Source organism: Tachysurus vachellii, chromosome 20 (assembly GCF_030014155.1).
Source record: "Tachysurus vachellii isolate PV-2020 chromosome 20, HZAU_Pvac_v1, whole genome shotgun sequence".
Taxonomy (NCBI): Eukaryota; Metazoa; Chordata; class Actinopteri; order Siluriformes; family Bagridae; genus Tachysurus; species Tachysurus vachellii.
Genome location: NC_083479.1, coordinates 12,439,726 through 12,501,424, shown reverse-complemented (window position 1 = coordinate 12,501,424; position 61,699 = coordinate 12,439,726). Strand labels below are relative to the sequence as shown.

At 37.8% G+C, this 61,699-nt stretch overlaps 2 protein-coding genes across 2 annotated transcripts; both read left to right on the top strand.

Moving 5' to 3' along the window:
* The first annotated feature begins 1,052 nt into the window (after positions 1 to 1,052).
* On the top strand, positions 1,053 to 23,304 carry pitpnab (phosphatidylinositol transfer protein, alpha b). Its single transcript, XM_060896493.1, has 11 exons — positions 1,053 to 1,216; positions 4,143 to 4,173; positions 14,048 to 14,193; positions 14,298 to 14,389; positions 15,091 to 15,098; positions 15,208 to 15,282; positions 15,399 to 15,482; positions 16,522 to 16,599; positions 16,683 to 16,793; positions 18,408 to 18,530; positions 20,691 to 23,304. The coding sequence occupies exons 1-11, from the start codon at positions 1,200 to 1,202 to the stop codon at positions 20,736 to 20,738; spliced, it is 813 nt and encodes a 270-aa protein (XP_060752476.1). The 5' UTR covers positions 1,053 to 1,199; the 3' UTR covers positions 20,739 to 23,304.
* Positions 23,305 to 26,906: 3,602 nt separating this feature from the next.
* On the top strand, positions 26,907 to 39,858 carry inpp5kb (inositol polyphosphate-5-phosphatase Kb). The gene is made up of 13 exons (XM_060896648.1): positions 26,907 to 27,106; positions 27,778 to 27,876; positions 31,627 to 31,735; positions 32,638 to 32,754; positions 32,871 to 33,046; positions 33,229 to 33,340; positions 33,553 to 33,662; positions 33,775 to 33,801; positions 37,253 to 37,460; positions 37,722 to 37,859; positions 38,026 to 38,109; positions 38,203 to 38,307; positions 39,787 to 39,858. Exons 1-13 carry the CDS (start codon positions 26,907 to 26,909, stop codon positions 39,856 to 39,858), a joined length of 1,557 nt encoding a protein of 518 aa, XP_060752631.1.
* The last annotated feature ends 21,841 nt before the right edge of the window (positions 39,859 to 61,699 follow it).

Below are 61,699 nucleotides of genomic sequence, written 5' to 3'. Positions count from 1 at the left end.
GTGGGATGTGCTGGACATCAAGTCCAATCCATTAAGTAGATGATTCTAATGACTTGCTGCCAGATACCACAGCACACCTTCTGAGGTCTTGTGGAGTTCATACCTCAAAAGGTCAGAGCTATTTTGGTGGCGCAAAGGGGACCTACATATACAGTATACATATACATATACATATACAGAATATACAGTATATTGCCTTTTGATTTTATTACACCACTCATCCGCTCTTGTTGCTAAAACATTATAGATCCATCAAATAGTTGGAGTCAGTTCTGGGTTCATGGCGAGATCATTCAAACATGTTGGTCTAAATTTGGTTGTGATCTCTTTGTTGACTTACAGGTATGCTTTGGGTCATGTTGAATGATGAAATTCCTTTACATCTTCAGCTTTCTAGAAGACACCCGAAGGACTTGGAAAATTGACTGGTATTTGTTGGTGGGTTTGTTTTTTTGGTTCTCTGGGTTCCTCCTACTTCCTAAACATGGTTGTAGATGAAATGTTACTATACTGTAGATTATTTCACCATTTTTGTTTTGTTTGGAAAGAAAGGATAGGAGTGGAGGAGAGACTGAGAGAAAGTCACAGAGTCAGAAAGTGAGCGAGAAAGCACGAAAGAGAGAGCGAGAGAGCGAGTATTATGCAGGCATGATATGATGCTATAAACAGATGCAGGTTTACTGTTACATAATTTCTGGCGGCTCTTAAGTGAGATCAGTAAGCCTTACAGTCCACCAACCATATACCATCCCTCTATAGCCACAGTTTCTACATTAATCCTACAGAAGGTTTTTAACACAAAATCCACTATAGGTGTGCAAATGGGGTTGAAACCTATAATGTAATTATAATATATGTATGGGAGGGAACATGGGACTTTTCAAGGACGTGACGTTCAACACCATGTAACAAATGCAAGTTTATACGGATAGAATTTATGTATATATTCAGACCCCTCACCCCACCCCTTGTAGTGTGACGTCACACTGCCTACGCCATGGCTCCAGCTTGTGTGATTAGGGCGAGTGTGCCGCGCCCCCTCGGCCCCGATCAGGAAGCGGAGCGGAGAGAGAGAACAGCGCTGGCTAGAATGACACAGAAGCAGCTTTGAGCTGTAGGACAGACTGCGGCTAAACCAAGGACCAGCTCCAGCACGGCTTCACAGCGTCATCTCACCCAAACACACAGCAACGACGAAAATGCTCATCAAAGAATTGTAAGCAAGCGTTTTTTTTTGTGTGTGCTTTTTTCTTCTTATTGGCGTTTTGGGAAAAGGAAGCATCCTTCGGCTGAGTAGCGCAGGTGGACTGGCGTTTCACTGATCCAGGCCATGGCGACATTGTAAAACTTGACTTTGACGTCAAATCTCGTCAAATGTATCCCTGCTTTTTTACTGACATACTGTCCAGATATACTTGTTTATTGCCCTGATGCTAATAGTTACAGTATCCAATCTGTTTGTGTTAATATCGCTTGTATTTTTCCTCCACAATCCTTGGTAGCTTGGTAGGTGTTTTGACATCTCATTTTCTTTTAATCTGCTGTATTCATTCTCTTTTCTAGAGCAGTTACTGCATGTCAATTACTGATATACAGTTAGACAAGGGGCATCATCCTATAACACAGCACACTGTGGTACTAATTCTAGAAACTCGCTTATTGATTTTTTTTATTTAGTTATTTTTCCAAACTTTGTTTTGTTTACTATAGAAACCTATAATGCTAGGGCATTCTTTTTAAACGTGTGCAATTTGAGATGATATGTTTGGTGGCTTACAATCATATGATGCACCACATAACTAAACATCTCTACCGGCATCCTGACATGCACGCGCTCTCGCCTTTACGCTATCAGAGGGGACATATGGTTTATCAAGGTCATAACCAAGTTATCAGTCGAATCATGAGCATTAATTTATAGTATCAAATCTAAATTAGGACACGAGATAATGTGACATAAATGTTAAATACCAGCTTGACAATATTGTGTATTATTCGTTTGGAGAGTGAGGAAGGCTTGGAGCACAGTCCAAGTCTGTGATTGGTCCGTTCGGTCTTGTGCGTTATCCATGAAACGCGTTCAAGGACCTTACGCACGACGGAGTGCTGAGTTATGGCTGCTGAGGTCGTAACCTACTACTGTGACGTGCTGTGTAGTATTTGTAGGTCTAATGTACAGGTTGTGATCTGAGTTTCTTTTGGTCCTTCGTGTCATAAAGGTCACAAGGTATAGAGATTATGGAGATTTAGCCATAACCTTAGGTTTTAGGGTTCTGGGTTAGTTCCTAAGTCGATGGGTTATTATCTTTGTGAAGTTTTGGTTCAGATTCTCCCCATGTCTTTGTGGATTTCCTGCAGGTCCTGCATATACTCTCACTTCAAAAAACATACATTTTCTGAACTGAATTACCCATGGTGTCTAGTCATGTAAAGGGTGTTATCCCACCTTACTCACACTGTTCCATGGGTAGGTTTTGGATCCAGTGTGATCTTGACCTGGGGAAAGTTGTTACTGTAGATGATTTAATGAATGAATATGTATTTCATGACTGTTTGTAGATTGTTTGTGAAAACATGTATATGCTTTTTAAGTTTGATTCAGCTAAGTGGTTTATTACCTTATTACTAGCTATTTGTTTTAGCGGAAAAAAAAACTGGCGGACTGGTTATGGGTTGAGCAATGGCTTTTGGCATGCGCTGTCCATGGTACCAGATTTTTCTTGGTTAGTAGTATAGGATAAATTTTATTCATGCATGCCAAATATAATATTTTAACTCATACCTTACTGACTGAATTATGCTTTACTTTTTTATGTTTTACTTTCAGGTCACAGTCATATTATTATAATAAAATATTTGGGTATGTTTTTGGTTTTTGAATTTGGGAATGTAACCATGTTTGTGGTTTTGTGAAATTTTCATGCATCACCATGAAGTAGTGATCTCTTTCTACTTAGGTTGTGAACCCTGCTGTGTATTTTGATGGACTGAACCATCACCTATTTACAAATGTGTAAAAGATTCAAAAGTCACAGAATCTAATCAAAGGGAGTAGATGTACATTATGTATATCCAGAATTTAGGCAGAGGGGTACTGTGACTCAGATAGATGTTCTTAATGCAGGAGATCTTGCTGTCATGGAGGCAGAGGAGAACAGAGACACCGGATCTCGAATAGTGACCGCTAGTGACTGTGCAGGCTATAGAGGTCCTTAGGCAGAGAAGGTGACTCCTGGTGGTGTACAGTATATTTTACATCACAACACCTGCAGCCTTAGACAACCTTGAAAGCACCCTTCTCTTACTATGGGAACTGGAGCTGAACTAGACAGCACACTTTGTGTCAGACGTGTGGCAGTGAAGACACAGCTAGAAGTAGTTTTTTGGTGTTTGACGTCATAAGACAGATAGGAGCGTAGATGGGAAGAACCAAAAGCCAGTGAGCCACTGGTGTCATCTTACTCCTGAAGAGTATTAAAAAATGCAGGCAGTACAGAATGAGCTACACTATCAGTGCCAATAATAATCACACACCACATCTTCAAATTTCTCTTTCACAAGTTTATTTGAAAGTGTAGTTCAAAGATTCTGACATATTACATGAATGGAGTTAACAACTATAGGATCACTTCAGAAAGAGTAGTAAAATGGACCTGAATGGGGCCATTTTAGAAAAGTGTTAGATATGGAAAGAGATGAAGTTTCTTTGAGTAAAAGGAGTGAATAGTTTAGCCGATGGCCAGCAAGATTTACCCAGCCAGACACCAATGAATAAATAGTTTGCATATGCAAAGCATCCAGACTTCATGGTCACACTGGCATGACCTGTCTTAATTTCTCATGTCAATGGTATAAGAAAAGGAAACATGGTTGTAAAAACTATGGATTATGAATATAACTATTCCAGTTTTAGTAAATCTTAATTAAGCAAGTAGATTAAGCACTATGTACTGAGGCCCCTCATTGATGTAGCATAAGCTATTTATTTTCATTAATTTCCAGTAAGGAAATGTTCCTGAGATGAGATCGTAAAATAAATGCAATTAAACTCCACAGTATAGATTAGTGTGGTTGTACAGAGGTGAATGATACTTTTATGCTGACTGGTTTGCAATCTCAATCTTTTTCTCTTTTCGTTTCAGTCGAGTGATCCTACCAATTTCTGTGGAGGAGGTAAGTGCTAAGTATGCACTCATTTTGTGTGTGTGTGTGTTTGTGGTGTGAAGCAAGATTTTATACAGCAAATTCCTTTATTATTCTGACTGCAAAAAACCTTTGAGTTATGAATTCTTTGCTTGTCTACAAAGGCTTGCCTTTGTCATTTTGAATCAGATCAGTCTCATGCATGTCAGTGAGCTGTGTATTAGTCAGCACTACAAGGAGGGAGCCCTTTCACTTGGTCTTGCTGTGTGTTCTTTGCACACACTGAAAAAATGACTAAATTACTGCTTACCTATCTGCCTGCCAATATTAAATGCTGTGTCAGCAGTCTAAGCCTCCTCAGCAATCTCTCTGACTTGATAATTTAATAATCCAAATTTAGCCACACAGTACACCAGTCAAGACGTTTTTTTAAATCAAACACCTTTCCCCCGGCATTAACGAAGTATCCCTGCCTTCCATATCTTCTATGTTCTTTTCACTGCTTCTTTATCTTCTATGATTCTTTAGTATGTCACTCAGTTCAGCGGTTGCCTGGTGTTGAATAGCCAATGAGACATCTGATATCACTGTGTCCTGCTCCCCCCCCATTCTCTCTACTTTTCCATCATTTCATCCTTTATAGTTTCATCCTTTGATATCCTGCTCTATCAGTTAGTATGTACAGTATAATTAGGATCATAATTTTATAACATATACTTACAAAAACACAACAAAGCAATATTTACTGGGAATACTGGGAAATAGCATCCCGAGTATGTTCCAATATAATTGAATGTTGTTTTTTCTTTAACTAATACAGAAGAAATCCATTTATTAAGAAACATAGTTAAAGGTCTTACTGAACATAAATACACATTTTGTCCTTTCAATTTTCCATGTATGTGATTAACTTGAGCAAAAGAAATGCCTCATCATATTACTTTTTACTTATAGCTATTACACAGTGTATCCAGCTGAAACAATAAACAAAAGAAAAACATAAAAGGACATTTAAGAGCAATTGGTGTCAAATAATGACAATAAAAAACAGTAAAACATAGCAAAACAGGAAACAAAGGCCATGTCACCAGTTGCAGTATATATTTACAAAATTAAATGTACTTACCTGGGTTCAAGACAAAAGTTAAAATTAGCTAGCCATGTGCACTAATGTTAGCTACTCACAGGGCAGTGTAATTCCTACTCTGAGGAAATATGCCCTGTTTCATATATATATGAGCTCACAAATGGGCTAAATTAGCTGGTGTCGCTGTGATCGAAAACTTTAAAGAAATCTGTGCAAAGAAGCAGATCTATGTAAGCAGATTTCAAACCCCCAACCCCTGAAGTGCAAGGCAGACATGCTCAGCACTAATCCTCCACTCGCCCATGAGGATTCCCAATGATTGCATGATGTATTTGCATATAGCCTGTGATAATTATAGAAACTTGTGAATTCTGCAAAATTATGAGATGCTGAGGCTGAGAGATGTGATGTAATGTTGTGATATATAACCTGACACATAATCTATCAAATGCTAGATTTGTCAGAATGCTCACCCCTTTAAGCTGCTTATACCAAGGCTAATGCCTGAACATGTGCGTGGGAGTATCTACATCTCATGCATTGAGAATTTTGAATTTACACATATTAGACATCCTGAATGATGTCTAACCAGATATACAGAAAAAAATCTGAATGTAGCTTTTTGTTTCTGGTGAAAGTAAAGAATTCATCCAGTGAGTGATTTAATAAAAGCTTATGAAATTTGGGTTATGTACGGTACATTTTTCCAAATTAATGATTAACATGTGGTGTATGATTCTGGATGTGTGTCAGTAGTCTTGTTGTAGCCTATGCTGAATGATTGGATAACATATGATATTTTTTGCTGACTTTTTAAATTTATATCAGCAAAACTAAACTATACAGTCTAAACTTTGCATTAGAATGTTAGTCAGAATGACTGGCTTTGCTCAAGGACCAACCTTTGAATACTGGCAGTGCTTGGAGTTACACCTACACCTACACCCTTCTGATCTGTAGCTCAAATGAATCACCACTTCCCTCAACTTGTGTGCACTGCATATTCACTTGCATTAAAAGAACTAATTTCAGTGCTTTACTATATTAAATTTCTGCTGTCTTATAAACATACAAAAATGTATTCATTGAAAATAGTTGCTACAATAAATAGCACAAAATTATTCACTAATTTTCAGAGTAACTTTTTCTTGTATTTTACTCTATTTTTCTTCTATAGCACTGCGTACATTGTATTTCTGTAGTGGATCTGTACAGTCTTAATTGACTACTTTAAATTGCCATAATAAACCATTTGAATTCATTTTCATATTTACCTATCTGGCATGTAGATTTTTAAAATCTGGAAATTTGGTTAAATTACCAGCGTGCAAAAACCTCACACAGTAAGGTCAGCAGCTTTAAATTTACACCTCTAGTGTCGATCAGAGAAAGTTGGAACACAGTGTACTTTGGAGAGCAGTTTATTTAAAGGTGTTAATTGAAGATTTTCTTCACAGAAGCAGGTTTTGTTTAGTGGTTCTGTTTTAAGCTATAGCTAAACTAATGTTAATATGGATTAAAAGCATGATCATGTTTAATAAAGGGCTAATATACCTTCTGTGTTACATTATCATTTTATGCCATTTAATATCTAAACAGTATGGTCTCTAGTTTGTTCAGTGTGTTGCTTTGTCTGTTACTGTTTTGTCTGAGTGAGCAGTCAGGAAACTATCCACAAAAAGAGGCTAAAATAGTCATTTAGGTTATTGTGATATAGGGTTCATTACTGAATAGCAATCAAAAATGTACCTGTATACTACCTGCACAAGCCCTCCCACCCAGCTTTTTATTCTTTTTTTTGTCTTAAAGATAGCTACTTTGCTAAACTACTCAAGATCAAAATCTGTCTCTCAAAATGTTAACATTGGGATTACTACATAGTGTCGGAATTCAGAGCCTGCCTCCAAGTGGACACATCGCAGGGTGAACCAGGGTCTTTTGTCTTCAGCTGAATAGAAATTAAAATATAATACTTTGCCAAACTAAATATGGCAGATACGGAATAAAACAATGAAGAGACTCTTCAGACCTGGATGAGAATGAGCAAACTTCTTTATTGCAGCCAACACTTCCATTGAGCTCAATGAACAACCTCACAACCTGAACAATCACCACACGCCCACGTAGATCATCTAAAATCCCCAGAAACATCCCCTTCATATGTACCTTAGTGCCTCTGCTAATTTAAGTTCTGCTATCTGAATTAACTTTAAGCTTCTCCTTACATCTGAGATGTCTGAGGACTGAATGGCTATTACCATATTAACTTGCTGTACCTCTCAGTGCAGGTGTGTTTAAATCAAACTAGAACATAAGTAGGGGTGCTGTTTAGGGGAAAGATGTAGGTGATCAGTAGGACGTGTGACAAAGTCATGTGACATGCAGAGGCTGATAAGCATATATGACATAAATATGACATATTTTGTTGCTCTCATAGTACATTATTGGGTACTGCATATCATGATGCATTATGACATTATGAGATTTAAAATACAGTATAGTCCCCACTGTGTTTTCTACGGCAAAATGGCAGAACGCCAAAATAATGCATTATATAGAAAATAGGGCATAGTTTTGGACACAGCTAATAAATTCTTTTGTAACTGCAATTATATTAGTAATAAAGGCATATAACTATGTAGGTTGTGGCAATCATTTGCCGACATGGTTTGCCGCTATTTGGTCCATTTTAGTATTAAAAGTCCAAAAGCTCATCTTTTTTTCATTCACAGTGACAATAATCCACATATATTGTAGGAAAATGCATATGTTGTGCAAGATCGTTCACTCAGCTGATCGTGACAGGATTTTTTTTCATCTGGGTAATAAAACTGACAGCAATGGAGCCAAACCCCAAAGCCTGATCTTTTTTTCTTTGTCGTGAAAGAAGCATATTAAACCAATAAATCATTCATGGAAGAGATATATGGTCCTGTAGACTGAAGAAGAGGCTGCAAATGCACTTCTCTTTTTATCCTTGCACCTTTTTATTCCTTATTCTCAGTTCTTGTATGTTTGATTCTTATTCCCTCTTACCATCTCTGTACCTCTGTCTGAGGTAATACATGTTCTGTGAAACACACACATATTAATATATGTGTGTGCTGCACAGTGACATAGAGTGCGAGTGGACTGGGATTGGCTGGAAGATGTAGCTTATGATTGGTTGAGACAGGATGATGCAGAGGTTGCTGTTTCATGGCTCAGTGATGTCTCTCTCTCTCTCTCTCTCTCTCTCTCTCTCTCTCTCTATCTCTCTCTCTCTCTCTCTCTCTCACACACACACACACACACACACACACACACAAACATTCAAAATATCTGTTCCTCTATACCCACCTTCTGAACATGTAAATGTGTATACTTCATAGTCTTTCTCATACTGTATTCTCTCTCTCTGCCTCTCTCTCTTTCTCTCACCCCCCCACACACACATTCAAATTATTTGTCCTTCTATACCCACCTTCTGAACATCTAAATGCGTATACTTCATAGTATACTTCTCATCCTGTATTCTCTCTCTCTCTCTCTCTCTCTCTCTCTCTCTCTCTCTCTCTCTCTCTCTCTCTCTCTGTCTCTGTCTCTCTCTCTCTCTCTCTCTCTCTCATTTTGCCATATTCCTGTCATATAATCCTTGACACAGCACTAAAAATAAAGGCAACTGAAGATGCTTCTCTGCACTCCCTCCTGTTTTTTCTACTTGGCCAGTGTAGTGTGGATGTTTGTGCTAAAAATAGTCTAGTCTGCTTCCTCTGTCTCTATGTTACAGATGCACACATAGTATATGAAGACATAGATATGGATTTGATGCATGACTGTAATTAGAATGATCACTTTGGAATTTAATTGTTATCTTTTTTCATTAAACTTCCCTTGTGCACTCCTACACTCACATCACTCCTACACTCACATTTCTCTCAGCATAGAGGTGGCAGGAATAACTACAAAACGATCCAAAGCTGGCCTTTTTGTATCTACATATCTCTCTTCCTTTAATAAGTTTAAGAATGTCATTGGTTTTTGTTTCACACAAGTTTAACGTAAACTGCCCTCTGATTAAAATGAACTATGCCTTCAGAGAAGAAGACCAAAACCAGAACAACATGAACATTGTCTGTCAGTTATTTCTATGGGGCATAATTATATAATTTGTCACGTTTTTTTCATATTTCATTTTGTCAAATGTACAAGTCAATATATAACATAATAAGCTAACTAACAGTTAAACAGGACTGAGCTATTTTTTGCGTTAAAAATATATGCTACATTATAACATGGGTGTATATGACTGAGCTAAAATGTACAAAATACAGCATAACACTAAAACAAGGGACTTTGATACAGATTATGATGCACAATATATGCTCTTTGCAGGTCCAAAAATTTGCATGTGCACATGACTTGACTGCCCAGAGGGAGAGTTTCTTTCTCTAAATCTTCAGAAGCACAATTTCCTTCTCCATCATTGTTGATAGACAGATAGTGTTTTATATAATGGAATGAATTATAAACAAATAATGATGCACAGTGATTAAAACTGTCAGTTTACTTTACTTGCAGACAGATCTGTTCAAACTAAGCTCACTTTTAATGCACCTTAACACAGGTGTGTCTGCCTTTGTGTATATGTCTGCGTTTGTATGTATATTTAACGTAAACTTCATTTTTTAGCGGGTTAAGGCAAGGTCAGATTTGAGTCAGTACACAAAAAATGTTTTTCTCTGCTTTACATGGTGTCCAAAAAGTCTCTATAAATAGGGGAAATTTGTAAGATTGCCAAGTCGTCGCTCCCACTCATGATGAGGTTGTGTTATCACATCTGGTGTTATGCATGTATTTGCATGTCCATCATGACAGCTTCCTGATCCTTCCTTAAGAATGATTTAAATATGTTTTTCTGTTTTTTTTTCCAATATGTTCTTCTGTTTGGCAGAACATTAAAATTAATTTCCCCTGTGTATGGATATTTTTGGAACACCCTGTAGTATAGTTTATTGAGAGATTTGCTTGATTTCAGCAGCACAAATGTGTTCTATTTTCCACCCGTTCTAACCACCAAGGACTGTGAAAATCATCTGGATATCAAGATCTTTCACATAGGAATGTATGATGCCCCATTTGCATCTTTCCATTTCTTCTTCTCGTCTCATATATTAGAGCACATATACAACATAGCTATCCACTCTGCAGCCAGTGAGTACAGTTGGAGCTATAGTATTCCTGTCCTCTAAAAGTGGTGATAGTATCCTTACATCTCATCTGTTTAACCTTGGTGAGTATATTTTATTATTATTAGCACCTTTTTTGCTAGAACATTCCATTGCAAATGTTAACATTGTTAGCCTAATTAGCAAACACTCACCACGCTGTTCATGAAATCCTCTATGAACTTCCTCTATGTAGTTTTTGCTTTCTGCTTGGTAAGCAATGCTTACATCTCATTCTCCTTCCTAGGACTACTGTACGTCAGTATGCACAATGATGCATGTTGATTTGAAGTGACAACTTACAATATTGCATCATGTATGGCACACAATGCTAATGCACAATGTGTTTCTGTTAGCACTAGACAAATCTGTCCAATCTACACATTGACAGACATCGACACTGCCCTGTTGAGTCCACTGCTGGGCTCAAGGCTATAGCAATATTCTACACGACTAAGTTATTACCCAAGCTCTTACCCAAGAACTTTGCAAACAAATTATGGCTTGGTTTCAAGGGTGAACTCGGAAATGAGGTCCCTAATACTGAAGCAAGCCATAAAATTCATCAGCCACAAAGACCACAAACCAAAATATGTCTTTGTCTTAGTGAGCAGAGCACCCAGAATTGGTTGTCCAGATCTGGGAAATGTTTGACAATATGCAGGTGATCCGTGTTTGCCAATGCCATGACAACACATTGCTGATTGTGTTTTTTTCCCTGGCAGAGCAGGGCAGTTCATTCAGACTATCCTCACCATCCACTATTCACATTTTGATCTAAAACTGATTCTTGCAACGTTGCACAGAATTCCTGTTTGTTGCCCTGATATGGTATGCAAGAACTTGTTTTACATGTCTGTTTTTTGTGGTCACTACTCTTTGAAAGCTTTATTCCTGGACAGATCTGCTGTCTCAAATGGCCTTAAAAAATTTGTTTGGCACTGTCAACCAGGACACATGTCCTTGTGGGTTTGACTAACTGTACCCCAGTAGTTTTGAAAACTCTCCTGAATGTAAGAGCCACTAGTATGAATGTCTTGTGTACCCTAGTACACGGTACATGGGTAGTCTAATAACATTGTTACAGTCTTTCTTAAAGGGACATGGTACCTCAATCTACCATAATCACCTAAGTGTCATATGTGATCTTGCTTATGTTCTGGTGTCCATGAAAGCCCATTCTTACAAGATAAAGGAACTGTAAGAAATGCTCTGAAACTGTAATTTGCTAGTTATAACTTTGCAGATTTTTTTTTATTTTTGGGAAAAATTGGGGACTGCATGCCCTGGCGATAAGCCAGATGTCTGTATGCTGACCTTGAATCTGGGATTCCTGACCAAGGTCATATTGCTCAGTTTTGTGATCATTTTACCTTGGATTGTTTTATAAGCGCAAACCTAGAGAGAATTCTGTTTTTGTGCCTGGTACTGTACAGTTTTCACTTATTAATACTTTAAAATGAGTCCTATTCCTTGCATGGGCTATATAGGTCATTGTCACCTCCCCTTGTTGCTTAGGAAGGGTCAACTCTAGTTACACAAGATAGGGGTACAACAAATATTGATACATTTCACTTCAGCAATGATAATTAATAAATAAATAATTAGAAAATAGTAAATACATTTTAATTATCGTCAGAGTTTTTATTCAAACTCAAAAATACTTTCCTCTTGATACTCAAATTTTTATCTTTCACTAAAGCTGAGGAGCTCCACTGAACTGAATACATGACACTTGCTATGATTGAGGAAGGAACTTTCAGCGCAGTCAATTAAAAATAAGAAATTGCCTTACACACCTGCACAATTTGAAAGAACACATCTTGGTGAAACTTTAAGTAAAAGCTACATAACTTTGAATATCAGTAATGTGGCCATTAATATGCAACATCTAGCCATATTATAATAGGGAACTGATATGATTGACATATGTGTAGCTATTTTTAAAATACATCATGGTCACAATAAAAGTCTTAACAACAGACGCAGTCTGGTCTGCAAGTTTGCATTACTGAAAGTCTAGAAACAAGTGCATGTAACTGACAGCATGAACTAAACTGAAGTCACTGAAGTAGAGGGAAACTGGCATTGCTTACAGAGACGGTAGTGTTTAATGCATGCTGTGGTACAAATATGAGCCTCATTTATCATTTATCATTATTACTACAAACCACCATATGCAAGATAGTCCCCACATAAGAACCTAATGAAAAACATGTGGATTAAATACACAGTAGGTCTTTAGAAATGAAATTTGATTGGCACTTTTTGTTTTGCAACCTTAGTGTAAACAATTGCAAACAACTTTATTATGTATATATTTTCAGTTTTAACCTATAATCTGAACACAAAAATGGGTTGTATTCTGTTGACAGGTTTTCTTTAGGAACACATTTAACTGAATCAGATATAGAATTTCTGTAAATTTTAAAAAGACATTATAATTATAATTAATACTTGTAGCTTTACTATGCTGTTAATTTTATTGAATACTAGCATGTCTTCTCATACCTGATTAATGGTATAGAAAGTAATTCAGCACTGGTATATAAAATAAACTGGTATACAGTATTTATTGTGCACTAAGTTCCAGCCAACCTTCAAAGTAATAATCTTGTGTTGTTAGGTCATTTATTTTATTGCTATGACAGTTATTGATTATCTCACAAATTTGTGGATTAAGCATGTTATTGATTTAGAAAATGTGTACTGGATCATGGCAGAGGTCTGTTTACACTTATAACATGAAAGGGTGGTGGAAACTGTTAATAATTCTAAGCAAAATAATGTGTTGTGCAATGAGGCTGTGTGAATGTTAATAAAGCATAAATATAGCCAAATCACATGCTGAATCACTGCTAGGTGATTTTAGTTTAGTAGAAGTTAAGCAGTAGGCAGTAAGGAATCCGGAGCAGGTGGATAGAATTTATTACATCTCAATGGTTCATGAAAATCCACATTTATTTGATGCTTTTATATCAGCAACAACACCACATTACATTATTGCAGTAAAAAATATTCCTTTTTTTGTAATAATTATAAATGGTCTTTTCCTGGTATAAAACATCTGTAGGTTTTTCTCAAGACTAATTACAAAATGTTGCAGCAGAGTTGAATCAGCTTAGTGTAACAAAGCTCCCTCACTAATATGCTTGAACTCAGTTACAATAACTTGTCTGTTCTTCATGCTTATTTCTGCATCAGTTTTTAAACAATCATGCCTGGCTAGTGTATTGTTTGTGATCTCAGGATCTTCTGAACAGTGTTAAAGGTGATTAAGGAGTGAAAGAAGCCTTTGTTCTGCATGCACAATGTGTGCACAACATGAGAAAATGGCCAAAGGGGAGAAAACAGAGAATGGGAGCTGGAGAGAGTGAGAGAGACAGAAGACATACTCCAGTGATATCATTTAGTAGAGACATTGAATTTATGCTGATTCAAATGCCTTGTTAATTAAAAGGTTTTATTTGGGTATCTGTATTTGGAATTATGTGGACTCCAAATGTCACATAGATTCATTGCGTTTAGCTGAAATTGTTGTCTTGGTATGTCTATTTATGTCTATTTATTTGTGTGTGTGTGTGTGTGTGTGTGTGTGTGTGTTGTACAGTACCAGGTAGGTCAGCTGTACTCAGTAGCTGAGGCAAGTAAGAATGAGACAGGGGGAGGAGAGGGCGTGGAGGTCTTGAAGAATGAACCATATGAGAAAGATGGAGAAAAAGGCCAATACACACACAAAATCTACCACCTGCAGAGGTGAGTTATTACACACAAACACACACAAACACATATTAAATACAGAGATAAAAACATTTAGTTTAATATACTACATTATATATCCCCACCTTTATTTTTTTTAGTAAAGTTCCCTCTTTTGTGAGAATGCTAGCCCCAGCATCAGCTCTCAACATTCATGAGAAAGCCTGGAATGCTTACCCATACTGCCGCACAGGTATCACAGACACTACACACACACACACACACACACACACACACACACACCCAATCACCAACTTCTATCTCTCTGTTAAATAATTAACTGATTGAGCAGAGTGGGAGTGGAGTTACAGCACAGGGAACTGAGGTTACCCTGATGGCACACAGACACACACACACACACACACACACACACACACACACACACACACACACACACACACACACACACACACACACACACACACACACACACACACACACACACACACACGCACACACACACACACACACACCTCCTTTGTCTTGCCTATACTTGCCTATACTTGTTTAACTATGTATACTTGATTTTACATAGTTAAATCATTGCAGCTATTCAATGCTATGCTACACCTAAACCTAGCCCTTGCCTTATCTTCAAGAACCCATTCACTTTATAAATCATATACCAGCTGCATTATAATTAAAACAACAAAAAAATTTCCTTATAGACAGCCAAAATTCCCCAAAGTTCAACACCTTAATTCTTATTCGTATAACATAAATATTTTGTATATTTTTGTGTAGTATATACTATGAATATATACTTTATAGAGTAATATATTACTATACTATAAGATGTACTATATTACTATATTATATAGGTACTATACTATAAATTATATTATAAATGATGTGTCCTTTCTCCTTCCTTGTCATTGCTCTCCATTTCAACAGTAATCACTGTGAGTAGATGACCACCTATACTTCACAACAAACACACACCAATAAATGTCAAATATCACTTGTAATTTATTAAATATAGTGCATTATAATGATGCACTTTTCCTTTAGAATGAGTACATGAAAGAGAATTTCCTCATCAAGATAGAAACATGGCATAAACCTGACTTGGGTCATCAGGAGAATGTGAGTACTGTTTATTTGGCTGAAAGGTCACTCATGGGGTCTCTGTTTCTCAGAGGAACTAAATGTGACTTTGTGTTGTTGTTTTGCTTTGTGTGTGTTTCGCTTGGCCTGTGCAGGTACACGGTTTGGACCCTGACACTTGGAAGAAGGTCGATGTGGTGTATATTGACATCGCTGACAGAAGTCAGGTGGAACCGAAGGTAAGAATTGGTTTCTTGTCTGTTTGAATAAAAAGAAGTTATTATTTGTTATTTTGAGCCCTTGTTTATACAGAATACAAATTCAATCAGGAGGTGTCAACACAGCTGGAATTAAATTTATTTTGGCTTAAAATACATATGTCAAAATACACAAATCATCATGGCTCAGGGGGCATTTACAGGTCCTCTGTTGATTGAGGAAAGTTGCCAGAAAGCACAGAGGTAATTTTACTGAACACTGTACAACTCGTTGCAGTTCACCTTATTTCTCCTTTAGCATTTCATATCTTATAGCACCCTTTCTTTGCTTCATTATATATCCCATATTGGTGATGCTGCAAGAAAATACTTAATTTCGCCTTCTGACTGTTTTTGCCTGCATTGAAAGATGGCATTCACATCTATGTGATGGCATCAAGTTCCCTGACTTTTATTATGTGACATTTTATAATACAGTCCGCATCATTATGTTCAGTTGTTGTTACTTTTATCATAGCAGAATAGCAGAATAATCTGCACTGCTACCTGTTTTTGAGTTTTCTTTAATATTTCAAACATTTATTAACCTTTCATAAAAGAAAATACATTCCATACATTATCCTCATTATAAAAATCAGGAATTATTACACAATACTAGACATATGCAATAAGAGATTTGTATACCTTAATAGGTACAGTATAATGAATTCAAATACTTTAATATATTTTGAACAATTCTGACTTAAGTGTATAATTACTTAGGGACAACATTGCATTAGGTCCTAGTTCAAGTGATCCCACACGTTTTTCCTGGTATAACACAACTGACCTAACTCGTGATATTCTTTATAAGCAAGTGTTGTTTCAGGGAATCAAAAGCATGTACAGGACAGGACTCCAAAGGAACAGAAATAAATCACCAGACAGAATGAAGTGCCTGGCTCAAGGGTTCAGTGAATCGAGTTGTCCCCACTCCATCATTTGGCAGATGAATGAGTACAATTGGTGAAGTGGACGTGTGATTTTGAGTTGTAATGTGGTGTTATGCTGCCCTCTGCAGGACTACAAGCCAGATGAAGATCCGTCCAAGTTTAAATCTGCCAAGACTGGCAGAGGACCCTTGGGGCCTGACTGGAAGGTGCACAGTATACTACTTTAATATCTGCTGTTTAAACATAGCTTGTCTTTTTACATTATTTGTGTGTCTGGGTGTGATTTCAGAAAGAACTGCCCAAAAAGACAGACTGTCCACACATGTGTGCCTACAAACTGGTAACAGTGAAGTTCAAGTGGTGGGGACTGCAAAACAAAGTGGAGAGCTTCATTCAGAAGGTGAGTTCTACTGCATTCAGTGCTTAGGCAATGCACGCATGCCTCAAACTATCATTTGAAAAGCCTGAATCAATTTAAAACTTTGATGCCTGGTGACGCCTGAGATAGGCACAGGCTCCCCGTGACCCGAGGTAGTTCGGATAAGCGGTAGAAAATGAATGAATGAATGAATGAATTTAAAACTTTATATCAACTATGGGATATTCAAAAACATTGATGAATTAACTTATCTATAAAATAGCTAAGGTACAGAAAAATAACCTATTTTCCATAGTAGATAGTTATAATAGACTACATTGAAGCTTTTTCAAATGTACATGCAGTAAAGATAAATAATAAGTTTTATTATGAGAAACAGTTAACATTACAGTAAAATAACATTCGTTTAACACAGTGAGCTCTCTACTCTTGTTTCAAGTAGTTTCAGGAAATATCTAGCTAGATTATTTTGTTAAAATACAACACTACTTGCATCACACTAGTTACTACATTAATTTGAAAATAGGTCAGCTACTGGCTATATAAGTCTATGTAGCTAGTATTACTGCTTCTTGTAGCCAGCTACTATCTAACACAGATTTTAAGTTAATTCCTATATAATTATATGAATAAATGAAAATCTGAATGTAATTTTTCTTATGTTATCTCACAAGGAGTGTACGTACTTCTAGGTATCTTTTTCCTGTTTAATAGTTATAGTAGGTTTAGCAAATAAACTACATTGGTCCAGGTTGTTTCTTACAGTAGTTAAAACGGAGTGGTCCTTAACCTTGTTTATTCCAGAATTTATTTACTCTCCCTGTGTCTTTGTTTTGAAAAATGGCATGCCTCTTGCAGTGAATATTTTACAACCAGATGTATCCGAAGATAGTTTATGATTCCTGAGCAATTAAGGAGCTGTTTAATGAAGAAAGGGATGCACTCAAGCAGAAGAAACACGGCATGCTATTTTGAGCTAAACAACTTAAAATCCTTGAGTGTTTGTGAGTCTTATCTCTGTCCACAGCATCTGTGTGTGGTTTCCCTGGATAGTAATTTATAAATGACACAAGAATGGAAAACCTGTTTTCTTGAAATGCAGATGTAAATTAAGCATAGAGGTAATTGCTGAATTTCTTATATAAAGGTTTTAGGATGAGACAGATTTAATACCATTTCATATATTGTTTTCATATTGAGTTTTGTGTAATTTTTTTCCCCCACAGTTCCTCCCCAATATGCCTTTTTTTTTTCAAACTGTTGCTCATGCTTTTTTCTCATGGAAGCATAACATAAGAAAGCAATATCTCTTTCGCATACATGAGGATTGGCTAATGTCAGTGTGATTAACAGGGGAGAGAGAGAGTAATGCCAATTTTGCATCTTTAAAATCCCAGCCAACTGGATTTAAACTTTCAATCTCTAAGCAACATGGTGAATTCTTATGTATTACCTGTATGTTGGGTATTGAGCGCATGTTTCTTCACAGTACATGTGTTTATTATACAGCACTGTTATATACACAACACATATTTGGCTGTGAAAACCTATGTGCACTTACTATGCAAATGAAACATCATTGATCAGCTATTGTTCTCTTATACTAACCTTCTACTTCTTTCTGTCTGTCAACAGCAAGAGAAACGCTTGTTCACTAATTTTCACCGACAACTCTTCTGCTGGATTGATAACTGGATTGAGCTAAACATGGATGATATTCGTAGAATGGAAGAGGAGACCAGGAGGGAGCTGGATGAGGTGAGTGACAGAGAGAGATAGTAAGAGAGAGAATGTGTCAGAGGGAGGGAAGAAATCCACACAGAGAAATCACCAGACCGTTTCTCTGCCATCTGTGTGTAGCTCTTGCGTTATGATACTGAATTGTCTTCTTCATTATTCTTACTCTTAATATGTAATGAAAATGTTATCTTTTTTAAACATGTATTCATATATTTTTTATAAGCCTTCTTCTTATTTAGAAAAGAAATGACACAAATTGTTAGTATGAGACTCTAACTAACAAGTTCTTAGCTGCTAAATTATTGAGTGAAGCTGATAATGAGCCCGGACTGTGAGGACAAAAGCAGCAACCAAACAGAACAGGACACAGCTAAACCGGTCAGACGTTCTCCTAACATTTGTAGCAACGGTCAATAAAATGTCACTGTAGCTCCTCTGGCTCTGTAAACATTCAATTATTCATTCATTTTCAGTAACTGCTTTATCCTGGTCAAGGTCATGGTGTAATACAAGAACATTTTAGGATGCCATGCACACATACATTTATTCACACCTATATGTAATTTAGGCAAGACATCATGTTTTTTAGAGATGGGAGTAAATTGGATAAGCTAGAGGAAACCTACATAGACATAGGAAGAACATGTAGGACTGACATTAGCTCAAGCTCAGGATGAAACCAGGGACCCACTTGCTACAGCATCACTATACATAATTACTTAAATGTAAAACTCAGGTTTCTTTTTTCTTAAAATTTCTGCCGCGTGTTTTATATAAAAAGCCTGCATATTTTCATGCCACATATCTTCATGTAACACCTGAATGTTGAGAAAGAAAAAGGCTGGGTTTATCATTGATATTTACTGTGCAACTACTCAGACGTTATTGTGGTTTCGGTTAATAATATGACATAATTGCAGACGAGATGAACAACAGATGTTGTGAGGAGGCTTTGCTTACTGTGTTGTGTACATGGCAGCTGGGCGAAATCTGCAAATGAACACGCTGTATGACAAAGCATGGGATTGGAGCGTTCCTATGTGACAGTCAAAATGAAATGCAGAGATTATATGAGATTGTATACTTGTTTAATTTTTCACACCCACAACTATTACAAAATGAATTGCTCAAAAATTATACTGAAGCTTTATTCAGTTTTATTCTCACTGATTAGACTAATTAGTCACATTGAATTACTTATTACATTTAAATGTAATTAAATACATCAAAGTAAGGTGGATTTGAAGGATCTACATAGACAATTTGAAATGCTTGCAAATGTGTATTCACATAAAAACACAGGAAGAGTTCACAAGTTTACGTCTTTTCCACACTGCAATCAAGCCTGTGTATCCTATTACACTATTGAAGGATGTACACATTTATAAAATGCACTCGTTTGGATAAGAAGGTGAATTGCTGATTCTACAACTGAAAGTGTGTAATGCAGATGTTTAATGCAGCTTAATGATGGGTGGAGGATACAATATCTGCAGGAGTGTCTGGGAAGGTTTTTTTTTTCACAGAAAATAATGAAGTGATGCTGACATGAAAAAAGTTGAGTGGAATAAAACAGTAACGTGCAACCCGAGCCTTTTGACTCACATCACTGGTCACATCGTACTACACTTACAGTGAAAAGATTTTATTTACATTTTATTTAGCAGAAAAACAGTCATGTGCACATCTCTTCCCTTCGTACAAAGGGATATCAAATTTTTGATGGTCCATAAAGTCCAAAAATGGAAATAAAAAAAGACTATTTTTTTTCAGCATTTTATAATCATTTAACATTTACCCTTTTTTTTCTACCACTACAACTAATCACCATCTCCCTATTGTAGAGTCTGTGATTAGGGATTGTTTTGATTTACTAGTCTTCAAACATTAGTAAGTATATTTTATATCCAAGTGAAAATGTTTTGCAGAAACCTTTGTAACTTCAACTTGAATTTTCTGTTTCACAATTTATCTTGTTTTGGAACGTCAATGTTGAATGTCTAATGTTTGCTAGTAATATTGCAAGCACATTATGAACACTTTGAGACGAAAGATCGTCAATTGTGAGTGAAAAAAGATAGCTTTCAACAACAATTACTTATTTATAGAATTACTTCTGCAAAAAAAGAATAACAAACTTTCTCTTTCTGTCTGTCTCTCTGCTGTTTTCTTTCGCAGATGAGAGTGAAGGACCCTGTAAAAGGGATGGTGGCTCTCGAGGACTAAATCTCCTGTGTATAGCCAGAGTGTGCTGCTGTTTATATTGGTGTGTAACAGAGGTGCCGGTCGCATTGCCGTATTGTGAAATTATAGGCTTCCCCTGTCGTCAATTGTTAGGAAAATTTCCCTCAAAATATACATTATAAATGACTTAATTAATGGTCTCATGTTACTCAGGCGTGAGATTTTAAATTTCTCAACTTTTTTCTTTCACCTCCTACTTCTTGATGAGTAAAGTTACAATCTCTTTCATTGTCTCCCTCTATCACTCACTTCTGTAATCAGCTGCATCAATTTGTAAAGAAATTGGATGATTTATAAATGTAAATAAATCTTGTGCTTCTCTAACCAGACTGATAATACAGTATGAAAAATAGACACACAATAAAGATAAATAGGATTCATAAAGAGCAAAAATAATCTTTTTTCATGCACCATCATGAAAACTGACACAGCTGACACACCACAGAAAGACAATTGTGCTAAAATAATTAGTATGTCAAAATCAAATGGTGGTTCTGTATATATTCCCTTCATATTGGGAGGTGAGTTATTCTCAGCTGTATAAAAAGTTTTTCAAAGTAATTACTCTCAGTAACCAATCTTAGATGTGTTTTGCGGACCAATCTGACTCTCCTCTGTGTTCTGTTTTAAACCTCTTGTGATTGTTGAACCTTATTGTTATTTTAGAATTTGATTACATTCATCTTATCATCCTCCACTGAAACAGGAGCTCATTTGTAAATTGGGCCGGAATGACAGGTGCTCATTTGTGTATTCAGAGGTTGAGGTGGGGTGTCAGACTAATATATTATATATATTATTATTCATCATTCATCAGGGCAAAGTCAGTAAAATAAAAAGACTACACTAATTGTTCTGTGCTTCTTGAACTTCAGAAGTTATTTCAAGTTCACCAGCATCTTATAGCAATTGTTGATCAGTACATTGTGCTTCCCTGTGGATCGTTTAGGATGTTTAACAACTTTGCTTTGTCCTCTGTATGCACAGTGTGTGCTTAGTCATTCTGTGTGTGCTCAGTTTCTGTCGTCATCCTCTCGTCATTTATTTCCTGTGTGTATGTAAGAGAGGGCAGAAGAGGGTCACAGAAATGAGTAAAGTCTGTGTGTGCATGCAGATTTCTGCTGGAACATACATAACTCAAGCATGTAGTCTCCAGCCATTTCTTGTTGAGACGACTCTACAGATCAACAAAGCATGAAAGATTTGGTTTGTTGACAGCGAAGTTTTGTTGTCTGCTTTTAATGGCACACATTCTAACACTTCTAACTGATAAAAGGAAACTTTTATCTGGGTTTTAGCAATAATGCTCACATTTCCATCTCATCTCACACTTTATTTTTCAATACTAAAACTCATCAATGTCTTTTAGATTAATTCATATTGTCCCTAGAAAGTGTCAGCACTTGACTGACTTCAGGAAACGAGGATTAATTTGAGTATGGTTGTCTGACTGTATTTTATATATATAACTCAATGTGTGTGTATGTCTGAAGTTATGTTATGTGTTTGAGAGATGTTTAAAATATGGATGGACTGATGGTTCGCACTTTTGTCCACGTAGCTGAGTTTCACATTCAATACTGTACAATCCCATTAGCAATACTCCACCGCTGCATCGGCCCTAGGAAACCTTTCATGGAGCTGTTTGGATGTATGTATTGAATTGTACATAGTATATAAATATGTGTAGATGAATACATGCCTATATATAGGTCAGACTGTCCTGCCAATCCATCCACATTCATTTTACACATACAGTACACCATACTTTGTTTGCAGGATGGTGTATTTTTAGGAAAATCCCTAATGCTGCTGTAGCTCCATCAAAGCCGAATATGAATTGCAGTAAACACACTGATTTGCTCTTTGCATTACTTTGGTGCAGTTTGGTTCTGTTCTGTCAGGGCGAACAGCTGGAAAGGCAATCGGTTCTGAACCATTTCTGCTCTGAAATCATATTGTTAACATTGTTAACATAAAGGCATCTATCTCAGTGTCCTCAGATTCCACATCTTTGGCAGGACAGTGTTGAAAAATATATATAAAATATATTTTTTGTTCCCTATTGTTGTCGTACCTGCAGTATGTCATCAAGTCTCCGAGCCCTGTTGCTGCCTCTTTTAACAGGTGAAGTCTTTCAGAGATGTCACCTCCAATTTTTACTGACCTCAGAGCAGTTGGCTATAATACTAAAAAAAAACCCAGAGAGATTCAAATCAGAGAAGCTGGTCTTTGACTAATAAATGGGCAGCTTCTAACCAGAACGTTTGTAATAAATATAAGAATCTTAATAAGAGGTGACTAAGCAGAACATCAAATGACCTGATTCCTTGCCCATGCAGAAAGAAGATCATTATGCAGAGACTCTCGTATAGCTATGTTGTTAGTACAGTTCTCGTTTTGTCGTCAGGTTTACAAATCTGCTAATTCAGAACAAGAAATGTTTTATTTTAAAAATTTTTGTTTAATGTCACTCCCTTGCTTGTCATCTGTTTTTAGTTTCTTTTACTGTGAATTTGTGCCTTTTGTCATTTTATCCTCTTGACTACATGGAGATGTGAATAAAATAAATATGGAATAAATTGTGGTGGTCCTTAAATTCTGAAGATTGTGAATTTCAACTTCTGCAACTTTGTTAAATTTTTGATTCTCTCAATGACTTCACTGTCTTTACCCCAATTATGCACAGTCTGAACTTCAGGACCACAAAGAATAGAGTATCAGTCAACTAGAAACAATGAGTTAATGAAGGTCGTCAAAGCTTTAGTTATGTCACCAATTTAGTTGCAGTTATTAAATGGTATCTTTTAGAATAAATAATAATAATCATTTATTACATACAATGCTACATCTCATGATGTCATGACCTTGCTGATGAAAAGAGAAAACTCCGAAACAAAACATGAAGTAGAGAAGCAAGGTAACAACATGAGATTAATTTGATGACAAAAACAAACATTAAAAGTTAGACCATGAGTGCTATGCAAGACATGACATAACTATTGCTCATTATACAACAATATGATTTAGGTGCAAAGCATCATGTGACTTGATGAGTGTTGGGGCTGATGTGAATTGTAGGTCTGTGTCATTTTTGGTCCACCATGATGAAGTCATTTATTTAACTTTGCTAGGGCATCATCAGTTACGGTAGTTGTGTGTACCCGACTTAAACTGTTTTAGCTTAAGAAGACACATTGTTATTCCATATTTTATAGAGTGTCACTATAATGTCATTATAGTCAAAAATGCTGCTATTGCTACCAAACAACCAGTGTATAACTGCAATTCACATATTCACTTAAGCATAAATATATCACATCAGCACAACACAGTAGCATCCTCTGATTCTTACCAAACAAGGCTGATCATATAGTGCCCATTATGTCATCATGAATTCCCTTATATAATCACCTTAGTGTTTGTCCAATTTAATCAATAAAATAATGAATTTATTATTATTATTATTATTATTATTATTATTATTATTATTATTATTATTATTATTGTTGTTGTTGTTGTTGTTATTTTATTATTATTTATTTCTTTTTTTAAATAAACTAAGAGGTGACAAGTTAATTAGTTGTCTTACATCCTAAATACTGCCCCAATGTTCTCCACAATTTGATAATCTGTCAATTCTCAAGCTACCAACAGGTAAAGGCTATTCATCAGAAACACACAACACACGGCCTATCACCTCATTCTTTCAAACTTCTGTTCAACTTGTATCACAGTCTCACAAACTGAGATAAAAGTCCTGTCTACACTCTTCTGTGTACATGAGTTCACAGACAGCATAAATTGACTTGCTTTTGTGATTGACAGGAAAGAGAGAATAGACCCACTTTTAGAGCACAGACAATTTGGCTTTTGGCCACAAATGGGTGAAAGTGAGATATGAGCTTACAATCTCCTACTACTTTTGAGGGCACAATCAAAATCTTAAAATTCTTAAAAAATATCTAAGAAATGGAAGATGTCATAAATACATGACACATGCCTTAGTTGTAAATACGTCAAGAAATACCATGACCTAATCACATCACTTACCAATTTATGCATTGTAGAGAGGGTTGCTGTAAGTGAATAGTTCTGGTTCAGAACCATGCCTGGCTCTGTGATTTGGTTAGATGTAGTAAGATTAGTTTAAATCAGTGTTCACAAGGTCAGATTAGTCTAATCCATTGTTCATTATTTGTAACTTAGCATTAGTGACTCGCTTTAGATGTTACTATGAATTTTAAATGAAATGTAATGTAAATTCTGAATTAAATGCATGACAACATCAGAACTAATGGAAATTTAGCAGTTATTTTAGCTAGTAATAAAAAACAAACTTAGTTTACACTTTACAGTTTTTTCATGTACTTTCTTATGAATCAAAACACTTTCTTGTTTAAATATTTATTATATCAACGAATAGCAGCTTAGGTCTTAACTGATTTTTGACCAAGTGATTACAAACTGGTCTTAAACATTTTATAAGCAGGAATATCAGACACTCACAGACACCAGTTTCTCACCATTCTGAAACTCCATCCAACAGAGCCCATTGTTTCAAAGGTGACCATCAACAACCAATGAGAGAAGACATTTGAGCAGCACTAGCATGCCGGACATGACAGGGTGGTTACTGTGCTCAGATTCTACAAAATTTTCATTATGTGTAAAAGCTTTATAGAGCATTTAATAAGCCGTATGTTGTTTGACAATGAATGCTGGGACACTGCAAAGAAGACAAAGGCATCATGCATACAGGTAGGGCCATATTTTTGGGCCCTTTAAGAGGTTTAGACCAATACTGGAGCAATGTATTAAAAAGAATTCTGATTGTTTATCTTTTTATTATCTGTATACTTTAGACAGGAACTGAGGCACATCTGTGTTTGCTTTGGGCTACAGTGAAACAGTTACTATATCCAGAGTACAAATCTTGCTTTTGCTAAAAAACAAAAGAGACATTGTTATGTACAGAAATCCACAAAAAAGGTTGTCAACAGGAAACTAAATATAAAAAAGAAAACTAAGAAATAAGAAATAACAAAACTAATTAATCTCAGAGATGGTAATGCAAAATTGAAACAGATATTATGTATTATTGTTGTTGTTGTTATTGTGGTTGCATGCTTTAATAAAATCTATTGACATTTGTGTAAATCTGTCAGTAACAGGAAGGTCCAAACAATAAGAAGTGTTGTGATGAGAATCAGCTCTAAATTTTAGTGCTAATATATCTATCTGATTAATTTTAGCAGATGTTTGTGTTAACAAGTATCATTTTGTCTGACATGGATTCTATAGTTAAATAGAGCACAACCCAATTCTCCAATATTCATTTACAGTCACAATAAACAGAGTTGTATAATTCTGAAAAATATGTACAAAAGTAACAACAAATACCCCAAATGAAAGCTGCAGGTATTATTTTGGAGTCTCTAGGCTCATATTTAACAGTTGCTCCATCTTTCCAGACAAAGCTGAGTTTTCTTTTTCTCTTCAACTAATCACATTACTAGTGCCAAGATTCTTATAAAACTGATTAACATTTCAGTGCCTTGCACTTGTCCAAACAACAAACAAAACACTCAGTAATATAAAGATCATTGTGTATTTTTAACCTGTTACAGATTAGTCCAACTAATCTCAGTCACTCTTTCCCATGTACCTGCTTCCAAAAGCCTGTATTCTAACTGCCACCTACGTTCCAGGGTAGTGTGAAGTCAGTCTCAGCCTGAAAGCAGTCTTTAAACCACATGCTTTTCTTGGGAGTATTTCTTTTCTTAAGTGTGTGGCAAATTCGGCGGAGCTACACAGACGCCTGCTGCGAGTGATGGAGTGCGAAATCAGGAAGTAACCTTAGACTTCTGTGTGTTTTTCTAGCATTTATGTGAGAAGAAATGCAAAAAGAAACCAAGGAAAGAATAACCTGCATTAGGAAAATTGCAGGACTTCAAATCTCCTGAGATTTGAGTGACCTTTCCATTTTTGCTTGTTCAGCCTCAATATTAATTATCTATAACATTATCATCTATTCTGAACTTTCTCTGTGGAAATTTTGTCAAAAGTAGGACAGATTCCTGAAATAATTTTGGACAGTATCAAAGTGTATACGTTGCCTTGGGCCTTGGTAGCGGTTCGACAGTGGCGATGGCTTTGGAAGGTACTCGGCTGCGTTCAGATAGCAACACCAGCACCAAGTCTAACAGGATGTGTTTACACCAGAGCCTCTTACATCTGCTCACATGTGTGGAGGACCTCAGCTCAGGAGATGAAGCCACTGAAGAGTTGTCCCGAACCCTAGACCAAGCTTTCCAGCTCTGCAGTAGACACAGCAAGGATTTTTTCAGGTGCCTGCTTTTGACTGTGGCGGATTTTCATTTTTAACACTATTAATTTAATTGATGAGACAATACAAGGAAACCATTTATAAGTGCTTGAGGGAAGAATAGACACTTGATCATGCTATCAGGATATCACAGTTTACTATACTTCTAGCATTAATAACAGGGAAATAAAAAGCTTAGATGGAAGCAAAAGTAGACATGACATATTTTGAGACATATTTTAAGTTTTGAGAACAATCCTCTTTTAAATTTATCAGTCCTTGTTTCAGAATCACACTCTTCAGCATAAACACTATAAAAATATTTTTAATTGTCATGACAGGTTTTGGATATTGAACTAACTTGATTAGTTTTCAAAAATTAAACTTAGTAATACATTGTCTTTTGCGCTTGTGAGTTGTTTGAGTTGAGCTTACTCATATTAGAAGCAGGTGAACTTTTGTCCCTAAGTTTGTAAAATATGTGGTTAGCTGATCAAATATGTGGTTAGCCGATCTAAGCATACAGTATTATAATGAAAAGCAAAAGTTTTATACTGAAGAATCATGCAAATACTAAATGTGCTTTCACTGTATGAAAATGAATTGTTTGCTACTACACAACCCAGGCTGATTATTCCATGGCTCTATTTTTAAGGTACATATATTTTGAACATTTCTCTCTCTCTCTCTCAGACTACATATAGTGACATGGAATGTTGGCACTGCAGATCCTCCAGTTGATGTGAGGTCACTGCTACAGCTTGACTTGGAGACTGATCTTTATGTGATAGGGTGAGATGTTCATAATCACAGAAAAAAAAAAAAAAAAAAAAAAAAATATATATATATATATATATATATATATATATATATATATATATATATATATATATATATATATATATCTTTTACTTGGAAAAGGTGTATTTTGTGTACATTTGTTTAGCTTTTAGAATAAAAATTTTAAAGGTAGTCCTGTTGACGTTCCATTTATCTACCTTAAATATTTTCAATTCAATTCAATTCAATTCAAGTTTATTTGTATAGCGCTTTTTCCAATGGACATTGTCTCAAAGCAGCTTTACAGAACATAAACATTGAACAGAAGGTAAACATAAGGAGAAGTATAAAGAATTAATATAATAAAAATTCAAGATATATATAGTTCACAGTATGTATGTATGTATGTATGTATGTATGTATGTATGTATGTATGTATGTATGTATGTATGTATGTATATGTATTTATCCCCAATGAGCAAGTCTGAGGTGACTCAGGCAGCAGTGGCAAGGAAAAACTCCCTTAAATTGGTGAGGAAGAAACCTTGAGAGGAACCAGACTCAAAGGGGAACCCATCCTCATATGGGTGACACTAGATGGTGTGATTACAAATATACAGTCAGACAAGTGTTGTATTGGTGTAGGGATCACATGGAGTTCAGATCTCCTCTTAGTATCACAGAATCCAACTGGAGCTGGTAGATCTGTAGATGTCTCAGGATTCTCACAGAGTCGGCCTCATCTCAGTGGAGGTCCAAAAACTTCACCGCACGGAAGACGATCGGAGCTGGTACAATGTCTGGGTGTCCCGGCATGGGTAGAAAAAGAGAAGAGCAGTGCAGAGGGATTAACATATCTGCTGTTCATAAAAATGTGCAAGTCTAGTGTAATAGTGCACAATATAATGGGATGTGTTATGTGTACGCCTGACTAAAGAGATGAGTTTTTAATCTACATTTAAACTGGGAAAGTGTGTCTGAGCCCCGAACACTATCAGGAAGACTATTCCAGAGTTTGGGAGCTAAATAAGAAAACGCTCTACCGCCTTTAGCAGACTTAGATATTCTGGGAACTACCAGAAGTCCTGAGTTTTGTGATCTCAGAGAGCGTGAAGGATTGTAACGTGTTAGGAGACTAGTTAGATACGTGGGAGCTAAACCGTTAAGAGCCTTGTATGTTAGTAGCAGCAGTTTGTAATCAATTCTAAACTTAACAGGTAGCCAGTGTAGAGATGATAAAATTGGGGTTATATGGTCATACTTTCTTGTCCTAGTGAGAACTCTGGCAGCTGCATTTTGGACTAACTGTAGCCTATTTATTAAAGATGCAGGACAACCACCTAGTAATGCATTACAATAGTCCAGTCTAGAGGTCATGAAAGCGTGAACTAGCTTCTCAGCATCAGATACAGACAGGATGTTTCTCAGCTTGGCAATATTTCTAAGGTGAAAGAAGGCTGTTTTTGTGGTTTGGGCGACATGATTTTCAAAGGACAAATTGCTGTCTAACACCCTGGTCTTTCACTGTCGAGCTGCTAGTAACAGTACATCCCTCTAATTGGAAGTTAAATTGTGAGAGTTTTTGTGTACTGGTTTTTGGACCTATAAGTAGTATTTCTGTCTTATCAGAGTTTAACAACAGAAAATTGCAGCTCATCCAGCCTTTTATCTCTCTGAGGCATTGAGTTAATTTGGACAATTTAGTTATTTCATCTGGTTTTGATGAGATATATAACTGTGTGTCATCAGCATAGCAGTGGAAACTAATCCCATGTTTTCTAATAATGTTCCCTAATGGAAGCATGTATATCGAGAAAAGCAGAGGTCCTAGAACTGATCCTTGAGGGACCCCATGATTAACTGGTAGTAAACTGGAGGAAGCTTGTCCATGAATACCTGTGTAATTTTGTAAACGATCTAGGAGAATGTTGTGATCTATAGTGTCAAATGCTGCACTAAGGTCAAGTAGAACTAATAGTGACATACAGTCTTGGTCCGAAGCTAAGAACAGGTCATTTGTGACTTTCACAAATTTCAAGTGCAGTTTCAAGTGCAGTTTCTGTGCTATGGTGGCTTGAAACCTGACTGAAACTCTTCGAGGATATTGTTCTCCTGTAAGAAGGAGCTCAGTTGAACAGGCACAACCTTTTCAAGTATTTTAGACATAAACGGAAGGTGTGAAATAGGTCTGTAATTTGATAGTTCATTTGGATCTAAATTAGGTTTTTTTTGATGAGTGGCCTAATAACTGCCAACTTGAAAGACTTAGGGACGTAACCTAAAGATAGCGAGGAGTTAATAATATAAAGAAGAGGCTCACCAGCTTTATTTAACACTTCCTTCAGTAATTTAGTTGGAATGGAGTCTAGTAAACAAGTTGTTGATTTAGCTCTAGTAATAATCTAACTCTTCCTGTCCTGTACTTGCAAAGCAATGTAGTTGTGTGTCTGGAGCCTTAGGTGAGACTGGGTCAAAAAGAAACTGACTCCGGTACGGATAAAGCACTGCTGCCAAGTACGAGTATTATACGAGTAATACGAGTCAATATCTGTGCTCGGATTAAATGAAAATCATCATTGGGTAGCTGATTGTGTCAGCGTTCTGTGATAGGCTAGTCACAGTGCCCACAGCTCAATCCTGATGCTGTCCTGTAAATATTTTCTAATCAGCAATAAATATAACAATTTCTGGTCAACCCATATCAATTGCATGCTTAAAATAACATACATAAAGCCAAGCCCCCCCTACTTCCGGGTTAGGCCCCACCCACTCCGAGTACAGATACAGATACAGATAATTCATATGGTTAACAGATACAGATACAGATAATGCTGTACTCGCTCATCCCTAGTCACTAGTTGCTCTCATATGTTGAGCGTCACCTATTTTATTCCTGATACTTTCGATTTTATCAGTGAAGAATCTCATAAAATCCTCACTACTGAACTGTGATGGAATAGTGTCTTCAGATTTCTGGTGTTTTGTTAATCTAGCCACTGTGCTAAATAAAAACCTGGGATTGTTCTGGTTATGAGTTTGCTCAGGTGCTCAGCCCTGGCAGCTTTTAGAGCCTGTCTATAGTTCGACATACTTTCCTTATACGCAATTCTAAAAATCTCTAATTTAGTTTTTCTCCACTTTTGCTCGAGGTTACAGGTCTCTCTCTTGAGGGTGTGAGTATGACTATTATACCAAGGTGCAAGCGTTTTATCTCTAACCTTCTGTAATCTGTTTGGGGCAACAGTGTCTAATATTTCAAAGGTATAAAGATATATACTACTGGTACAAAGGCTTTTTGATGGTATCCCAGCGACAAGGAAATATGTGGATTGGAATTGGAGTTTGATGTTGTCATATTTTGTATTTCTGTTACTCCAGAATTTTCTTTTTATTCTTATGCATTAAATTAAGTTATAGGATTTATTATTTTCTGTTGTACCTCTAAAAACTGTGTAGTTACACATATATTACAGTATATATTCAATTATTCATTTATTTTTGTTTTACAATTTTGGCTCAGAAAAATACAGAGGTTTTAACAGGACATTCTATTTAAGTAAATATACATGTGTAACATAATGAAGCTAATAACCTTTATATTAATTGCCACTAACCTTTTATAATAAGATTTTACTCCCTCACTGTCACATGAAACTAACTACCAGGAACTATTAATTAGGTATATGTAGCATTTGTAGGTGTAAAAGTTCTGGTAATATTATCAGAATGGTAGGTTGACGCTGTAGTTTTAACGTGTTGCAGTCTGCAGGAGGTGAGAGCCACTCCAGTGAAGTATATGTCTGATTTCATAGTGGAAGACTCATGGAGCCACATCTTCATGGATACACTTGGACCAAATGGCTTTGTCAAGGTACAGCACTGGACTGGAGGAATGATTATGTGATTAAATTTGTTTATGATGTGGTGCTATTGTTCTCTTATTCGGTTAAAAATGGACTAGGAAAACAAGAGACCATTTCATGCTGCCCCTCATTAGAAGGAGAGAGAAGAGAGGCCTCTTTGTATTTCACCAGAAGATTTGTGATGGAATCAGGATTTTGAATGGTTGACCTATTTCTATGTACTGAAGGCCTGCTTCTCTCACCCTAATATTTTGCTGTTACTGTAGCCCCATAGAGAAAAACCTATAGTGACTGAACTTCTGGACCAAAAATACTACAGATGCTACACATGATAATTGGAATGCTGTATGAAAACCAGGTATCCAAATATATGTAAATAAAACTAAACATTTAAATGGCCCTAGGATTAATCATGAGATGGAAACAAGATATGTTTAGAGTATAGTTTATACTAAAAATGTAATTATATATTTATTTTTTTTTAATTTCAATACAAGTGTGATTTCATTAATTCCTCACATGAGAATTCCCTAACAGGAACCAAAATATAAAGGCTACATCATAAATAAAAAAAAATTTAAAAATCACTATATAACCTACACTTGGAAAAAACGATTGCCTGCCGCACACCCAAAAAACCCTGAAACAAACCAAAGAAAAACCATGTTGAAACAACTCAGCATATTTTACCTTTTTAGAGTAATACATATTATTATTTATTTTATATTTTTATTAATAATACTAGGTTTAGGCCTAAACCCAAATAATTTACAATTTATGCTGAATAATGCTATAAGGCATAAGTGATTAATTAAATCCTATACTTATATTTGTTTATATATATATATAATGTGTGTGTGTATATATACACATAGTATAGACATTGTTGCATTTGTGCATGTTGCCATAGGTGACGTCTGTGAGGATGCAGGGTCTTCTTCTCCTCCTGTTTGCTAAACAGACCCATCTTCCTTTTATCCGTGACCTTCAGACCACATACACCCGCACTGGATTCTTTGGATATTGGGTATTATATTCAAATGCATTGCCATGATCTTCTGTTTTAACACTATTCATTATTGTTATCATTATTATATAGTCTGGATTATATGATGTATTTAAGTGACCTGTTTATTTTCACAGGGGAATAAAGGTGGTGTTTCGGTGCGATTCTCCTTCTATGGTCACATGCTGTGCTTTTTAAATTGCCACCTAGCAGCACACATGAACTATGCTATGCAGCGTGTGCATGAGTTTGAGTACATCCTAAGCTCGCAAGATTTTGACTTCGACAATACAAAACATGTGCTTGACCACAAGTCAGTGCTGCACCACGGTCACACAGCACTTATACAGTATAATCACTTTTTTTTATGTAATGCAAATGCCCACAAGCACAGTATTTGTTAATAGTTTAATACACTGCAATAATGAAATGGAGTACTTACTTATTGTATACAAATTTGTGTGTGTGTGTTTGTGTGTGTTTGTGTGTGTGCAGGGTTGTGTTTTGGTTTGGAGATCTTAACTTCCGCATTGAAGATCATGGTCTGCACTTCCTGCACACCTCTATCAACAGTGGTCGCTTCAACTTGCTGTGGGATAAAGACCAAGTGAGACCAAGTGACACACACACACACACACACACACGCACACACACACACACACACACACTAAACTCTGTTCAACTCACAAGGTCCTGTGGGTGATGCAAATATTGTGTTTGAACTTTCATGTCATGTCTGTGGATGGTCCCATACCTGTTTATGTGTGTGTGTCTGTGTGTGTATGTGTGTGTGTCTGTGTTTGTGTGTGTGTGTGTTAGCTTACAATGATGAAAAAGAAGGAGCCACTATTGCAGGAATTTAAAGAAGGACCTCTAGAGTTCAAACCAACATACAAATTTAGCCGCTTCTCTGAAGCTTATGACATGAGGTAAAGCCCCTCATCACTCAGTAAATATACATGACACACTCACATACCTCCCTTCAGAGCTTTGCAACTTCTCTCAAAGTTAATAAACACTATTCTTTCTTTTCTCTCACAGCCTGGAGAAGACATGGTTTGGTTTTATGTAAGATGACACTTATACCACTTTAATTCACATTACATTCACAATAATTCTAACCATAAACCTAACCCTCTTTTTCCCATCTCATCTACAAAACCTCCAACAAGCTCTAGATGTCTGTATTGTGACTGTTGCTACACGATGACCTTCAACAGAAACTGCAGTTTATTTGAAGATTGTATAATATTGCAATGCAGTAAGAGGCTTACTGAAGTAGGATTAGGGGTGCTATATCCACTTTCTGCTCTAGGACCTATAAAGTGTATATTAGTTCCACTGCAGTAGTTATTAAGCTGTAAGTGCAGAGTGTCTGTATGTCTCTGTGGGGTCAGTATAAATGTGTCAATAATTATTTCTATGATATTTGCATGATATTATCCAGAAATTCCATTAGTAACACTCCATTACACGGTGACAGCATTTTTAGGGCAGAATTTGCATAATCGTGTTCAGAAAACAACATAAGACACATGACTAATTATCTTATTTGTCCAATTTAGTAACCAAACAGTTTAACAACATGCAGCTTTACATAAACACAACGATTTGGTATATACTTATAGACATTTCAACATATTTTACACAACCTTATACCAAAAGACCTGAATCTGATTGGTCAGAAGGTGTAGAATAATTTTATATACAGCAATTCATTCAGTAGTGCTGGCTATAATTTATATTAACATACTAAAACTATTTTATATTATATGAACAGCTAAATTAAAGGAAATTTTCAGATGTTAAGTATAATCTTAGGCTAATAAAAAACTGATTTGGTTATATAACACTGAAAATTGCATATAGCTAATGTGGTGAAGCTTTCTGTTAGGAGACAAGTACTTAAAATTTATAGAAGGATCTCAAGTGTCAGAGCATTGTAATAGTTGTTAGGTTTCATGCCATGGGACAGTCTTTAAAACAATGAAAAAATAACACATTACATGTGACTATGAATGGTTAAAAATGTGTGACATGTCATTACTTAATTACTGGCTGTAGCATAATTGCTATGGCATAAGAGACCTAAAACTCTATGTACACTGCTGGTTTCAGTATGAAAATACAGATATTTTCCTGTAATAGCATAATCTATCATGTTTTATTCCTCACTTATTATTAGTGAGCTTTTATTTTGTTCGTGTAGCTAAATAAAAACACCTTGGCGTATAGTATATAATTTTTGCGAATCAGAAACACCAGTAGAGAGCGTTGTGATTGGTTGGACAGTAAATTTGGCACTCATGATTTACTTGACTGGAGAGATATAAAGACAAATTTACATCTAATATTATACAATAAGATTCCTGCAGCTCTGTGCAACATTATCAGCACTTATCACATTGATAACACTTTATTCAAAGGATAGCCTACCTGCCTTTATAATTAATTTACAAGGATTGCATACATTTTTCATAAAGCAATACTAGAGGATTTATGTAAGGCTCATTTCATAACCTAAAGGATTTTATAAAGCATATTGCTTTGCCTTTACATGAATGAGAGAAATAGAAAAAAACCCACAGTTGCTTTAAAGGTTGAATGGTTGAGAACGTATGTGAAATCCTTTACAAATTATCTTCAAAATTATAATTTATATTCATGAAGAATATTCATGCAATACTGAGAAATTGAGAAATTTTCTATAAAGTGTTCTGTCTACTTACCTTTTGGGATACATATTTACTGTATGTACCTCTAAAAGAAGCATGGAACTGAATGCTCTTGGCTGAAATGCTGTTATCCCTTTTGCATGCAAAACTATTATGTGGCATTATTAAAATACAGCTTCACTTATATATGAACTCCATATGGCTGCCAAAAATAATTTTAATGCCTTAAACTAAAGTGGTAATCAAATTTGCATTTATAATGCTGTTATGAAACACAATAGAAACATCTATATACTTTTCTTAAAGTGCATTGTTATTAAAAGCAATCTAATAACTAAAGTAAAAAAACTCAATCTTAATAATAATGTTTCTATTTTTTGTCTATCCTCTAAACCCACCTCACAATTCTGACCCAAAAACCTTCAGAAATTGCTTTAAATATTATTGAATATTATTAAATGTGTTACAAAGGCATAGTCTAGGTAACCTTTAAATAAAAATAATTACCACATTGGTTAATTAATTAGACAGAATCTGTTCAGAATTAAAATCTAAGTGTTTTTTAGAGATTCGAGTTTCACATATTTTCTTTCAATTGTTCTTTTTTATGTTGTCTACGGAAAAAAATGGGGTTGTATTATAAGTAAGTCTTTGTTTCCTTAGGCCCTGGAATGTAGCTTTAAACTGTAGCACACAGTTCAAGGACTTAGGTTTAGGTTTTATAGAGTGATGACTAAAGTCTGACAAAGAAATCAAGTCAAGGATTGGAAAACAAGCTTATGAGATCAAGCAGTTATTTCATCATTCCTCACCTAGCATGTAGTGGTTAGAAAGTACGACATATCATTTCTTAATTAAACAATAAAAAAAAGAGAAAAAAGGAAAATAATTCATATAAATCACTTTGTCTAGAGTCCCAGCAATTTTATGACACAGAGTCCGTGACACTGCAACAGGATTTCTGTGATTAGTCAGACAGTTTTAAAAAAAACATATAAAGTGATATAAAATTTACGAATATGTAATGGCCATTATAGCGGAATCTCTTGCATTATGTAATAGTAAAATAGTATAGGAATTGCATAGTTTGTGTACAAACAAATTTGATGTGCATCTATGGCATCTCTCTAGCCTTACCTTTAGCTACTAATTTCACTAAGCACATTGTGCATGTATGTTTAAATGTCTCTCCTTTCTTTATTATAGAAGTATGTGTATCTGCATTTAAACATACGTGTGTGTATGTCAACTATAGGATATGCATGTTATTGAACATAGTAAACATATGAATCTAAATTTTGTTAGATATATCTATATAAACACAGGTGTAAGTCAAACGTCTAAGCTCCAAATAACTAAGTATACTGCCTTGATCATTTACATGGAAATATAATTTAATACTAGGTTGTAAGAGGTACCACAGGTAAATGTAAAACAATAACTTTTGAATATGTAGCGTGTGCTCTGCATTAGAAGAAACATTAAAAACAGAGAACGTAGACTATTTATGGTGATTTAATCCGTATGATCCACTAGGGGGCAGTGTTTTGACAATTTTTACAGCTGAAGCATTAAGTCCAGGAGTATAGTCTCACTTCAAAGGCTTCCATAAAGAAGGAGTGGCTCAGGTTCTTCACCTATAAATCTGTGTCTAGACACCAGGATGTAATGAATCGCTCAGATTTGTGTTTCTTCTTTATCTGATTGATTTGGAATTGATCTCATATGGAAAGGTCAAATGTATATGTCTGACTGCAGACTGGCTACAGCAGACTTTCTTGGCTTTTGATCTATACTTGTTAATTATAACACTATAACATTGTTATATGCTTATAAATGCTCAGCGGAAAGAAACGGAAGCCGGCCTGGACCGACCGGATTCTGTGGAGGTTAAAACCTAAATGCTCACAATATGAGGAAGAGAGTTGCTCAACATCATCATCAGCAGACAAAAAAGACTTTTCTTTAAAGGTGACACAGCAGAAGTACACCTGTGACACATCATATGGTGTTAGTGACCATAAGCCTGTCATTGGCACTTTTATTCTGGAGGTAAGTGCTATTTTCACTGAACTCTGAAAACAAAAGTGCAAATTAATTACAGCACAATATACAATATAATATATATCGCTTATATTTTTACATGTGCAGAATTGAAACATTTGCTCGACGAATATGTGCCTTGTGTTATATTGTGTTATATAGTATAATATTAGTATGAATTAAATATTTAGTACAATGGAGCAAAAGAGTGTGTATTGATATTTTCATTTTCCAGCCTTCATCATCAGAGCTTGTGTCTTTTGTGTCCAGATGCAGAAGAACACGGAGAAGCCTTTAGTGTCTGTGAGCGCTGAGGGCCACTGGAGCGCTGATGAGGATGCAATCCTGACATACACCATCCAGGACAACTTTGCTGCCTGCACTTCAGACTGGATTGCCCTCTACAAGGTCACACAGTGAGGCGTGTAAACAGATAGACAGAGAAAACATGACAGATTAAGATAAACAGAGAACAAAATAGAAAAAAATGCTAAAAAGAAATGGAACGAGAGAATTAGCATTTCTCATAATTGGGAGTGGGTGCTGAAGTCTGCTGAATATTTCTTCTCTTTAGACTAACTTCAAGAGTTCCTCTGATTATATTGCCTTTGTGTGGGTCAAAGAGGATGAGATTGCTGAAATTAACAAAGTTACACAGGTATTCATGGAAAATGAATCAAAGATGGTTGTTGTAATGTTTCATGTGTGCATTTCATTTGAATGATTTGTGCATCTGTTTTACCTTGACCAGTTGACTATGAATAAAGATGACCTCCCTGTGCTGGCAGGGGATTACATTCTGGGTTACTACAGCAGGAACATGCAGTCCCTGGTGGGCCTGAGCCCTACTTTTCAGGTAGGATCTATTATACATTATACTTACAAATCATGATAAGTAAGGGATGTATTCAGAGTTGCTGACTTAAGTAGGCCACTTAAGTTTAAAAAGTCAATAGATACACATCAGAAGTTATTATACTAAGCAGGTGCTTACCTTGACTTTGTGGGTGGACTGTGGGATCATTTAAAATGCATATTTGAATTTCTGGAGATTTGTGTCTAGGCCACCTAGTGCTTTTTTTTTGCCTGAAACATACTGATAAAACACCCTCTTTTGTGGCTCATTGATTGCACTTTAAACAACAGTTACTTCTGGTCAAACGGTGTTGATATTTAGTTTAAAAGCAGTGGTACATTTTAAGTATTTGTATGACTCCACTTATCTGTTTTCACTACATAAATTGCCAGATCGAGCAATAGTCTTTTTACAGCCAAAGCATAGCTCTTGCTTTTGTGATATTACTTAAATTACATGCAATATATAACATACATATTAAAAAGGTACATGTGATAGGAAGGCTACTGTAAGATCGAAATGCAGTTTTTAATAATAGTTTTTAAATACTGTAAATTAATAATATATTTTGGTTGTTAATCATAGTCATGGCAATTATATTTTTTTTTATCTCTGCAAAATCTTTAGCATTCTGTGAATCAATCTGCCTATCTATCCGTTCATGTATGATTGTTTGGTACAAGCAGCACCTGAAAACATGAATGGTGTTCATGGAGGTTGCAGCAACACTGAGATTCATACTGTTAATTATTTAACAATGTCAAATGTACTGTAAATAAAGAAATAAAACACACCAGGAGTTTTGTTATAGAAAATAAATCAATGACAAGATGGTGTATTGTGCACATCCTAAAGTTTTTATTTCTCCTACAATTTTTCACAACATTTCATTATGCTTTTTTATCTATTATGTTACTTATGTTAAGTTATTTTCTTGTTATCTCTTACAATACATTATAGCAGCTATAACTAGTGATTCCCTCACTAAATCACAGCTTGTCATGTTTCTAAAATACTACAAACCCATCTGTCCTGAAGATGTTCCTGTGTAGGAAAAATTATATATAGCTTATATATAATGTGACAAAAACATATGAAAAAACTATTACTATAGAAATGATAAAACATTAGAATGAGCTCATTAATATACATATATAATATAATAACCTGTGAATATGACTGTCACTACTCCCATGAAAAGAAATATTTGAAACTCTCAGCCACCGCTGAGTATAACTACAGGAGTCTACAATACAGGATAGAGACCTGAGACTGAGACTGATCATATTGAAGTCTGAATACCAACTAGCTGAATAATACGGAAAAAACAACTGAATAATACTCATCACTATGCGCATTTTACAAATATAATAAGCCCCCTCTTCAGTTTCTTTTTTTCATCTTAGACAAATCTAATGTGGTATTTGCAGTCGATTATGGATCTGAAGCTTATACCATGCTTTGGTTTGTGTGTTTCAGATAATGGAGTCTAGGTTCGCTCTACTGGAAGACATGGTGCCTGAGAATGTTAATGGACCTCAGTCTCAGTAACTTTATCCAGATAGAACTGAATGTTTAATTGAAACAAAACTCTCAGACTCTCAGACTATGGCAAGCTGATCACACCACTGCTCCATCTTCCATATGATATCTTCTTCATTAAGCACATGACACATTGCCTATGCACCAACACACTCTTTATTAAGTCAAATGACACTCATTTGGGCAAATTTACCTCTATCCATAGACATGGACTGGAAAGCATGTAAAAAATGGCATGGCAATGCATCATGCACTGAAAAAAGAGGGAAAGCTCACTGACCAAAGATGAGGTTGGCTGATTAATATACCATTGTTGAAGGTTAGCCAGTAGAGAATTGAGCAGCTGAACTTAATGTTCTTATTAAAGTAGTTTCAGTTGTGCTGACACCTTCTTGTTTTAGCCAGAGTTCTCTCAAATAAGTACAAGGGGGAATCTGAGCAAATCTGTCATGTACTGTACAGTAGGCAGCCAATGAAGAAATTAGGAAAACCAAAACATTACTAATTGAAAAAAGTACAGTCTACATCACTCGATTACTCAAGCATAAAAAAATTACCCAATTAGGCATCTGCTGAGTTCGTTCTGTTGCAAGATTATTCAGCTCATTTTTCATTTTTTTTATGCAATGAAAATCACTTGTTAGAAATTGGGCCATTCATATTCATCTGAATATGAGACTCAAGATGGTAAAACAATATAATTTTATAGAATGCTACCATTTCCTTTAAAGTTATAGGATTGAATTACAGTACATAATATACAGTATTCCAAATCCAGTGATCCTGTCGTAAACATCCAGAGTCTTGGTGTAAAAAAATTCTCAATACTTTATAGAGACTGCATATTGTTATTATAATCAATAAAGATAAAAACAAAATGCTGGGTAGATGTCTTCTGATTTCCAAAGTCATAAACATTCTTTCAAAGTTTATCAGGTTTTAAATAAAAAGAGAAGACATTTTGTAACATTGTGCACTTTACATGTGAGACTCACATTAACAGCATGTAGTGTATAGGCTAATATACAGTAATTTAATTCTCAGTGATGTGAATCACCCAGCATGAGACAACGCTCTTCATAGCAATCTGAAACAGTGAAATTTTATTTTTAAATTGTAGAAAGATTAGTGTGTATCTTTAGAGGCATCGTGGATTGGTGTTTAGCAAATTTTTACCTCTGATGTTTAAGAGTTATATGTTTGAGAGTTTCCCACCTCTTTTTTTTCCCACCTAGTTTGCCTTTTCTCCCTGTGCTTTGGGGTTTCCTCTGGAGACTAAATTTTCCATAGTGAATGGGTATGTGAGTGTTTGTGTAATTGTGCCCTATGATGGGTTAACACATCCCCTGGTATTATCTTGTCCTCTGGGATAAATACTGGGTGCCCCACAGGCTCCAAATTCCCCACAACCCTGAGTAGGGTAAGTGGTTCAGAAAATGAATGGATAAATAGTGTGTATCTTATAATCTATGCATTTGTCTGGTGTATTAAAGCGTCTAAATATATTTGACAATCATTAAGAAATAACAGTTGACCAGTTTATTTTTTTGGTCTCATCTTATCAAACAGGAGCTGGTGCAAATTCTATTTTTCTTAGTAATTGAAATTAAAATGGACATTTATTACAATTGAATTTGTGTAGCATATTTTGCATGAGTTTTTAAGTGTTTTAGAATTAAAAGTGCTAATTTAAAATATGTATAGGCTACTAATAGTAATAATAGCAGTTCTTGTTCATTACTCCTACAGATGGCAGTGTTGCTACTTGAATAATTATGCAATTCGTTTTCAAATCTAATCGTTATTATGGTACAAATTATGACCAAGTCAATGACACTAAAACCAGTAACCTTATTTCTTGAAAGATCCCAGTTCAGTTGTTGTGATTCATTTATAATGACATAGTGATGGCAAATGGCAGACCCAACCAGTAAAAATGCCCTGTTGTTGGTTGGATTGAGCGTTATCATATGAAATATTGAATGTGTAAAAGAAAATGAAAAAGAAAAGAAAAGAAAAGAAAAAGAAAATGACGTTGCTGGTGAACACCTGGTGAACTTTTCCTCTTAAAGCTTGATCACAGAGTTATATAGTCTTTGTGATGAATTTGCAGTATAAGTTGTGTTTGATGCAAAACTTGTTCATAATTAAAGCACTGTTAATCCAGTATTTCTGTCCATGTAGTTAGTGATAACTAATATTCCTACAGCCGCCCTTTTAATCAATGCTCTCAAACAGATGTAGCACCCAGACGGGTAAGGTGCTCCAGAAAACTAGCACTCGATCAATTCTGTTGCGATTTAACCTTCATGATTCCAGTACACATACACAGACACACACACACACACACACACACACACAAACGCACACAGACACACACACACACACACACACACACACACACACACACACACACACACACACACACACACACAAACACACACACACAGATAGCTGTGGAGATGGTGTGTTGCACCAACTGGGAGTGTTTTCATGCATAATTACAGCCATAAATCAGCCTGAGGCACCTGCTCCGCTCCCCAACACATGCAGCCAGGAGAGCAAAGCTCAGATACCTCACCTCAAGCCTGCGTATCTGCCCAATAACCAGCAAATCAGCACAAGCAGACTTGAAGCTATGCTCTATTCCTTCATTCTCTGGGGCACTGAGGCTGTTAGATCTATCAGAGCCTTATCACGCATATGTGCAGACACACACACACACACACACACACACATTTACATACATGTACATACATGTTTAAAGCTCAGATGTGATGACTACAAGGCAAAAAACAGAACTAGAAATACACGTCCTTATTGTGCAACTTTAGCTAAATCGGTAGCCACTTACTTTACACAGAACTTTACACAGAACTGTACTAAATATTTTCATATTTCATATATCATATTTCATACTGCTCTGGGTGTGTGTTCACGGTGTGTGTGTTCACTGCTGTGTGTACTGTATGTGCACTTTGGATGGGTTAAATGCAGAGAACGAATTCTGAGTTTGGGTCACCATACTTAGCCGTATGTCATGTCACTTTCACTTTCACTTTTCACTTTCAGCTAATGTACAATTACTAACTGCCTGAAGTCACAGCACTGTTGAATTCTCAAATCTATCAGAATGTGCTGATTAATTTGACACTTGAAAAAAAAGTGTTATTTACAAAAGAAACAGTCATTGATTGAGTATCAGTGCTTTGTACAGTATCTGTCAGTAAATTTTATTCTATGGGAAATACTTCAAGATGGAAGAGACAGAGATGCTTTCTGGTTTTCTGCAATTTGCTTTATAGGTCAGTAGTAGTATTTTATAATCAATGAGAAATTTGACTGGAAGCCTTTGCAGTATTCTGGCATTATTATAACAATCTAAACTAGAGATAACAAAAGCATAAACTAGCATTTCTGCATCATGTAGTGCCATTATATTTATTTTCTTAACAATATTCCTAAGATGAAAGAAGGCTATTCTAGTGATTCTACATGAGCTTTAAATGAAAAACTGGAGTCAATAATCACACCAAGGTCTTTTACTGCTGCACATGATGAAACAGAAAGGCCATCCAGAGCTAATCTGTAATCAGCACGCTTACTTCTGGCTGCATTTGGTCCTAGAACAAGCACTTCTATCTTGTCAGAATTAAGCAGGAGGAAGTTAGTAAGTGTCTACTGTCTAATGTCCTTTACACATTCATCAATCTTATTGAGCTTAATAGATACTTATAAATGCGCATATAGCCTCAGATTTCTGCTGTTGTAGCTCATCTACCTCAAGGTTTGAAATTTTGTCTCCTTTCTACTTACCAGGGTTGTAAAGAGTTCACATTTGTGTTACTGTAGACTTCATGACAGCTCAGTCAGACCAGTCTGGTCATTCTACTCGGATATCTTTTATCAACAAGGTGTTTCAGGCAGCAGGCCTGCTGCACACTGGATAAATTTTGTTTTTGCATCATTCTATGAAAATAAAAAAAAACTGTTGTGTGTGAAAATCCCAGGAGATCAGCTGTTTCTGAAACACTCAAACCAGCCTGTCTGGTCCCAACAACCATGCCATGTTTAAAGCCACCAAGATGACATTTTCTTCCCATTCTGATGTTTGATATGAACATTAACTGAAGCTCTTGACTTGTATCTGCATGATTTATACATTGTGCTGCTGCCACATGAATAGCTGATTAGGTAACGGCATAATGCATAAATGTGCAGGTGTACAGGTGTTCTTAATGAAATGCAAAGGGAGTGTACACATGTACCACACACACTTTAACAGATGTATAAAGGAAAGTATAAGCATGAAGCCACAAAAATCACAAAATTCATTTTGCTTACTAGATATATCTTTACAAAGTATTTGCATGATTCACAGAGATCACTTATACCCCTTCAGATTTTGCTACAGTATAAGGACATAGCTCACAGCAGGCTGATAAACACAGCCATTAGTGTCAAAATGCTTGAGAGGATTGCTTGGGAAAGCTACAATGAATGCTACTTTGCAATACATAATGCCAAAGTGATGTAATTAAATCAATTAAAGACACAAATAATTAATAATTGGTCATTAGACTGATTACGAGGGAGGTGGTCTCCTGCTCCATCACCATTACTGTTGGCAGAGTTCTCTTATCCAAGGGAACACACTAATCTTTTACAAAAAAAATAAAACCTTGGGCACTAAAAGGATTTTACTGCACTATGAGGTCACTGCAGAAACTATTAATGCAGCAGTAATTTATACTTATGGACCTGATATATTTAATGAATATTGTAGTGAGGTGAAGATGAGAATATGTGTGTGTGTGTGTGTGTGCGTGTGTGTCTGTGCGTGTGTGTGTGGGTGCATGTGTGTGTGTGTGTGTGTGTGTGCGTGAGAGAGAGATAATGTATTAATGTATTTAAAGGCAAAGGCTGGAGGTACTAAATTAAACATGTAGATACTTAAAATCTTAACAACTTCAGCATGTGGCTGCAGGGTCCGAGCGCACTTTAAAAATACCCAGTGGCCAGTTCTTGCCAAGTTTCATACAACAATAAATTTAAGAAAAGGTGGCTGTGTTTATGATATTTCTGTGATTACAAATCCAGTTACACATTAGTAGAATAATGCAGCACAACACATTTCTGTTCAATTTCATAGAAAAATGAACACAGCTTAGCTAGTTAGCTCACATTTGTACTCAACCAAAAGGGCATATGATTTAAAGTGGCCCATTTGCTGTACCTCACACATTAATATTAGAATAGCAAAATATTAAAATTTAAAAAAGCGTAGCTAGGTAAGTTTTGTTTCTTTCCCAAATGTATGTCATAGCAGAGTAAATATATTTAAAATTTAACTGGCTTACCTCGACTTAAGCAGGCCTATTTTTCCTGTTCAGTTTATCTGAACTGGTGCCTAAAATAACTTAAGATATTCATATGCTTAGAGCAAATTGCGATTTTTGAATTGGTTGTAAACATAAACAAAAACAATGTTAATCATCTACTGTCTTATAAAACCATATTTAAAAAAGGCAGTGTTTACAAGTTTTTTAACCATCTATTTTTTAGGCAAAATTGGTAGACCACCTCACATTCAGTGTACGTACTGTATGTACAGAATAACTGAGCATAGCAGCTGTTCCCTTAAGCATCAATTCATTTTGTATAATTATTATTGTGGCTGTAACCAGAATCTACTTCATCTAAAGATGCATGAGTAGATGATTCAAGGTGGCAATGTGAAAGCTACATCTTGCACAAATGCACAGATTTCACACAGGTAGGTCTGTAACGGACTTGTATAGTAGACTCATGAACCAAACATGCACTGGAACTGGACTAAATCCTTTAAATGCAATTGATTTTTGACTGAAGATCCAGATCAGAGTTGTCTGCTTTCTGGGTATTTGACTCAGTCCCGAAGTCAGGAGTGAAACTAAATCTGCACAGGAGATGGTCTAATCTGCTACATGGAAGTGACATGGCTGTTAAGCTGATCTGTCAAAAGACATCAGAATAGGAGCTGTCTGCTTCTGGGTCAAGACTGTACACAGAGCATGGATACAATTTTTTACAATCAATCCTGATTTACAGCTATTTTGAGTAAATGAGCTACTCCTTCATTGACATGGTTGACATTGGCATATCATATTATTTACAAATATAAATATGTTTTGATTATTATAATTTTTTATAAATAATAAAAATAATTTTTTCCCATTAATTTTATACAAAATGTTAGAAGATTGGCAAAGAAATTACTGGAATAACTTACAAAAGAATGTTTCACATATTATTGAAAATGTGATTAGTTTGGTCTGCATGATTTATTCATTCATTCATTTTCTACCGCTTATCCGAACTACCTCGGGTCACGGGGAGCCTGTGCCTATCTCAGGCGTCATCGGGCATTAAGGCAGGATACACCCTGGATGGAGTGCCAACCCATCGTAGGGCACACACACTCATTCACTCACACAATCACACACTACGGACAAGTTTCCAGCGATGCCAATCAACCTACCATGCATGTCTTTGGACCAGTGGAGAAAACCGGAGTACCCGGAGGAAACCCCCGAGGCACGGGGAGAACATGCAAACTCCACACACACAAGGCAGAGGTGGGAATTGAACCCCCAACCCTGGAGGTGTGAGGTGAATGTGCTAACCACTAAGCCACCGTGCCCCCCCTGCATGATTTATTTCAGTGCAAAAGAAATAGAAGAATAAGTAGAAGATGATAATGCTGATAATGAAACACCCTAAAAAAGACAATAGGTTTCTAGCAGTTTTGATGCTAGTACCTCAAAAACAAGTTTATTGTATGGCTAGTCTATAAAGAGTTCTCCAAAAGTCTGTTTACAAAGTTATTTATGCATGGCAGATGACAAATTAAACATGGCAATGCATACTTTATGACTCACAACCTAAGTTTGGAACAATTTTACCAAAACACATGGTGTTTATCACCAGTGCTGATATTTTTATCAGTGAAAGGGAATCTGAAATCTTCTATTCGTTTATGAGTGACTGAGCAGCGCAGATTGGAGGGGGTGTGGGTAGGCGATTATGGACAAAGGTTGAACATAACATGGAGACTTTTTGGTCAGTGCATGAAACAACAATCAGGAAGCAATTTAGATGCAAAATAGTGCCAGGATTTGCACTGAAAAAAAAGAAAATACACTGAAGCAATACAATGAATGTTAGGCCAGCATGACCATGTCAGATTTGCAGACAAAAGATGAAAGCTCTGAAAGGAAAAAAAAAAATCAATGACAGAAAGAAGTGGTTTAAAACATTTTTTCTGGGCATTACATAGTATGGGAAACATTACAAATGTAAAAAATTTGCCCACCATTATAGTGTATCTATTGAGCATCTGATAGAGGAACATTTTATAATATTAATAGCAATTGAGGGTTAAAGGCCTTGCTCAGCAGCCCAGCAGTGGCAACTTGGTTTTACCAAGAGATTTAAACTCATGAGCTCCCGAGCAGTAGTCCAACACCTAAACCACTTGGCTACCACATCCAACAAATATTCAAATATTCAAGAACAGACAACAGAATGTCTTTGGAAGATGTAAGTATGCATTTCTGTTCTGGTTGAAGCACCATCACGATGAACAACATTGGGTTGAGCAAGCACATGTACAGTATGTCAGAAGTGGCTTGGGGAAGTCATTGGTAAACAAAAAATCTTAAGGGATAAAAGCATCTTTTACCATCAGCTTAGTACACATGAATTACGACTGATGCATTATCCATAGACACAGAACAGACTTAGATAACCAGGACAGAAAACCAGACCAACAGCCACAATTAAATACAAATAAACAAAGAAAAATTATATTGGTAACTAGCTAGTTAGCTAATATGGTCAATAAAATATATTAAAAATTTACTGAAATAAACAAACAAACAAACAAACAAAAACAATATCTGTATAATGTTATAGTCAATCTCTGAACTTCTATTATTTTAAATAATTTATTATTTTTGATTTTATTTATTTATTATTTATTGATAAATAGTAAAATACATGATCCTGTGTTTACAGCACTGTTGGTTTTTAATCTTATTTAACAACAAAGGGTTGAATTAGGTTGTTCAGTTTCTTAGACATCTTGCATTCAATCATTTTAGGCAATATCTAAAATTCCAACAAAGATGGGTGTTTAGGTGATTTCTATCAATAATCATTTCTGTGTATTGTTTGGGTTTTTGTGTGCCATTTTGCATTTTTAGTGTTGTATTGAAGTAAAGCACCATTAAACATTCCAGGCAGTAATTAAGTCTGGACTCCTGCTGTGTCCCATATATTCACTGGTCACTTTGCTCACCATATACTTTAATGCTGAGCTAAATTTACCAAAACTGTCTGCTCAAAGTTTTGAGAATATACACCAAACATGATCACATCCTATATTAATAAATGTTCGGTATATCTATTTTTAATGTTGAACTAGCCAGATTTCAGGAAACCTTGACCAATCTAGACAATTGTAGTTACAAAATGCCATCTTCCTTATTGAACCTGGTGACCATATGTGCTGCAGTGTCCTGAGGTGTCTGACAGATAAGCAAAAGCAAGGGTTGTATTGAATGTGCTGAAAGCATCACAAGTCAATTGGATTGGAGGTGCTACAGCTAATGTACTAAATGGCTTTTTTAACAACAAAAAAGTGAAAAACTTTTTTTTAATCAGAAATTTATGTATGGGCCCAAATGTCTACCGAATATTTCAGAGTGTGTGTGGAGATAGGTGGTTAGGGGCACTTCTGTGCAGCAGGTAGAGGCTGATTTCCTCTGGGAACTTCTGGATGACTTCATTAAACAGGCTGGAAAAAAAATAAGTGTACTAAATCATCACCACTAATTAGTATTTGTGGACCACCAGGGTCATATTCTGAATTTATACATCCGTCTGAGGACACTGCTTGTGTCTATTCTAGACTCAGTTTGGGTTAATTAAAAAGAAATGTAGGATCTATGCATTATGTCGGACATGCCCTTGTTTTAATACTGACTTTTGGATTTAATGTAGACAATGTGGTCACACTACACTAGTCTAAAACTATCTCAGATATTGGTTAATTTACAATCTGTCTGAGTCATAATATATATGCACTTCACTTCGCTACTGCATATATTGTACTAACATGTACTAACTAAGTTGTCATCCTCAATTAGTTCAATCTCTGACCCCAAAGAACTTGATCAGGCTACTGAGTAGCACAAAGTCATCATTCTGCTACATTCTGAATACATTGTAGCTCCAATTAAATTTGATTAAATAGATAAATATTTATTTTTGTTTATCACATTTCATAACCTTATAACAGGCCAAACCAATGTTATGTTTAAGATATGTATGTAGTGTCAAACTAAATTAGTTGTATTGCAAACTGCATGGAAGAAAAGCCTTCTTATCCATACAAAAGTTATATAAATATTATATATTGTTATAATATATGATAATATCATTATATAAAGTGGGGATACCTCCTCCTTTTCACTTAGATTCTAGAATGAATTTCAATGAATGAATGAAATTATTCAGTCAGAATTTAGGCCTGGGGGGAATGGTGGCTTAGTGGTTAGCATGTTCGCCTCACACCTCCAGGGTTGGGGGTTCGATTCCCGCCTCTGCCTTGTGAGTGTGGAGTTTGCATGTTCTCCCTGTGCCTCTGGGGTTTCCTCCAGGTTCTCCGGTTTCCTCCCCCGGTCCAAAGACATGCATGGTAGGTTGATTGCCATCTCTGGAAACTTGTCCGTAGTGTGTGATTGCATGAGTGAATGAGAGTGTGTGTGTGCCCTGCGATGGGTTGGCACTCCATCCAGGGTGTATCCTGCCTTGATGCCCGATGACGCCTGAAATAATCACAGGCTCCCCGTGACCTGAGGCAGTTCGGATAAGCAGTAGAAAATGAGTGAGTGAGAGGGAGAATTTAGGCCACTGAACTTTTTTGTGTTTGTAATGTTACAAACACAAAGAAAAATGTATTTTATTGGGATTTTATGAAATAGACTGAAAGAAAGTGGCAGATAATTGTGGTGTAATGAAAATTATAAATGGTGTCCAAATTTTTTTTTACAAATAAATATCTAAAAAGTGTGGTGTGCATTTGTATTCATGCCCCTTTACTCTGATACCCCTAACTAAAATCCAGTGAAACCAACTGCCTTCAGAAGTCACCTAATTAGCAAATTGAGTGCACCTGTGTGTAATTTAACTCAGAAGTGTGTTAGAGAACATTAGTGAACAAACAGCATCATGAAGACCAAATAACACACAAGACAGGTCAGGGATAAAGTTGTGGAGAAGTTTAAAGCAGGGTTAGGTTATAAATTAATATCCCTATCACGGTCAGCGCACCTGCCTCTCTACCCGACCGTCAACACAGAGAAGCATCGCCAGAGCACTGGTTGTTTCCGGACTGCATCTCCCATAAACCCCGCTCCGGGGTTAATTACACCGCCACCTGCTCCCAATTACCCGTTTCCTATAAAACATGAACTTGACCGTCACTCCAGTGCGAAGTCTCAATTTGCCACAGCTGTCAGTCTGAGCGTTCTCGTCCCTGTGTATTCCTGGTTATTTACTTTGTTCTGTTTTCCTGTCTGTTTGATTGTTTGCCGCCTGCCCTGACCCTCTGCCCATTTTCTGTCTACGTTTACTGCCTTGCCTATATTGCTGTGTTTGCTGGTGATTACCCTTGCCTGTTGTACTACGAGTCTGTGAAAAAAAGCTTGCAAATGGATCCAAAGCATTACGGGCCGTCCTTACAGAAGACTTCGCCGCAAAGTGATCCAGCAGCTACCTCTCAACTCGCGACAGAGCTTTCCGCCCAAGCCCAGCAGCTCGCGGACCACCACCAGCATCTAGCTCGGCTTACCTTGCTCATGGGTGAACTCGCCGCCACGCTGCACAGTGTGCCAGGTATCCTAATCCAACACCGCCTGTACCCCCGCCTACTGCCTTGTATGCCCCTAACCCGCGGCTCGCTTTCCCGGACAAGTTCAACGGAGATCCGGGGAAGTGTAGGGACTTCCTCATGCAGTGCTCGCTCTTTGTGACACAGCAACCATCTCTCTACCCCACCGACGCGAGCCGAATAGCCTTCATCTGCACGCTCCTCACCGGTAAGGCTCTAGAATGGGCCACCGCAGTTTGGAGGGTGGATGGCACCACCTTCCCCTCCTTCGACCACTTCCTCATCCAGTTCCGCAGCATGTTCGACCACCCCACTGGAGGAGAGAGCGCAGAGGAGCGGTTACTAACCATCTCCCAGGGAGATCGCACTGCAGCGGACTACGCTCTGGCTTTTCGCACTCTCGCTGCCCAGACAGGCTGGGAGGAGAGACCTCTCAGGCTCCTGTACCGCAAGGGACTAAACCGCGATTTGCAAGCCGAACTCGCCTGTCGGGACGAGGGGAGAGATTTGTCCAAGTTCATGGACCTGTCCATCCAGATCGCTAATTTACTGAGGACCCGTCGCGCACCCGCACGCAGTCCCCGATCCGAGAGCACTGAGCCCATGCATGTCGGCTACACTCACCTCACAGCCAAGGAGAGGAAGCGGCGCATCTGGCATCATCTGTGTCTGTACTGTGGGGAACCCGGACACAAGCTCCCTACCTGTCCAATCAGACCGCCTAACAAGCGAAACACTCTGGTGAGTCTCAACCGTTTCACCCCCACTCCCCCCCCAACCCAGAACTCCGCCCTGTTTGACGTACGGCTAGAACTACGAGGTAGAAGTATTGAACTTGCGTCTCTCATTGACTCCGGCGCAGCGGGAAATTTCATGTCGGAGGAGTTCGCGACACTAAATGAGATTCCACTAGCAGAATGCCCTTCTCCCTTGGCAGTGGAGGCGATCGATGGCCAACCTCTTGGGAAGGGACGAGTAAAATTCATTACCCAGGAAGTCAAGATGCAAATGGGCTCCCTGTCATCTCATGGAGAGAACCACGGATTATTCACTTGGACAGAACCTGCGCCCGACACTTACAACCCACTCAGGTGCCACTCCAGCTGAACTCTGCTATCACCACCACTGGCGTCCCCAGCCTCGCGGTGGAATATCAGGATCTTGCCGAAGCCTTCAGCAAGGTCAAGGCCACCGAACTACCTCCTTACCGGCCCAACAACTGCCGCATCGAGCTCCTGCCTGACACCATGCAGCCTAAGGGCAGAATCTTTCCCTTGTCACAACTAGAATTGGAAGCCATGAACAAGTATATCGAGGAGGAGTTAACAAAGGGGTTCATCAGGCATTCCGTATCACCAGCTTCATCAGGGTTTTTCTTGGTAAAGAAGAAGGACGGAGGTCTCCGACCCTGCATCGACTATTGCGCACTGAATGACATCACGGTGAATTTACGTTATCCTCTTCCCCTGGTGCCGTCAGCGCTAGAACAATTGCGCAATGCGGGGGCGGGGGGGGGGAGGGTTATAGGTGTGTGTTAAGGGTTCTAAAACAATTTCTAAAATACAAACAAGATAGATATCGGTTTTGACTACGCCACCTTGAGAATTTCAACACATACACAAGTTCGTATCACCAATTAGAGTCAGAGACATAGGTCCCGATACAAAGTTCTCTTTATTGACATCTTCATTAAAATAATATTAAAATAAATAAAGACACCTTCAGCCAAACGAGTTACAGATCTTTCTTCAACGAATCGAGGGACAGGGACTAGAGCTTACCAGTACAGGAAAGCAGATCAAAAGACCACACTCATAGGTGAATCACTGCACTTCACTGTTTACACACACCCACACACAGTGAGATGGTCACAGCACACTTGTGAGGAAATACCACCACCAAAAACCAGTCCTTCGCCCCTAGTGCTCAGGCCCTGCCAAGAAAAAGATAACATATCAACAACAGTCACATTAAAGACTGAGTCAACTCAAAAAACAAAAGTAAATTAATTAAATTCTCACAACCAATAAATAGTTGCTCCAATAAATCAATTTCTACAAAATACAAATTAAAATGTAAAAGGAAAAAGAAAATAAACTTTGTATCCAAATTATATAAATAGAAACTAAATCCAACACAGTTGGATAGAAAGTAACTTAAACAAGAAATCACAAAATCCAAATTAACTGTTAGAAACCGATCTGGAAACCCGGTTGGAAACCCGGTTGGAAACTGATCTGGAAACCTGGTTGGAAACAGGACAGTACTGCAGTCATACAAACATGGAGCACGCCGACTGGAATAATTACGGGCCGTCACGACACCTATAAACAAAGGGAGACTGTTACTCTGTTAGATATGTTCTCCCATTCTAATGCATGTGTGCCTAAATACCTGTACCTACCAATCGCAGACATCAACGTTTTATAGAAAGCCAATGGAATCTTTCACGGCAAACGCCAGTACAAAACAGTGATCCAGCACTGCGTCAGGTTCTCACAGCTTCTCTGATTTCTATGCCCGATTTATGTGACGATACTAAACAGACATTGCAGCGCGACTCGTAGGGTCAAGGCAGAAGTGCTCTTCAAACAAATCGCCGTCTCTTAAACACATTAAAACAGTGCACTTCTTGTAATTAAAGACATGCAATGGCCAAGAAAATAACCAACAGCGCGTTCTCCTTACCGTCTCAAGCACTCGCATCTAGTTCCGGGAAGTGACGGAAGCGCGTTAGTGACGCGGCAAGTAACCAAGTGACGCATTCCAGGTAACCGTGCATGCTCCTGTTTTTATAGCTCTGTGTAGCTGCCAATAAGCTAACGCTGCACCTGCACCGTGACGTAATCAGAGTCACTCCTCCTGCCACACTAACAGCCCAGCGGTGTTTCAATCCTACATCAATGACGTGTTCCGGGATATGCTGGACCGCTGGGTGATAGTGTACATCGACGACATTTTGATCTATTCAGAAACATTAGAGGAGCACATCCAACACGTAAGAGCCGTGCTGAAATGTCTGATACAACATCGACTGCACGCCAAGGTGGAGAAGTGCGAATTCCACAAGACCTCAACATCCTTCCTAGGCTACGTTATCTCCGCTGAGGGGGTTGCCATGGATGACGCTAAAGTGCAAGCAGTATTAGACTGGCCACGAACTCAGACTGTAGCGTCTGGTACCGGTCGTTTAGATTTCATGTCCCAGGCACCCCTCTTAAACTTCGGCATCTACATCTTTAATCAACCGATAAACAATCCAGTTTTCTTGATGGGCTGCGTTCTACAGTGACACACACACACACACACAACTGGCTCCAGAATGTCTGGATCCTACCACAAACCAGATAACCCCATGCTGCTTCTCTGGTTGGGACCCTCAACCATAAACACACACACACACACACACACACACACACACACACCTATAAACACACACACACACACACAACACAATGGGACATTCCTTTTACTAATAAAACAAGTAAATAAGATGCTCCACATCCCCCGACATTAACCCTGTTGTAACGTGTCTCTTCTGTTAAGGCTTGCCTGACTTAAAATTATTTACTCCTTACTTTCCTGACAAGGGTGTATTTTATTTATGTATTAGAACACAACACTGTATTAACATCAGTTATACTTTAATTACTGGTCCTGGCATGTTAATGTATACCTGTTCTAATGCTGTATGTCGTTTTAAGGTCTGATGTCAGAATGTATACAAAATTACCTGTTTTTCACTTTCCTAAGGAAAATGCATTTTTGTTTTGTCATTGTTCAACACATTTTTCATTGTTGTTTTCTTTTCTTTTATCAGAACACAATATCATAGTAACATCAGTTACACTTTGATTACTGATCTGTGTATGTAATGTACTGCTGCCTTTATGCCATCATTCCTCTTCATGTTTAGTATCCAAATGACCACAAAATTATCGGTTACTCATTTTTCAAACAATGGTGTATTTCATTTGAGCACGAAAGGTGCCATACCGTCTTAATACACCTTGGATAAAACTTTAAAGTCATCTAAAAGTTTTATAGCTAAACCACGCCCACAGACACCTGAAACAAAGAGAGTTTTTCCCTCCGAAATCCGGGCCGTAGTATTGGCCATCTCCCCAAAGATGGGTGGAGTTCGGGACCTTTAAAATGTCACAAACACCACCAATCCGTGGTCAGACTTTCGGAACAGCTTGGAAACGACTCCATCTGAACATCTGGAGAGAAGAACATCTGACCCCACCCTAACTGACTTTCAGAGATTTCTCTGTTGCATCCGGACTCTTGTGCAGCAAGCCAATCCAAGAACACTAAAGCCGACGCGCTATCTCGCTTGTACAATGAGCCCAACCAGAACGCGCCTACGGACCCCATCATCCCCGAGGCCCAAATTATCGCTCCCATCCAATGGGACATCATGACCAAGATTTCGCATGCTAACACACGCACACTTCCCCAGGCAGATTGTCCTCCCACCAAGACCTACATGCCCGAAAACCTCCGCACAGACGTCCTCGAATTGCAGCACGCATCACCTAGCTCGGGTCACCCCGGCATCTCAGGGACTATTCACCTAGCACAAAATAAATTCTGGTGGCCCACGCTGTCCGAGGACACTATAAATTTCGTAAAGAACTGCGTTGTGTGTAACACCTCTAAGGCCTCTCATCAACTTCCTGCCGGACTATTACAGGCACTGCCTGTCCCACAACGACCCTGGTCCCACATAGCCATCGATTTCGTCACCGACCTGCCCAAATCTCACAACTGCACTGTAGTCCTCACCGTCGTAGATCGCTTTTTGAAGGCATGCCGCCTGATTCCACTGCCTAAACTCCCTACTAGGGATGAGCGAGTACAGCATTATCTGTATCTGTATCTGTTAACCATATGAATTATCTGTATCTGTATCTGTACTCGAAGTGGGTGGGGCCTAACCTGGGCTTGTCTTGAAATGGGCGGGGCTTTAACCGGTAATAATTAATTTGTAATATTTATAACACTAGCTTACTACCTTTATGTTTTTATGAAATACAGCAAAAACGTGTCAGACACTCAGTGTCTGGTTACTGGTTAGAGACAGCTGAAGGTTTAAAAAAGAAAAAAATCTCCGACAGGCAGAGACGCAATGCGAGTCGCATTCTACCAAGCAAGCACCACGTCTGAACGAACCCACGTTTACCAGAACTCTACTGGTTAGTAAGTACGTATTATTAAGGTTACAACCCGAAGTAAAAAGCTGAAGAAACCCTAAACGTTAACGGAAAAGACCCGTGAACCCGAGTGACTGAGGGAGATACAGAGAGCTGTTCTGTGTGTGACTGTGAGTGAGCAGAGCGAGACACAGCAACACAATACATCTGTATGTGTGTAGGGGAGGGGCGCTGTGACTAGCCTATCACAGAACGCTGACACAATCAGCTACCCAATGATGATTTTCATTCAATCCGAGCACAGATATTGACTCGTATTACTCGTATAATACTCATACTCGGCAGAAGTGCTTTATCCGTACCGGATACTCGTTTCAGCCGAGTATCCGGCTCATCTCTACTCCCTGCTATGTTTGAAACAGCCGAAACCCTCTGCAAATTCGTGTTCCACTTTTTTGGCTTACCCGAGGACATCATCTCTGACCGGGGCCCCCAGTTCACTTCACGAGTCTGGTCATCCTTCTTCAAGCAACTAAACATTAACATCAGCCTCACCTCAGGTTACCACCCACAGACCCACGGACAGACGGAGCGCATGAACCAGGTACTCACTTGCTTCCTCCGTTCCTACTGTCAGAGCAACCAGACCGAGTGGAGCAAGTACCTCATGTGGGCGGAGTACGCACAGAATTCGCTCACCAAACTAGCTACCGGCCTCACCCCGTTCCAAGGCACGTTCGGCTGCCAACCTCCCCTGTTCCCATGGTCCGGCGACCCATCAGATCTGCCAGCAGTCGATGAATGGTTTCGTAAAAGCGAGGAGACCTGGAACCTAGCGCATCACCAACTACAGAGAGCCTTTAGGAGACAAAAACTCCAGGCCGACAGGCCTGAGTATCGACCGGGTCGGTGGGTCTGGCTCTCCACACGAGACATCCATCTCCGCCTACCCTGCAGGAAGCTCAGTCCCTGGTATGTGGGCCCATTCAAAGTCGTAAAACAGATGTCCGGTGTCCGGTGACCGGTGTCATATCGCCTGGCACTGCCTCCCACCTATCGCATCTCGCCCACCTTCCACGCCTCTCTGCTGAAACCCACGGCTGGGCAGGCAAGGGACCCAGAGGGCGCCACCGATACACCAGCGCCACCACCTCTCCTGATTGACGGTGAAAAGCCGTACCAGGTCCACAAGTTACTGGATTCCAGACGCCGAGGGGGCCATCTGGAGGACCTGGCCATCTGGGAGGGGTACGGTCCGGAAGAGCGATCATGGGTGAGGGCGGCGGATGTCCTGGACCCTTCGCTGACCGCCGACTTCCACCGACGGCATCCAGACAGGTCAGCTCCCCAATCTCGTGGATGACCCCGGCGTCGCACGCACCCTTGCGTCGAGAGCCGCTTACGGGGGGGGGGCTGCTCTGTCACAGTCAGCACAACTGCCTCGCTACCCGACCGTCAACACAGAGAAGCGTCGCCGGAGTACTAGTTGTTTCCGGACTGCATATCCTATAAACCCTGCTCTGGGGCTAATTACACCGCCACCTGCTCCCAATTACCCGTTTCCTATAAAACATGAATTTAACTGTCACTCCAGTGCGAAGTCTCAATTTGCCATGGCTGTCAGTCTGAGCGTTCTCTTCCCTGTGTATTCCCGGTTGTTTACTTTGTTCTGTTTTCCTGTCTGTTTGATTGTTTGCCGCCTGCCCTTGCCTGTTGTACTACAAGTCTGTGAATAAAGCTTGCAAATGGATCCTCAGCATTACGGGCCATCCTTACAATCCCAAGCCTTGAACATCTCACCGAGCACTGTACAATCCATCATCCGGGAATGAAAAGAGTATGGCACAACTGCAAGCTTACCAAGACATAGCTGTCTACCTAAACTGACAGGCCGTTCAAGGAGAGCATTAATCAGAGAAGCAGCAAAGAGGCCCATGGTAACTCTGGAGGAGCTGCAGAGATCCACAGCTCAGGTGGGAGAATCTGTCCACAGGACAACTATTAGTCGTGCACTTCACAAATCTGGGGTCTCATTTATAAACCGTGCGTACGCACAAAACAGGGCTGGAAACGTGCGTACGCCAGTTTTCGCGCAAAGGTTGTGATCTATCAAAGACAAACTTGACGGGAGAATGTGCGCACCTTTAAGCAAACTTTGAGATGTGCGTACGCACATTCTGGAGACAAAGGGAATTGCAGACACAGATGGTGAGGTCGTGAACTGAAGTTAGATTGTAGAAAATACATGTGAGAAGAACGATTATAAGAATTAATGACATTTAATTTTCACTCCATTTCATACGCTATATCCACATTATCATGAAGATTAAATCCAACAGTGTTATTTGTGCCGATTGTTTTAGGCTATATACATCTAGTAAAATCCAAACGTAATTCAAAATGTATTAAAAATAAAATAATAATAATCAGCGCTACTCCGTCCAGGGTGTATCCTGCCTTGATGCCCAATGACGCCTGAGGATAGGCACAGGCTCCCCGTGACCCGAGTAGTTCGGATAAGCAGTAGAAGATGAATGAATGAATGAATGAATAATCAGCGCTGCCTTACAGTCACATTGTCCACAACAGGAGCGCAGGTGGAGATGGCGCGACTACATGTGATACAGAATAGCATGAAATACACTTTTATTAGAGAACTGCAGAGCACAGTGTAAAAACGAAATATTTTCCTTAATGTACATATAGCTATCATAAAATGTCAAAGTCTGCAAATACAGTCATGAAGCACAATCGCTACTCATCATTGGTCCTAACTATTACAGTGTTCATTACAAAACCGTCATGAAGAAGTATGTGTTCACTATAACATTTTCGTCTTATATTTTCGCCCACAAATTTGAAACATCTGTGATTTTGTCAAGGTGTTAATGATCAGTCTAATTGCTAGAAACATATAAATCCTCCAGTGACCCGGGTATGTAATGCTTCATGATGGCACTGCTGGCACTGTTGGAGGATTACGCCAATGGCAGAATAAGGAGAGAACGAGTTTTCAGGGACCATGATGATTTCCTGGCCAATTATGATGACTGGCTAATAAGCCGATTTAGATCTAAGAGCTGTGCTCTTAGATCTATGTGCTGAATTGGGTCCAGTATTAGAGAGGGCAACACGCCGGAACCATGCCATCCCAGTCCAAATACAAGTCCTCACCACTCTGGGGTTCTTGGCAACCGGCTGTTTCCAGCGGGAATTGGCAGACAGGTAAATTATTTATATAAAAAAACTACAAGTAATCTTCAACTTTGTGTCTAAGACCTTTTTGTATATGAAATAATTCTATTGGAATCTATCACCTCACCCATTAGGTCTGGTATATCACAGCCGTCCCTGAGTGCCATACTAAATGCAGGCGCAGTATGTGATGGCTGGCTTCTTGGTGAGTTTAACAATATTAAAAAGAAGAAACTGTAACAATTTTGTTTTTAATATAATTATAACAATGTTGCTTATAATATAATTATAACCTGCAGGCGACAGTGGCTACCCCCTGAGACGCTGGCTCCTCAACCCACTTTCTAAACCCGCACAGCGCAGAGGAAACTCATTATAACGAGGTCCACTCTCGTGCCCACGCAGTGATTTGCATTGATTATTTATGGTTAAAAATGGGCGTCTACAGGGCGGGATTTGAGGCTGGTTCACGTACGGGTGTTCTGTGATTTATAAAGGGAACATTGCTTACAGGTGTGCGTACGCACGGTTTTATAAATCGGAATTTTTTTTGGCGTACGCCATTTTTGGCTTTTGGCCGTACGTAAACTTTTAGTAGGGATCCTAGGTGCAGTTTTATAAATGAGACCCCTGGTCTTTATGGAAGAGTGGCAAGAAGAAAACCACTGTTGAAAGAAAGCCATAAGAAATCCCGTTTGCAGTTTGCAACCAGCCATGTGGGGGACACATCAAGCATGTGGAAGAAGGTGCTCTGGTCAGATGAGACAAAAATTTAACTTTTTGGCAAAAATTCAAAATGTTATGTATGGCAGAAACCTAACACTGCACATCACCCTGAACACACCATCCTCACCGTGAAACATGGTGGTGGCAGCATCATGTTGTGGGGATGCTATTCTTCAGCAGGGACAGGGAAACTGGTCAGAGTTAATGGGAAGAAGGATGGAGCCAAATACAGGGCAATCTTAGATGAAAACCTGTTACAGTCTTCAAAAGACTTGAGACTGGGGCAGAGGTTCACCTTCCATCAAGACAATTACCCTACATACAGCCAGATCTACAATGGAGTGGTTTAGATCAAAGCATATTTATGTGTTAGAATGGCCCAGTCAAAGTCCAGACCTAAATCCAATTGAGAATCTGTGGCGAGACTTGAAAATCGCTGTTCACAGATGCTCGCCATCCAATCTGACTGAGCTTGAGCAATTTTGCAAAGAAGAATGGGCAAAAATATCACTCTCTAGATGTGTGAAGCTGGTAGAGACATACCCCAAAAGACTTTCAGCTGTAATTGCAGCGAAAGGTGGTTCTACAAAGTATTGACTCAGTGGGGCTGAATACAAATGCATGCCACACTTTTCAGATATTTATTTGTAAAAAAATTTTGGACACCATTTATCATTTTCCTTGATAAATCCTAATAAAATACTAATAAAATATGTTTTTGTTTGTGGTGGTAACGTGTCAAAATGTGAAAAAGTTCAGTGTGTATGAATACTTTTGTAAGGCTCTGTATACTAAAGTATGGTGTTCCACAAGTCCACTGAGCTTCAATCTGTATATATTACCTCTATGTAAAATTGTTTTAAAACATCATACTCTCTTCTACTGCTATGCCAATAAGACACAGCTGTGTTTCAACAAAGCCAGATGACAAACACCAGATACACATTACTTGAGAAAGTAATACATTAAGGCTGAGAAAGGCACATGTCCCTCCCCCCATCCTGACTACGTTCTACAGAGGGACCATTGAGAGCATTCTGAGCAGCTGCATCACTGTCTGGTTTGGGAACTGTACGATCTCAGATCGAAAAACATCAGCGGATATCGAGGACAGCTGAGAAGATCATTGGGGTCTCTCTTCCCTCAATCATGGACACTTACACCAAATGCCTTCACAATCAAGGGCATCTTTATGGGAAGCATCACAGCCTCATTTGTGAACAGCAACAAGCAGGATGGGTAAACTTCACAGAGCTTCCTCACCTGCAGTTTTTCTACAGCAAGCAGTGATTGACCAAGGCCAGGAAGATAGTGAAAGACCTCAGCCATCCAAACAATAGACTCTTCTTTCTGATGCATATAGGGAAGCACTTCTGTTCCCTGAAGGCCAACACAAAGACAACGAGCAGGATAAAAACACCACACCCCCAACATTCCAGTTAATATAGCAGTATTATTCCATATTTATAAATATTTATTTTATGGTAGGTAATTTATTTCTACTACCCCAGCTTGATATTGCAGAACTCTTTTTTCTTTATACAGACTGCACATTTTCTGCCATCTGTCTTTTCTATAATTTATTTTATATGTTTTATGTTTTTCAGAAAATGCAAGAAAACTCTGTTATGTCAACAGGCAGTCATACGAAATGTTTTACTTCTATTCAGATACCCCAGATTTAGAATATAGATTTGTCAAGTCTCAGGAGTTAAAGCTAAAAACACTTTAAGATTTAAAATTGCTCTGATGCTATATTTAATATCCTTTAATATCCGATTTTTAAGATCCTTTCAACACGTTGAAGGTATCACTTTATAGCATATAGTTGTGA

What these genes read in the sequence shown, in the direction of transcription:
- pitpnab (XM_060896493.1), top strand. An exon ending in ACTTGGGTCATCAGGAGAAT is followed by an intron (nt 15,283 to 15,398) that starts GTGAGTACTGTT and finishes TGGCCTGTGCAG; the next exon opens with GTACACGGTTTGGACCCTGA. An exon ending in CCAGGAGGGAGCTGGATGAG is followed by an intron (nt 18,531 to 20,690) that starts GTGAGTGACAGA and finishes TTTCTTTCGCAG; the next exon opens with ATGAGAGTGAAGGACCCTGT.
- inpp5kb (XM_060896648.1), top strand. Translation starts at nt 26,907, where the DNA reads ATGGCTTTGGAAGGTACTCGGCTGCGTTCAGATAGCAACACCAGCACC. An exon ending in AAATTAACAAAGTTACACAG is followed by an intron (nt 38,110 to 38,202) that starts GTATTCATGGAA and finishes TACCTTGACCAG; the next exon opens with TTGACTATGAATAAAGATGA. An exon ending in GCCTGAGCCCTACTTTTCAG is followed by an intron (nt 38,308 to 39,786) that starts GTAGGATCTATT and finishes TGTGTGTTTCAG; the next exon opens with ATAATGGAGTCTAGGTTCGC.